This window comes from Dama dama, chromosome 9 (assembly GCF_033118175.1).
Source record: "Dama dama isolate Ldn47 chromosome 9, ASM3311817v1, whole genome shotgun sequence".
Classification (NCBI taxonomy): Eukaryota; Metazoa; Chordata; class Mammalia; order Artiodactyla; family Cervidae; genus Dama; species Dama dama.
In genome coordinates this window covers 49,879,140-49,950,673 of record NC_083689.1, presented here as the reverse complement: position 1 = coordinate 49,950,673, position 71,534 = coordinate 49,879,140, and the positions used below count along the sequence as shown (strand labels likewise).

General features: G+C 46.5%; 2 protein-coding genes across 2 annotated transcripts; one reads left to right on the top strand and one right to left on the bottom strand.

Moving 5' to 3' along the window:
* The first annotated feature begins 7,105 nt into the window (after positions 1-7,105).
* IL9 (interleukin 9) lies at positions 7,106-10,168 on the top strand. Its single transcript, XM_061149415.1, has 5 exons — positions 7,106-7,231; positions 7,346-7,375; positions 7,460-7,492; positions 8,476-8,607; positions 10,058-10,168. Exons 1-5 carry the CDS (start codon positions 7,106-7,108, stop codon positions 10,166-10,168), a joined length of 432 nt encoding a protein of 143 aa, XP_061005398.1.
* Positions 10,169-26,617: 16,449 nt separating this feature from the next.
* On the bottom strand, positions 26,618-70,281 carry SLC25A48 (solute carrier family 25 member 48). Its single transcript, XM_061149413.1, has 8 exons — positions 70,236-70,281; positions 67,246-67,289; positions 62,276-62,347; positions 59,662-59,920; positions 42,970-43,227; positions 40,210-40,343; positions 29,519-29,648; positions 26,618-26,699 (listed from the first exon to the last, which is right to left on the bottom strand). Exons 1-7 carry the CDS (start codon positions 70,279-70,281, stop codon positions 29,526-29,528), a joined length of 936 nt encoding a protein of 311 aa, XP_061005396.1. The 3' UTR covers positions 26,618-26,699; positions 29,519-29,525.
* Between the last annotated feature and the right edge of the window lie 1,253 nt (positions 70,282-71,534).

Here is a 71,534-nt window from a genome sequence, read left to right as displayed (position 1 = left end):
TTAACTTATAATAAGAGTCTGTCATGTGAAATGCCAGGCTGGATGAATCAAGCTGGAATCAGAACTGCCAGGAGAAATATCAATAACCTCAGATATGCAGATGACAGCACCCTTATGGCAGAAAGCGAAGAGGGACTAAAGAGCCTCTTGATGAGGGTGAAAGAGAAGAGTGAAAAAGCTAGCTTAAAATTCAACATTCAAAAAGCTGAGCCCATGGCATCTGGTCCTATCACTTCATGGCAAATCAATGGGGAAAAAATGCAGGCAGTGACAGACTTTATTTTCTTGGGTTCCAAAATTACTGAGGATGGTGACTTCAGCCATGAAATTAAAAGATGCTTGCTCCTTGGAAGAAAAGCTATGTCAAACCTAGACAGTGTATTAAAAAGCAGAGATCACTTTTCTCTAAAAGGTCTATATAGTCAAAGCTATGGTTTTTCCAGTAGTCATGCATGGATGTGAGAGTTGGATCATAAAAAAGACCGAGCACCGAAGAATTGATGCTTTCAAGTTGTGGTACTGGAGAAGACTCTTGAGAGTCCCTTGGATAGCAAGGAGATCAAACCAGTCAATCCTAAAGGAAATTAGGAATATTCAGTGGAAGGACAGATGCTGAAGCTCCAATACTTTGGCCACCTGATGTGAATAGGTGACTCACTGGAAAAGACCCTGATGCTGGGAATGATTGAGGGCAGGAGAAGAAGGGGATGAGACAGTGGATGAGATGGCTGGATGGCATCATCAGCTCAATGGACACGCGTTTGAGCTAAACTCTGGGAGATAGTGAAGGATGGGGAAGTCTGGGGTGCAGAAGTTCATGGGGTCGCAAAGAGTTGGACATGACTAAGCAACTGAACAACAACAACAAAGGCACTTTTGAAAATGACAAGTAATAAGAAACAGGCAGATACACTCAACCACATATTTAGATATATAGAAGAGGCACAGAAACCAAAGATCATGGTACAATAGCACCAGTATAAGTAGACCAGTCACTACGACAAATCAGAGAGTCCAGAAATACAACTAAGCAGATAAATCCAGTTCAAGTTGACAGCTGTGTGACTAAGGTGACTCTCAGTCTCTCTGAACTTCAAATTCCACCTCTATAAAATGGGGCTAATAAGGATTGTCAAGAGGCCTGAGTCAGATAACATACATAAAGTGCTTAGCGTGTTACCTTGTACACAGTAAGCAAATGCAACAAATTCTAGTGCCTTCCGCAGTAGGATCCAGAACAGGAGCTCTCATCCTTTCTTAATTAGATGGACACTAATAAACTGGCCAGAGCAAAGGGGTCCCACAGTCTCTCATTAACGTAGGGGCAGGTTTCAGGTAATGATAGGCTAGGTGGATGGGAGGATGTAAAAACTTCATTGATAAAGATAGCTTGGGAGACTTCCCTGGTGGTTCAGTGGCTAAGACTCCACGCCCGTAATGCAGGGGGCCTGAATTCAACCCCTGCATGCCACAACTAAGAGATCCCACACACTGCAACCAAAGATCCTGCATGCCACAACTAAGACCTGGTGCAGTCAAGTAAATAAATAAAAACAGAAGATAGCCTGGATTGTCATTCACCAACAGTGAGGAGGAGGAGAAGCAGGGAGGGGAAGGAGGAGAGGATGCTGGTCTTGGAGCTCTGGAAACCACGGGGGAGCCAGTCTGGGAGCAGTAGCTTCTATGTTCAGGAGACCCAGAATTTCCTTAGGAGGGATGGATGGGAGGAGAGGGGTGCTAGAAATCACCTCCGGGAGAAGCCTCCAGAGGGATGACAGCACATCCAGTGGGATTTGCCCCATCACACTTGATTGGGAAATACCAACCTAGAAATAGCTATTTGATTAAGAAATTAGTGCTTGAGGAATCTCATAACTAGTTATCTCTTGGTTGTTTACAGAAAAAGGTAGAATGGGTTTTACTTAGAAACTGCCTTTGGTGGGGGGTATGTATCAGTTTGCACTGTGGCTTCCTAGAACAAATAACCATTTTGTTTTATTCCCAGAGAAATAATCTGTGACACATGGGTTTTTAATCACAGAATAAAAACGTCAAACTTTATCTTTAGAACAAAATAAATGCTTGAGTATAGTCTTTTGTCATTTATTGTAAAATATGTTATCTATGCTACATCTTGGTAAACATCTTACTCTCCAAACTTCTTGATAAAATAGGTGAGTAATGAATTTCTGAGCTTGGTGCATTTCCTCTGTAAGAGATCATTTGCATATTTACATTTTCATACTGAAAGAAATCCTAGAAGCTAAACTACAAAAGTTGTAGACTTTGTGTAGATAAACATCTGCTGTTTAATGGTGTTTTGAATCGCAAAGCTACCATTTAAATATTATTAATTCGTTTCTTCTTTATAACTGAGTGGGTGGGGATATGGGAAAGAATTGTGAAGAACAGTCACCTCTTTCTGTCTGTTTCATCCTCCACAGAGCTGAAGTTTCCACACCTGACATGCCTTCCTCATGTAGTTCAATGAGAATTGAAAGGGAAAAGATTTAAAAATACTTCAAATTTCTCAAGAGACTACCAAACAGGAGGGTTTGTTTTGTTCATTGATGAAATCACCCTTCAAAGTCTTTCCTGGCTCAGGTTTTTAAAATGTTACATTCACTCTTTCTTGTTACTGATCCATGGAGAATATGCATTGGTCACTTCATAAATAATATAAATGTAAAGTTTTAACAAGATGGAATATATTCATCATTCATTCATTTAACCAGTAATTCCTGAGCACTTAACATAGACTGCACCCTGGAAAAACAAAGATGAACAAGACTCAGTCATCATATTGGCTCTCATGGAACTTACAGTGCACCAGGAGGAATAGCCCCTAAGACAGAATCGTACAGATTGCAAGGGTTACTGTAGTCAGGGAGGGCTTCTTGGAGGAGGTGGCTTTTGAGCTGAAACCCGAAGGATGAGAATGGGCCATACATGGAAGAGCTGAAGAAGAAAATTCCGGGCAGAGCTTAGAAAGAGCAATGGCCTGGAGGCTGGATATAGAAAGAAACCAACATGACTGGAGGGTGGTAAGTGAGGTCGGTGGCAGGTGAGATTAGCAGAGTATGAGCAGAGTCTGTATCGGATCAGACCAAATCTCCCAGTGTAAACATGGCTCATTCCTGAAGAAGTATTCCAGATGGAACACTCCTATCCTTCCATGAGGTAGGCCTAGGTGATCTACCCAGACTCCTATGCAGGTGAGTGTGGGTGGTACACTGATGCTTGGAAAGACTAGATAACCTGCCCAAGAAGCACCAGTGTCCACGGATCCCCTTTCCCTGGCACCAGCTCTTAGAGGGCAGGGGGAGGGTGGGTGACCCACAGCTCACTCACTGGTCAGGCCAGGATTAGGCCCAGGGGGAGAAAAGAAGGTAAGTTCACTCACTTCTTTTGACTTCATTATGTAAAGCTCTTCCCAGTAAACCAGGCCCTACCTGAGACTCCTTGGTGGGTCATGGCCACACCAAGAGAAGACGCTTTGCTCGTGGGACCACCAGGCTCACGCCATAGATAGCCGCAGGAAGTCCTACGCTTGGGCCGTCTGTGTTTCAGAGAATCTGGCCACCAAAGATTCCAAGGCCCCCAGTCCCTTTCCGTCTACATGGAGGGCTGACCTGAATAACCAGAAGGACAATGGGAGAAGAGACACAGGGCCACCGGCTTCTAACTGTGCCCTTCTCAGGAGCGGGAGATAGCCGCTGGTGTCTGCTGAAAGTAAGGAATGCCGTATGTCAGCTAGGCCAGGGGTAGGCAACTTTTTTCTGTAAAGGGTCAGAGGGTCAATATTTTAGACAGCACAGACTACGTACGTACTCTGTCATGAATTCTTTTCTTTTCTCTATTAATTATAGTTTTTACTGGGGTATAGTTGCTTTACAATTTTGTGTTAGTTTCTGCTGTACCACAAAGCGAGTCAGCTATATGTATACATATTAATGTATCCCTTCCCTCTTGGCCTCCCTCCCAGCCTGCCATCCCCCAACCACCACCCCACCCCTCTAGGTCATCACAGAGCACTGAGTTGAGTTCCCTGCTCTATACAGTAGCTTCCCACAGCTATCTCTTCTACACGGGGCAGTGGACATACATCATTCCCAATCTTCCAATTTATTCCCTGCCCAACCCCGTGCCCACACGTCCATTCCCTACATCTGCATCTCTATTCCTGCCGTGCAAATAGTTTCATCTGTACCATTTTAACAAACCTTTGAACGATTAAAAACTATTCTTAGCTTGTAGAGCTTACACTGAATCTGGCCAAATAGTTATAGCTTGTTGAGTCCTCAACTAGACTGCATTGTCCTGTCAAATTCATCCTAAGGCTACTTAATCTACATTACCTGCTGCATAAATATCTCTCTTAATCTTTATAAGAATCCTCTGAGATAGGCTTTATATATGACAACCCCATCCCCAGTTCATCCTGTTTTATGGTCAAGAGATGGAAGCTTGGAGAGGTCTGGACACCCAGCCAAGGCCATGTGTTTAACAAATGGTAGAAGTGAGATCTGAATCCAGGCAGTCTGTTCTCAGGGTTCCTGGTCTTAATCATGTCACTATACAATCCCCTCAGTAACTGACTTTGGACAAGTCCATTTTTCTCTCTGGGCACATCCCCATCTGTGCGGTAAGTGGAGACTTCCTCAGTGTGAGAGGTATACCTGATGCTGCGGCAAATGGTTCCCATGGTTCACACACTCAGTACTAAATAATGTTGATTCAAACAGTGAGATAACTGGCCTTATAAGTCTCTTAAAACTTTCAGTGATGTCAGGGAAAAAGGTTCAATCTGACCCTCACATATCTTTAACATCTCTGCAGCGTGTGCTAGTTTCCATTTATATTAAGAGCTTCCCATTTTTACTGAGTTACAAGGTTCAGGGTCTTCAGTAGGCAGTGAAACCTAGCTAGAATTTAGGACCACTCTTCTATTCTTATCATTACTTTCTCTTGTTGTTTCACAGTTTCATTTTTATTGTTTTTATGATTATTTTCTGTTTATATAAAGTGTTAGTGTTGCTACTGTTGCAATTCTCTTATTCTTCCCTTCATGATTATAAGATTGCTGCTGAAGCTCCTGCCATCACATCCATGCCCAAACTGGTAAAGGCAGGTTTCAGCTACTCTTTTCTCCTTCTACCAAGAAAGCAAAAGAATTATACAGACATCACATTGAACATAACATGTCACATGGTGGCCTGCAGCAGCAAGAGAGCCTTAAAAAGTGAAAGTTTGGCTGGACACTTGCCACCCTGAACTAATCAGGGTCCTACCTTCAGGGAAAGGGAATAGACACCAGGCTCGGTAATAAAAGTGTTTACCATAGGCTAGGGGGCCTTTGAACCTTCTTCTTCATGCCTGCAGAGCATTGGCTTGGAAGTCAAAGAGGTGGGAGGATTTGAGGAATTAAGCAGAAGGCCAATTTCTTTTTACCTTGTTTGCCACCAAGATACTCCTCTTCTCTAGTGCAGCCACATGCCAGTGATCCATGGTCACCCTTAAGAAACAACATGCACTGAGAAAAGCAAACGTGTCACATACTCTCCTAGTAGGAGGAGGAGCGGTGAGCCATCTTACGGACATGTTCCTGTTGGCCACTATGGCACAAAGGGCCCAGCAAAGTGCCTTTTCAGTCTCTGGTGTGTAGAAGACGCATTTTCTTAAGTGCACACGCCTCCAAATATGTACCCTGGAAACTAGATCTAAAAATCTTATAAAATCTCAGTTTATGTTCACCTTCCTTACTATTTCGAAAACTTGTCATGTTAGTGATTTGACCCAAAAACATTTAGTAATGGCCCATTGTTCCCCAGACACTTTCCCAAGTGCTGAGGATACAGGGATGAACTAGACCCCCAAGGGCACATATCCTGATGGAAAAGGCAGACAAAAAAAAAACCAAAACCCCACACACACAGGGAAGCAGGAGAGTCAAAGTATGAAGGTCTGAATCTGGAAGTCAGACTTCTCAGTTTGAAGACAAAATTTGTTGCTTTCTGGCTGTGTATTTTGGGCAAATTTGGTTTTGGGCAAATTGCCTCTCTGTGCCTAGTTTCCCCAACTATAAAATAAAATAATGAGGATAATTATACTACATACTTCTTAAGGATACAGTGAGACTGCTTTCTGGCTCATAGCGATAAAAACAGCTTCGCCAAAAAACAAAGAAGGTAAGGTGCAGTCAGTGTTTTAAAAGATTTAAAAAGGAGATGACAAATTAGTACGAACCTCATTTGATGGCTGTATGCGTTACATGGCTTAATTTCCATAAAGTGCTTAGAACTGTGGCTAGTATGTACTAAGTACTCACTAAATGTTAACTATTACCTTATTTTGAGCACAGAGTTTTTAACTGGATGTTGCACAGTGCTATGGAAGTTCCTTAAAGATGCTAAGGAATCCTCCAGGCCAGTTTTAACAGGCATTGTTGCCGCATTCCTGTGCTTTAGTTGAAGACTTCTTCCTTCAGTCACTTGTTCAAAGATGCATTTCATTTGTTTGAGGTAGAGAATCTGGCCCCAGGCATGGAAGACAAGGTTAAGATTGGGGAGTAGAATATAGTTAGACTGAGGTAGCAGTGATGTGACTGAGCTTGCAAAGCCCTGATGACAGGACAACTCTCCTGCACTATTTCTCATCTTCCCCGCCCCCCTTCGTTAGAATACTGATGACTGGCTATTATATCAGCATTTCCAATAAAGTAAAAAGGGGGAAATACAGACCTGGGCTTTCATGGAAAGTATTTTCACTCTCACAACCAGAACCTCTGCCTTAAAAAAATTATCGTTTTAAGATCTTTAGCTTTTCCTACAGCATCATGGTACCGAACTTTTTGAAAAGCATCATTTCTGAGGAATGATACTTCCTGGGACAATGTAACATAGTCTTCGCCAAGTGACTCAGTTTGAGATATATGTATACATACACAATTTTTTTTTTCAATGTCAGGTGGCCCAAACTTACAGAGAAAAAGTGGGCATTGGTATCAGTTTGATGTCAGGGTTTCCCCACGTTTGTGGCTTTAAATACAACATGATCTGAAGGCATTTCAAGTCACTTGAAGACTAAGCTCCAACTCTGTGTCAAGATGCTCCTGGCTGTGGTCCTTGCCTCTGCCCTGTTCCTCTGCGCTTCAGCCAGGCCGGGGTGTTTCACACCCCTGACATTCTTGACAGGAATCAGGAATGTTGAGTACCTCATCAACAACCTGCAGGTAAGATGCAAAGTCAGGGCGCCAGTGGGAAAGGCAGCTATTGAAAATTTAAGAGAAATATAACAGGATGAAAAACACACCACTCTTCATGAGTTCTTGTTCTCTACTTTTTAGGGAGACTCACAATGCAACTGTAGCACCAATGTAAGTAGATGCTCTTAAGAACTTTCCAAACTGATTTTAATAGTCACATCTGGGATCTTCACATCTGAAATTTCTCTTTTGCAGGAGACTGATTGTTTGTGTCTGCCCATTTCCTCTGTAAGTATAGTAAAAGTGAGTTATCTTGATCTTGTTTATTCTTAAGCTTTTAAGTCAAAATTGTTCTATTTGATGTATTTTAAGTAACAAAGTGTGACTTCATTACAATCATTACAGATTAGTAACAATTTTTAAAACCCTTCAAAATCTTGAAATTCTATACTGTTTACATTTCTTTGCATTTAGTCTCCTTGAGAAGTCTGAACACTTTTCAATAAAAAGAATCTTGAATGTGTTTTGAGATTAGTGGTCATGTGCACAATTAAATCAAACTGGGACTGAGAATAGAATAAATGATGTAGTTCATAGCGCATTGTTTTCTAATCCATTTGCTGGTTAACTCTAGGGTTGCAAAACAATGTAGATAAGACGACAGCCCTTTGTCCTTCCTTTGGCCTCAACTATCCACATGCTCTGTCTTCTCCCTCTGTCCGTCCCTCCCTGCTTCTCTCCTTCCCTCCCTGTCCTTCTCTTTAGCTGATTTATAGTAGCTATTGCAAGGTTTGAAGGCTGCCCTCTGGGAGGATAGGGTGTCTGAGATTGCGGGTGGAGGGGAAGTAAAAAGGGTTTCCGGGGAGGAACCTTCTGAGGAGGAACCACACATATATGGCCTAGCCCATCCCCTTGGTTTATAATCCACAGTTTTAGCTACTGCTGAAACAATGGTGGTGGTGGTTTAGTTGCTATGTTGTGTCCAACACTTGCGATCCCGTGGATGCAAGGCTCCTCTGTCCATGGGATTCTCCAGGCAAGAATACTGGAGTGGGTTGCCATTTCCTTCTCCAGGGGATCTTCCCAACTCAGGGATCGAACTCGCATCTCTTGGATTGGCAGGCGGATTCTTTACCACTGAGTCACCTGGGAAGCCCAAGTTTAGATTATATTGGTTAAATTAAAATTGCCTCTAAAAGCATTCTCTTTGTGACTCCTAGTCAAAGCTGTCCTCTGGGTGTTTATTTTCCTAACTCCCTGTTATTTACCAGGACAACTGCACCACAGCATGCTTCCAGGAGGGCCTATCACAGATGAGCAACTCCGCACTGACCAAGAGATTCCACCTAAATGTCAACCAGCTGAAGAAAATAGTCGTAACCCTCAAGAGCAACAAGTGTGGAGTAAGTGTGTGTGTGTCTGTGATGTGCTCTGCTTAGTTATTTCTGTGTGAATGTCAATGCCAACTCCACCTGGATGAGAAAGGGTGATAAGGTTGGAACAACTGGTAGTTCAGGGTTGATTAGAGACATCTAAGAAACTTAATCAGAGCAAGAGAATTAATGTGAGCTCTGCCTGGATGCTATGGAATCGCAGAGTCAGACACGACTGAGCAACTGAACTGAACTAAACTGCCAGGACGGCTCATTGTTCTTTCTCATTTTAAAAAACACTCACCTCTCTGTTGGTTTTTACTTCTCTCCACCTCTTGAATAATGAAAGAATCTAGCCACATGGTAATTAGAAGCTAAATCTTGAGAATCAGGGCTATCGCCCATACAATTCTAAATTATCCTAGAGATTCAGTTAGCTGAGAAGACGATGTGACCTGTAAGTTATAGGTTTTCTTTTCACTGAACAGGGAGGTGTTTAAAGGAAGACATATCTACATCCAGGTGGAAGCTTGTCATGTGCCCTAAATGCCTGTATATATATATATGTATATATATATATATATACCCTAGACCCTGGAGGAAAGGGCAGGGGGTAAACTATTTCGTAACTATTGCTACGAGGGTCCCCCCTCACTCAGCTACTGGACTGCAGAGGCTTCTGCCATCAACAGCATGCAGTTCTAAGCGCTTCATTTATACTGTTTCACTGAAAGTGAAGTTGCTCAGTCATGTCCGACTCTTTGCAACCCAATGGACTGTAGCCTACCAGGCTCCTCTGTCCATGGGATTTTCCAGACAAGAATACTGGAGTGGATTGCCATTTCCTTCTCCAGGAGATCCTCCCAACCCAGGGACTGAACCCGGGTCTCCCACATTGTACGCAGACGCTTTACCGTCTGAGCCACCAGGGAAGTCACTGTTTCACTGAATACCTACCTTAATGACAACTGTCAGACTTACACCCTATGTTGTGAAGGAGGAAACTGATGCTCAGTGAGGTTAACTGATTTGCCCAAGGCTACATGTTTAACAAATGGCAGTGTTGAGATTTGAACTCTGGTCTATAAAACAGCCAAATCCTGTTCTTAGTCATTGTGCTATAAAACAACTTTGGAAGGACAACCAAACAGGACAATAACAAAATTTTAAGCCTCAAAGTATCTCAAGAAGACATCCTCTAATAAGATTTAGGACCCCTTGATGGGGGTTGTGTGTGTATGGCAAGCAGGCACCTGAAATCCTACCACAAAGTCAAGCACCTGTGCAACCTACACAAAATGTTAGCCCTGGAGTCTCATTCATTTACTCCTTGCCTCAAGCCCCCTTACTGCCTGCACACCTTCCATTCCCAGTGACCACCCCTCTACTGCTCACCAGGTTCGAGGCAGGGCGGTTTCTGGGGCTGCTGGGCTGCATACTGTCTTAGTCACTCTGCGTTTGCCAACGTTTATCCCCACAGTCTTTTGCCTGTGAACAGCCATGCAACCGAACCACCAGAGGCAATACAGTGACATTTCTGAAGACTCTGCTGCAAAGTCTCCAGAGTGAAAGGATGAGAGACAGAGTGTGAAGCTGAAATGTTATTTATTCTATTTATTGAATTTAGAAAGCCTCCTCTTTAAGTTGTTGTAATTTAAAAAATCAAATAAGCCATGTTAAGTCAAAATCAGCTGTAATGATTTGTTTAAAATTTTATGTCTTTATTTTGGAATAAATAGATACAGGGAAAAAGCTCAATCTGGTCTGCAGGTGCTTATTTGTTCCCTGATGCTCAGAACAAAGAAAGCTACAAGCTCTGTCAATGAGCTGATGGGTCGAGTAAAAGTGGAAAGTGTTGATTGCTCAGTCGTGTCTAACTCTTTGCGGCCCCATGGACTGTAGCCCACAAGGCTCCTCTGTCCGTGGAACTCTTCAGGTAAGAATACTAGAGTGGGTAGCCATTCCCTTCTACAAGGGATCTTCCTGACTCAGGGATCGAACCCAGGTCTCCTGCATTGCAGGCAGATTCTTTACCATCTGAGCCACAAGGGAAGCCCCTGATGAATCAAATACTCCTGTAATAACTGTAAGGCTTATTCCCTGAACAAAAACTTGAAGCCTCATGAGCCGTGTCTGGGGTTGTTAGGAAGGGTACGTCGGAGTGGGCAGACAGTCTGAGGTTGTTGTAGGGGAGGCCAAAGGCAGACCTGAGGTACCCCATCTATGGGTTCTGTTGGAGGGATGTTCAGGGCACTGCCAAGGCTTTTGGGGTCCTGAAAAGCCAACTGTGTATCTGAAATGGGAGAAGGCAGCAGTTTGGTCAGGCCAGGAGATGAAGGACACACAAGATGTGGGCATGTGTGTTTGTAAGAGAGGAAAGCCCTTGACCATGCTGAAGAAGCAGATGATCTGGGTCAGAGCAGAAAGCAGAGAAACCCTGGGATCAATACAGTGATCCACTCCCCTGAAGGACCCTCAGTTAGCACCTATCTTCTGCCAGATGCAGTGCTAAGCTGGGATGCGGAGCTTCGTGGGGGTATACTGAAGGAATTTTTGAACTAGGTTGTCTGGCTGCCATGGTGTGACTGTAGCTATCTGTTAATTTTATGTGTCAACCTGACCAGGCCTGGCGTGCCCAGATATTTGACTAAACACTATTCTGAGTGTGTTTATGAGGGTGTTTCTGGCTGAGGTGAGCACCTGAATTGGTAGATCGGATTAAGCGGATGCTCTCCTACTGTGGGTGGGCCCCATCCAATCCACTGAGGGCCTGAAGAGAACAAAAAGGAAAGGTAAGAAGAGCTCAGACTCTGCCTGACAGCTTGAGCTGGGACTCACACCACCAGCTCCCCGGTTTCTCAGGCCTTCGACTTGGATTAGAACTACACCACCAGCTTCCTGGTCCTCCAGCCTGGAGATGGCAGAGAGGGGAACTCCTCAGCTTCCATAATTGCATTAGCCAATTCCTTATAATAAAGCCAGCTGTCTATCTGCCTGTCTATCTATCCATCTATCCACCTTTCCATCAATCCTACTGGTTCTATTTCTCTAGAGAACTCTGACTATTTAACCACCCATCTCCTGCCTGCCAATGCAGGAGATGTTAAGAAAGTGAGGGTTCCATCCCTGGGTCAGGAAGATCCCTTGGAGGCAGGCATGGAAACCCACTCCAGTATTCTTGCCTGGAGAATCCCATGGACAGAGGAGCCTGGTGGGCTATGGTCCATAGGGTTGCAAAGAGTCGGGCACGACTGAAGTGACTTAGAACGCACACACCTTAATACTCAACCTGCCCCCACACTGCTCCCCCCAAATCAGTACTTCTGATTCTGGTTTCTATGCTACAGTACTCACCACCTTCTAGGGTACTCTCTCATGTACTAACTCATCATGGTCACTGTTTACTGTCCTGAGGACAGAGAACTTTGTGTTGCTCACTTTTGTGTCCCAAATGCCTGTCTTGGGCCTGTACCACTCATGCCCTGGAGGAGTTGCTCTATAAATATTGACTGAATGGAGGAAAGGCCTTTAAGGTGAAAAGCAAAGTACAAAGTTGTATGTGGACAGGGAATGTGCCCACCTGTAGAAGGAATGGTACCCAGAGCATACTATACGAGCTCAGAAAGGTGAATTCCCTTCAAACACCCCCAGGAGGGCCCATAGCATGGGATTCACATGACCTGGCCTCTTGTGGGTGGTGGTGGTGGGGGCAGCCTGCCAGCAGCCCTCCTGCTTGGCCTCCCTGGCTCTGTGTGATAGGCAGGAAGGAGGCAGGGCGAAGGGTCTTGGGGTTGGGGTGGTGCGACAATCAGGATGGCTTTCTCCCCACTGCCTGAAGGCTCAGAGGCTTGGGAAGATCTTAGAGGAATCTACTCAGGGCAGTATTTTTCTAGGTACTGGCAAAATTAAAATGGTCTATGAGTGTAGACCATCCTTCAGTACTTCTGATGCCAATAATATGTAAAGCTCAGAGCACCAAGAGCCAGGATTCCTCAAAGGGATTTGCTCAAAGGAATTTCCATCAGTTACAATGTCAAGCAATATCCAACATGACCTGCACAACAAACAGGCCTTGGCCAGAGATGAGGTTCCCTGATGATGTGGGCAGCGTGGTCCCCGTAGCCGTCCAGCATGGTTAGCGATGGGGCTGGCGTGAATTTCACCCTCCACTTGCATCCAAGCCCCTCCTGCACAGGGAAAGTGGAGGAGTATTAGCACAGGGGGCCAAAGTCGGGGTAGCTTTTTATTATTGGTGTGGGAATGGTGAGTCCATGGGAACATCCAATCATGATTATGCTAGTCTTGGTTTTGACACAGACAAGTTTCTCAGGGATGAATTCACAGTGCTGTGTCTGTCAAAGGGCAACAAGTTGGATCTCTAAGAGGCTTTCAGTTCACTGCTTTAAACCTGGTCCTCCCTCAGCACCAAATGCCATCAGGCATGTTGCAGGGGACACGTACCTTCATGCAGATGACAGTCACAGTCTGTCGACCCATCGGCTTCCTGAGAAAACTGAAAACTTCATGTGGCAGGGGTGGGGCACAGGCTTCCTCGGGATCTTCCACAACCTTAGAATTCGGGCTCCAGCTATGACTGTTTTTACATGCATCTCCCAGGAACTCCTATATGATTTCCTCTCTGAGACTCAAAGGCTGATCCCTACATGTCCCTAGGGCTCTGCCTCTTGGCGCCCAGCTCCCAGCACTGGAGGCTGCCCTGCTGGGTGCGCTGAGGGCACAGTTCAGCTTTGGTTCCTGTGTGGGCTCCCCAGCTGGCCTGTGGAATCCTACAGACAAGGCGCCATGAAAAAGGTCTATCAAATAACATACTTACTATTATGTTTTAGTATTAATCATGTAATATTAAGCCCTTACTCTCTATGGTCTTATTGCAAAATTCAGACTTAAATTGAAGAAAGTAGGGAAAACCACTAGACCACTCATGTATGACCTAAATCAAATCCCTTACGATTATACAGTGGAAATGACAAATTGATTTAAGGGATTAGATCTGATCAAGTGCCTGAAGAACTATGGACGGAGGTTCATAACACTGTATAGGAGGTGGTGAACAAAATCATCCCCAAGAAGAAGAAATGCAAAAAGGCAAAATGGTTGTCTGAGGCGGCCTTACAAACAGCTGAGAAAAGAAGAGAAGTAAAAGGCAAAGGAGAAAAGAAAGATATATCCATCTGAATGGGAGAAGGAAATGGCAACCCACTCCAGTACTCTTGCCTGGAAAACTCCATGGATGGAGGAGCCTGGTAGGCTATAGTTCATGGGGTCGCAAAGAGTTGGACACGACTGAGCTACTTCACTTTCTTTCCGTAGTTCTTTTTGGAGAAGGAGATGGCAACCCACCCCAGTGTTCCTGCCTGGAGAATTCCATGGGCAAAGGGGCCTGGTGGGCTACAGTCTATGGGGTTGCAAAGAGTCAGACACAACTAAGCAACTATCACACACACACACACACACACACACACACACACACATCCATCTGAATGCAGAGTTCCAAGGAATAGCAAGGAGAGATAAGAAAGCCTTCCTAAGTGATCAATGCAAAGTAATAGAGGAAAACAGAATGGGAAAGACTAGAGATGTTTTCAAGAAAATTAGAGATACCAAGGGAACATTTCATGCAAAGACAGGCACAATAAAGAACAGAAATGGTATGGACCTAACTGAAGTGGAAGATATTAAGAAGAGGTGGCAAGAATACACAGAAGAACTATACAAAAAAAGATCCTCATGACCCAGATAACCACAATGGTGTAATCACACACATAGAACCAGACATCCTGGAGTGCGAAGTCAAGTGAGCCTTAGGAAGCATCACTATGAACAAAGCTAGTGGAGATGATGGAATTTGAGCTGAGTTATTTCAAATCCTAAGATGATGGTGTGAAAGTGCTGCACTCAATATGTCAGCAAATTTGGAAACCTCAGCAGTGGCCACAGGACTGGAAAAGGTCAGTTTTCATTTCAATCCTAATAAAAGGCAATGCCAAAGAATGTTCAAACTGCCTCACAATTGCACTCATCTCATATGCTAGCAAAGTAATGCTCAAAATTCTCCAAGCCAGGCTTCAACAGTATGTGAACCAAGAACTTTCAGATGTTCAAGTTGGATTTAGAAAAGCAGAAGAACCAGAGATCAAATTTCCAACATCTGTTGGATCACAGAAAAAAGCAAGAGAATTCCAGAAAAACATCTACTTCTGTTTTATTGACTATGTCAAAGCCTTTGATTGCATGGATCACAAAAAACTGTGGAAAATTCTTAAAGAGACAGGAACACCAGACTGACTTACCTCCCTCCTGAGAAATCTGTACACATGTTAAGAAGCAACAGTTAGAACTGGACATGGAACAATGGACTGGTTCAAAATTGGGAAAGGAGTACTGGAAGGCTGTATGTTGTCATCCTGCTTATTTAATTTGTATGCAGAGTACATCATGTGAAATGCCAGGCTGGATGAATCACAAGCTGGAATCAAGATTGTTAGAAGAGATAGCAATAACTTCAGATATGCAGATGACATCACCCTTATGGCAGAAAGCAAAGAGAAACTAAAGAACCTCGTGATGAGGGTGAAAGAGGAGAGTGAAAAGACTGGCTTAAAACTCAACATTCAAAGAATTGAGATCATGGCATTTGGTCCCATCATTTCATGGCAAATAGATGGGGAAAAAAATGGAAACAGTGATGGACTTTGTTTTCTTATGCTCCAAAATCACTGTGGATGATGACTGAAGCCATGAAATTAAAAGACGCTTGCTTCTTGGAAGAAAATCTATGACAAACCTAGACAGCATATTAAAAAGCAGAGACATTACTTTGCTCTAAAAGGTCCATATAGTCAAAGCTATGGTTTTTCCAGTAGTCACGTATGGATGTGAGAGTTGGACCGTAAAGAAAGCTGAGAACAAAAGAATTGGTACTTTTGAACTGCAGTGTTGGAGAAGACTCTTGAGCGCCCTTAGACTGCAAGGAGATCCAAACAGTCAATCCCAAAGGAAATCAGTCCTGAATATTCATTGGAAGGACTGATGTTGAAGCTGAAGCTCCAATACTTTGGCCACCTGATGTGAAGAACTGACTCATTGGAAAAGACCTTGATGCTGGAAGAGATTGAAGGCAGGAGGAGAAAGTGATGACAGAGGATGGGATGGTTGGATGACATCATTAACTTGATGGACATGTGTTTGAGCAAGCTCTGGGAGTTGGTGATGGATAGGGAAGCCTAGCATGCTGCAATCCATGGAGTTGCAAAGAGTCTGCCATGACTGAATAACTGAACTGAACTCAACTGTATGGACTAGACTCCTGGTGGCTCAGATGTTAAAGAAGCCCAAGCAATAAGGTGGACCTAGATTTGATCCCTGTGTTGAGAAGATCCTCTGGAGAAGGGAATGGCAATCCACTCCAGTATTCTTGCCTTGGAGAATCCCCATGGACAGAGGAGCCTGGAGGGCGACAGTTGAGTTGGACACGATGGAGCGACTAACACTTTCTTCCTTCTTTCTGTATGTACTAAGCATACATTATCTCATTTGTGTTACTCGCTCTATCACATCTGACGCTTTGTGACCTCATGGACTATGTAGCCCGCCAGGTTCTCTGTCTATAGGATTCTCTAGGCAAGAATAATGGAGTGGGTTGCCATTCCCTTCTCCAGAGGATGTTCCCAACCCAGGGATTGAACCTGGGTCTCCCACATTGCAGGCAGATTCTTTACATCTGAGCACTTAACCTCCTAGTAAACAGCAGGAGACAGGTAATATTATTTCTGTTTTACAGATGAGGAACTCAAGGCTCGAAAAGGTTAAATGACCTTCCCAAGGTCCTATGGGTTCTGAGATTCAGAGTAGTGATCCAGCCCCAGTCGTTTCCAATTTCAAACACTTTGCTCTCTGCATTCTGTTGATTTCTTACACTGTGTAGATCAAGTTTCTACGTTGTGCTTCCTCTGATGACAGTTCAACAGTAAAACAGATTCATGATAATACGGGTCCACATTCTATTATCCAAAAACCTGGGGGCCAGAGGGTTTTCAGAATTTAAACTGTTTAGCCTTTTAGAAAGAGAATATGCCGTTCACACGCCATATATTACACAACATCCAAACAGAGCCTAGGGTAGGATGCTGTAATTAAACACATTAATATTCTGCAAAACACACAGAGCCATCACGCAAGGCAGTCAGGCTTGGCAGCGAAATGAGTCTCAATGAATCTTGGGCTGTTTGGATTTCAGAAATGTGATAAGGGATTTGTGGGTGTTTCTTTAGCTCTGACCCCACTTACAGAAACTGGGGGACACTCTTCCAGGCTCCTCTCTGGGCTTTGCTGGGGCACCTCCAGGAGGGTCAGAGACCTCGGTAGCTCCTAGGACTGCCCACCACGAGGCATTCAGGTCACGGCAGCAGGGCCTCCCCCTCTCCCTTCCTCTCCTCTCCATCCATCTGGGTTTTCTGAATGACTGGTCCCAGACACAGAGCTGTGTCTCATTACACAATGAGGTTTACAGCCTGCAACCTCGGAAGCCGCCCCCTCAGCAACATTCACCTCTGCAGGGATCACAGCAAGGACACATGCTTGCGGCTGGGGATGGTTTCAAAACACAATCTAAGGACACGATTGGATGTCAGAGAAGATGGCAGAGAGATAAGCTGCGGCCCACTGTCACAGCTCAGTCACCAGCAGAGCTTCGTGGTTTCCCTCGGCTTTTCTGCAAAAGTGGCGTTACCCACAGCTTGCACCCCTGCAGCCAGCTCGGAGCAGGGTTCTCAGGGCTGTCTGCGGTGAGGTGCCCTGTTATAACTCTCCTTCCTTCCTGTGCCAGGGGAGTTGAGATTGATCTACAAGTCACCTTGTAGACAGGAGAAGAAGGACTAGTATTTACTGTTTACTGTGTATCAGGCACTTGGTGAAGGATGTTTTGTTCACTCTCTGGTTGAAACTTCATGAAGCCCATGAGGTAGGTGTGAAAAGTGAAAGTGAAAGTCACTCAGTCATGTCTGACTTTTTGCGACCCCATGGACTACACAGCCCATGGAATTCTCTAGGCCAGAATACTGGAGTGGGCAGCCTTTCCCTTCTCCAAGGTAGGTGTAGGTAGGTTATTATGATCAGCTCACAAAAGAGGAAACCGAGGCCCAGAATGGTTATATAACTTGCCTGGCACACTGCTCACAAGTGGCGAAGCCAAGATTCGAACTCAGGTAACTGACTCTAGAGCTGCATTCTTAAATCTGACCCACAGGAGGGTGGTGGATCTCTACACAGCCAGCTGCTTTGTTCATGTTGCCCGGTCCCTGGCAGGGATGGTTTTCAGGAGATTCCAGACCAGGGCACACTGCCGAGGGCCAAAGCCAAGCTCAGACGCTGCTGGCCTGAAAGTTGACCAGCCTACATGCACCTGTCTGTCTCTCTCTACCCACCCATCCAATGTGAGGCAGGAAGATACTGTACAGCCTCAGCCCTGCAATTCCTTTTCTACCCTGCTCCCCTCCTTATTCATCCCAGACCAACAACTTTCATCCTCTGGGAATGGAGTGCTCGGCAGAAATGCAAAGACCATTCACCCATCGACAGTGTACAACTCAGTGGTTTTGAGTATATTGCCAGGGCTGGGCAGCCATCAGCACAGTCTAATTTGAGAACATTTTCACCACCCACAAAAGAAACCCTGAACACATTAGCAGCCATCTCCTATTGTCCCTTCCCCCAACCTAACCAACTAATAATCTACTTTCTGTCTCTATAAATTTGCCCCTTCTGAATTCCCCTATAAATGAAATATGACACGTGTTTTTCTGGGACTGGCTTCTTTGACTTGTAATGATGCTTTCAAGGTTCATTATGTTGTAGTATGCATCAGTAGTTCATTTCTTTTTATCTCTTTATTATTTCTTTTTAATTTGGCCATGCTGCACAGCATGCAGGATCTTAGTTCCTTGACCAGGGATTGAACCCGCGCTCCCTGCAATGGAAGCCTGGAGTCTTAACCACTGGACCACCAGGGAAGTCCCATTTCTTTTCATAGCCAAATAATATTCCATTGCATGGATATACTCTATTTTGTTTATCCAATCATCAGTTGATAGACATTTGTGTTGATTCTGTTCTTTGGCTGTTATGAATAATGCTGCTATAAATATTCATAGGGCTTCCCAGGCGGCTCAGTGGTTAAGACTCTGCCTGCCAGAGCAGGAGCCACAGGAGACATGGGTTTGATCCCTAGGCTGGGAAGATTCCCCTGGAGGAGGAAAAGGAACCTGCTCTGGTACTCTTGTCCGGGAAACCCCATGGACAGAACAGCCTGGTGGGCAACAGTCCGTGGGATCACAAAGAGTTGGACACGACTGAACGATTGAGCACGCATGCATGCAAGCATTCACATAAAGGTTTTTTGTGTGACTATGTTTTCATTTCTCTCAGGTATATACCTATGAGTGGAATTGCTGAGTCATAAGGTAATGCTGTGTTTAACTTTTGAGGAAATGTCAAACTGTTTACCAAAGTAGTTGCACCATTTTCCATTTCCACCCAGCAATGTACAAGGGTTCCAATTTCTCCACTTAATTATCATCACGTGTAATTATCTTTCCGACAGTAGCCATCCTGTTGAACATAAGGTGGTATCTCATGGTAGCTTTGATTTGCATTTCCCTTGTAACTAGTGATACATCTTTTCATGTGCTTATTGGCCACCTGTAGAGAAATACCTATTCAAATCTTTTGTTTATTTTTAAGCTGAGTTGTCTTTTTATAGTTGAGTTGTAAGAGTTCTTTGTATCTTTTGGATAAAAGTACCTTATCTGACACAGGTTTTGCAAATATTTTCTCCCATTTTGTGAGTTGTCTCTTTTCTTCAACATACTGATAGTACAAAAGTTTGAAATTATTGTCCAATGTGTCTATTTTGTTACTTGTACTTTCGTTATTCTAAGAAATCTTTGCCTAACCCAAGGTCACAAAGATATATTTCTGTGTCTGCTTCTTCGAGTTTCATAGTTTTACCTCTTACATCTAGGTCGATGATCTGTCTTGGGTTCCTTTTTGTGGTATGAGATAAAGTTCCAACTTCTGGTATGTGGATGGATACCCAGTTGTCCCAACACCATTTGTTGAAAAGACTATTCTTTCTCCATGGAATTGTCTTGACACCCAGATCAAAAACCAGCTGGCCATGAATGTCAGGGTGTATTTCTGGACTCTCAGTCTTATCTGTTGCTTTACAAGTCTATCCTGTGCCAGCATCACGCCGCGCTGATCACTACAGCCTCGCAGTGGGGAAGCGTGAGTCCTCCGACTCGACTCTTCTTCATCAAAATTGTTTCGGCTGCTCTGGGTCCTTGGTGTTTCCTTGTGAATTTACAATTAGCTTTTAAGTTTCTGAAAGAAAAAAAAAGTAGCTTGGAGTTTTAGAGAGACTGAATTAAATCTGTAGGTCAATTTGGGAAGTACTGCTATCCTAACAATATGTAGTTTTCTGATCTATGACTTAGACTATCTTTCTGTTTATTGAGAGCTTTAAAAATTTCTTCCAATAAGGTTTATAGCTTTCAGTGTAGAAGTCCTGTACTTCTTTTTATTAAAATGTGCCTAAATATTTCATTTTTCAAATGCTATTGTAAATAGAATTGTTTGCTGAATTTCTGGATTCATTGCTGGAATCTTCATTGCTAAGTTATAAAAATAGAATTGATTTTTGTAGGTTGATCTTACATCTGAAAACTTTGCTGAACTTGTTTATTGGATCTACTGAATAGCAGGTTTTAGTGAATTCTTTAGGATTTTCTATGTACAAGATCATATCATCTGCAAGTAGAAGTAGCTTAGTTCTCCTTCCAATGTATTTCATTTTCTTACCTAATTATCCTGCCTGCAACACCCAGTGCAATGTTGGATAGAAATGGCCAGAGTCTTGCTCCTGATCTTAGTAGGAAAGAATCTAGGCTTTCACCATAAGTTTGATGTTGGCTGTGGACTTTTTGAAAATGCACTTTATCAGGCTGAGGAAACCCTCTCTGTTTTCTTTCACTGAGCATTTTTATCATGAACAAGTATTGGAGTTTGTCAAATGCATTTTCTGCATCAGTTGAGGTGACTGTTCTTTACTGATTAATATAGACATTAATTCTTGGCTTTTGAATTTCCAAACATAGAGTTCCTAGTTCTAGGGGAGGAAGTAACAACTCTGTGACCCGTGGAAGAGAAACTGGAGAAGAGAGGATGATAGCAGACACTGGGGAGTGCCTGGCCCCCAGATGACCTTGGAGTGGTGGTGGCAGAAATCCAGAGAGGCTTGAGGACCTGAGAAGGGAGGGCTCCTGAGCTGCACGTCTTGTGCACCCTGGGAGCTTACAATCCAAAAAGAAATTGCCTCCTGCTACCCACCAAGTGGTGTGGCATAGGGAGCCCCAGGAAGGTGGACCTGATGCCGGCCCTTGAGCAGTTTCAGTGTTGACAGCAAGGCTTTTCCCACAGAACCAAGAAGGGCATGGATGTGTCATGGAGGCCAGAAACACCAGAGCAGCCTCAGGGTTGGCAGATATGGTATGCAGAGGCCGTGAGGCCGGGGCCAGATGGGAATGGAGATGTCCACACAGAAGCTGCCATGCAGACAGGCCACGACCCAGGACTGCACAGGAGCCAGAAGCCTCTCCCTCATGCCCCAAGCCCCAAGAACTGAAAGTCGCCCCAGGAGAGGGAGGAGAAGGAGCAAATACTGAACTGGCTGGATTTTACTTGGAATTTCTGAATTTTACATCTGAAATGGCAAAATCACTCTTTCTGCCACCAGGTAGAACGAAAGTTTGGAGAAAACTAAACTTCATTAAATTAAAAAAAAAAAGGAAGCTTCTTTTTTTAAAATCTTTTGTACACCTGAGGATGTGGTTAAATCAATCAGTAAACACCAGTAAAGCATGCAATGGGTGCCAGTGCTGGGCTCAGCACAAAGGTGACTAAGATGAAGGGATGTCTTCCTAAACTACAGGAAGCAGGATCACAAGGCACTTAGGGGTGGGTCCTGTGATGGGTAAGGGTGACTGAGCCCACAGCAAGCTGGCCCCTCAGCACTCCCAGCCAAGGGTGGGAAGCAGACAGTCTCTGCATGGGTTTTCTGGTTCCCGAGTGCTCACAGGCTGGACTTTGCTGCTTGGCCAAATGTTTGCTGGAAACTTCTTTGATTATCAGCCCATCAGAGAGAGGCACTGGGAGTCAGAACACTAGAGGACTTGAATCAATGACTCCACAGATATCCTGGGCATCAGAAAGGTCACACTGGCATTGGCATCTACCCACTCAAGCACACAAACCAGATATCTACTTGGGGGTCCCAAAGGCCTAGGAGCCAAGCATTGTAAAAGTCAGAGCTTTACAGGCAGAGACAAGGCCCAGGGATCACTGTTGTAGCCACTCCACATCACCCCTGGAAAATGCTAACAACCCAGACTCACAGAGAGGAAGCCAGACTGAAACCAGGAACAAGAAATATCAGAGTGCCCAACATCCACCACCTATGCCCACCACCACCACCTTCCTATGTTTTGCACTTTACAAAACCACTTTAGCGCTAGAGTCTTCCTGAAGCCCTGGAAGGTAAGTAAGGGAGAGCCACCCAGTGTGGCCATTTTACAGATGAGGAAACTGAGGTCCAAGAGGGACAAATCTTGCCAAGATCATGAAGGCAGCTGATTACAGACCTGGAGCTAGAACCTAAGACAAGGTCTCCCTGGCCTGAAGATAGTTCCACCACAGAGACGTAAAAGAACACTGACAAGAATGGAGATGATGAGACCCTGAAAACAAGGTCTGACACTTCTCTAAGTGTCAGGGGGCCCAGTTGCTCTCACCAGTGACACCAATGCCACAAGATTCCAGAAGCGCTGACCGGTGGTGCATTTCGTTGATCTCTGCCGCCACCTAGTGGTGATTTCACAGTTTATACGCCAAGAGCCCTTTCAGGTGACGTGTGTGTGTGTGTGTGTGTGTGTGTATGCATATCAGGGATGTGTGTGTGTGTGTGTGCATATCACGGGTGTGTGTGTGTGTGTGTGTATGCATATCAGGGTGTGTGTGTGTGTGTGTATGCATATTAGGTGTGTGTGTGTGTGGTGTGTGCGGTGTGTGTGTGTGCATATCAGGGGTGTGTGTGTGTGTGTGTGTGTGTGTGCATATCATGTGTGTGTGTGTGTGTGGTGTGTGCGGTGTGCGTGTATGCATATCAGGTGCTCTCAAAGAGAGATCTGTACTCAAAACTATTTTCATATGACACCAAGATGTCATCTGCCTTTTTACTCTCATTTTATCGCAAGTTCACAGTGGCGTTTTCAGAAAACTTCATGACAAGAGGTATCACAAGTGACTGAACGCAGAAGCAAATATGGAATCCAACTGTCCTCTGTTTAAGCCAGACATTAGAAGATTTCAGAAATGTAAAACAGTGCAACTCTTTTCATTGTTTGTTTTTGTTTGGAAAAAGTAACTGTTTCACTAAAATATGTGATGCTAACATTCTTACTATACTTTAAGCAAGTACTTTAAAAAAATCTGTTTTTACTGATGGCCAAAAAGCACATGAAAAGATGCTCAAAATCACTAATTATTAAAAAAACACAAATCAAAACTACAATGAGGTATCACCTCACACCAGTTAGGATGCTGATCATCAAAAAATCTACAAACAGCAAGTGCTAGAGAGGGTATGGAGAAAAAGGAACCCTCCTACACTACTGGTGGGCATATAAATTGGTACAATCACTATGAAAAACAGTACAGAGGTTCCTTTAAAACACTAAGTATAGAACTACAAGATCCAGCAATTCCAATCCTGGGCATATATCTGGAGAAAAACATAATTCAAAAAGACACATGCAGCCCAACGTTCACTGCAGCACTATCTACAATAGTGAATACATGGGAGCAAACTAAATGTCCATTAACAGCGGAATGGATAAAGAAGATGTTGTATATATATACAATATATATATACACACACAACAGAATATTACTCAGCCATAAAAACTAAAATAAGGACACTTGCAGCAACATGAGTGAACCTAGAGACTCGTACACTAAATGCAGTAAGTCAGACAAATATCATATGCCAGAGCTCATACGTAGACTCTGATAAAAATGACACAAATGAACTTTAACAGAATAACAGAAACAGACTCAGAGATCTTGAAATCAAACTTATGATTACCAGGGGGAAAGGAGAGGAGGGATAAATTGGGAGATTGAAATTGACCTACACACAATACTACGCATGGACTTCCCTGGTGGCTCAGATGGTAAAGACTCTGCCTACAATGCAGGAGACCCGGGTTCAACCCTTGGGTCGGGAAGATCTCCTGGAGACGGAAATGGCAACCCACTCCAGTATTCTTGCCTGGAAAATCCCATGGACGGAGAAGCCTAGTAGGCTACAGTCCATGGGGTTGCAAAGAGTCGGACATGACTGAGCGACTTCACTTTCTTTCTTTCAATACTACATATAGCTACATATAGAATAGACAACTAATAAGGACCTATTGGATCTCACAGGGAACTCTACTTAATACTCTGTAATGACCTATATGGGAAAATAATCTAAAAGTAAGAGTGGATAATGTATACATATAACTGATTTATTTTGCTATACACCTGTAACTAACACAACACTCTAAATCAACTATACTCCAATAAAAGTTTTTTTTTTAATTATCAGTTTTAGTTTCTGTAAATGTTATAATCTACATTAAAAAAAAAATCCCTTGCAGCCCTCCATAGTTTTGCAGGGTGGAAGGACCATGGTGGAGAACCTCTTGGAGAGTAACAGTCACTGGTATTATTTTCGCTGTCCCCAGGAAGGTAAAAGGGCAAGTTTGCAGTTCTTCAAGCCCAGGATGCAGACACCAGACCCGGTGCTCGACATGAAATTCTGTCTTCAGCCTCCCTTAAAAATGGAATTTCATTGGTAAACATATTGCTGATGATGACACAGAATCAGCCTGCACTCAGTTTCCTGAGGGCAGGGTCCCTGCCGGGGTCACCCACCACCTAGCACAAGCAATAGGCGGAGTCAGATTCAACACACGCTTTTTGGGGTTGAGTGAAAGAAAGGCTAATATGTGTGGACTAAGGAAAAACCCCAAACTGTTGGCCCCAATTATTTCCCAATATTATCTCCTCCAGAAGAATCTAAGAGGAAGCGAAGTCTATTGTCTGGTGACTACTCCCAGGACTGGCTACATACAAGATTTGTCTGGGTTGGGGTCAAGTGCTTTCATTAAGGTAGAGCTGCATCCTTTCCCAGCCCAGGTGTTCTTGTGTGTGTGTGTATGTGTGTGTGTGTACGCAGAAAGTGTGCTTCAGGCTGTGTATAACTGGCCCGGGGTGGACAGGACAGGGAGGGCAGAGGAAGAGCTGTTGCTCAGAGCCTGGGTGAGCTTGGCCAGTGCAGCCGAGCCAGCAGGAGCCTGAGAAGTAAGTGCCCAGTACAGAATCTGACTCTGAAAATAAATGTACCTTTATTTTTTTTTTAAGCACAAAATCAATATACACTCGTAAAAAAAAAAAAATGTAAATGCTATAATGGTGCACAGAGAAATCACCATTATCATCAAATTTGAAATGGAAAGTCTTCCCCCAGTTCCGTATTTCCAAAATAGCCACTATTAAGCTTGATGTGTCTCCTTCTAGATTCTTTTCAATATCTATGTAATTATCCATATTTAAATATTATATAACATATTTTAAAAAATAAATAACATCACACATTTTATCCTGTTACTTTGCTTTTGCACTTAATGTACTGTGAACATCATATTTCCATTTTAACTTACCTCCTTCAATCATGGAGAAGAGCCAAGATGATCAAGAGACCCTGGGACAGGTTCTACCTGAAGAAGGCTATTATGGATCTCAGCTCATCAGGACACCCAAGAGAATACCCCAGCTGGCCCAGTGAATACAACACTACTTCCAAACAAACTGGCAACCAGCAGCAGCACTAGGCAATGATCCAACTGGGGAGGACTTAATTAACATGCTCTGGGTTGTGTGACAGGAAACACCTCAGGCTCCCCTGGTAATGGACCAGATGCCAGTCATCCTCTTCACCAGCATCCACAGTGCCTGCCTAACCCAGTGATGCATGCAGACCCAACTCTCATGTAAACAGAACTGCCTGTCATACTCCAGAGCAGAACCACAGGGGACCCTCATGGCTGTCCCCAACATCAAGGACAGAATCAAAATAGAGTAAATGCTCAAAAATGTTTGATAACTGAAGGACTGAGAAAACACCCTGGTGCTGGCAGGATGGAGAGTTTAGACCACAGCCCGTAGAGCTGCCTTAGGATGCTGCAAGGCCAGGGGTGGTAAAGGAGAAAAATCAAGGAGACCATACTAAGGGTTTTATTTCAAGCAGGGAACCCTTTGCTACATTAATAGGATAAACTGACTAGACTGAACATTTCGACTCTGCGCCAGAGCCACGGTTTGTCCTGGCACTGGATTTTCAGAGACATGCTCTTAATCACTCAAGGGGGATGGGGAGCTGTGGAGAAATCAAGGAAGACCTTGTCAAGGGGGGAGAAAAGGGTGGGGGGTTCAGAATCTAAGGATACCTTCCCCACTGGGGTTTAGCTGGGAACAGACGCATCAGGCTGGCTGATGGTAGCTCCCCAGGGTACCGTGTTGAGGATTCAGAAGCTGCATTCATTTTAGGAGGAAGGGGCTGCAGGACTGATGAGGGAAGTCTCTGGTGGGCACAGAAGCGAGAGTGACATCATGGACACATAATAGCAAAAAAGCAGTGGTCTCCCCACGTGGTTCCAGTGAGAAGGCAAATTTAGATTAATGACATCATAACGGAAATCAGACTGTGGATCAGGAGTTCACTTTGTTCTGTTTTTCTTTCCACGTGAAAAGAAGGCCCAGAGAATGCCTGCCCCACCTGCACTCAATGCTGGGCAAGAAGGGATTTCGAGGTGAGCCCAGCTGGCTTAGGGTGAGCGCAGAGGCCTTTTCTCTCTTCGGTCAATTCACCACCGCAGGCTCTGGAGACGCCGCCACCATCAGCGTCGGGTGTCACAGAATGAGGTCCTGGTCAGGTGATGCTGGCCCTGGAGAAAAAGGAGGAAAGGTTAAGACTGTCATCTCACTGGGGTTATCAGTCAGCAAGATCTAGGAGTCAAATTGTTTTTGTGAAGCAACACTGGGCAAAGCATTACCACGAGAACAGACTGGGGAGGGACTATGAGGTTGTCCGGGGTTGTTTTGTAAAAGTTCAATGAAAGACATTGCTGGGGGAAAAAGATGTATCATCTTGCCTTGAAAATGAAATTTTCCTGAAATTGAGAGAGGGCCAGTGACGTTCGAATGTCACGGCAGCGTCATTCCAGAAATCGAGATAGACAGCATCCCACCACTTGTTAGGAACTACAGGGCTCCCTAATTCTCTAATTGCCTCACCCCACTCTGTCCTCAGTCTAGGCTACAAGGAGGGAATTGGCTACCTTGTCTTCAAGGCATGGCTGCTACTGCTGCCAGAGATCTCAGCGCTATTTGGTAAATTCAGATCCAGGACTTGTTGAAGGGCCTTGGTGTTCTTGGGTTAGAGCAGGAAGCTGAACTCTCTGGGTGAGGCTTGTTCAAGACGAGGCTCCAGAAGAGTCCCTGGGAACACCCTCCTCCACCTGAGAGGCACTAGCCCCACCCACCCCTGCGCAGGAAAGACACACAGACATTTGTGCCCTTTGTCCTATCAGAGCATTTTCAGAAGGAAAAACTTCCAGCCACTGCTTTGAAAGGCCAAATCCAAGACAATTAGGATTGGGCTTGCTGGAAACGTCTTCCTTCCTCCTGAAGTAGCCAAACCAGGGTGGCCGCGAGTGGCAGGGGGCCATGGCTCAGGCAAGTGTCCAGCAACTCTGGGATCTGTGAAGCCTTGGCATTAAAACCCTTTGCAATTAAAGTTTAATGACATGGAAAAATGGTCCTGAACTATTAAATGGGAAGAGTGAGCTATAAAACATTGCATAACATTGGATCCCATTTGGGGGATAAAAAGAAAGTTGGAAGAATATTAACAAGGCCATGGGATTAAAGGTATTTTTATTTTGTTCTTTTTATTGGCATTTCTATGTTTTCCTACATTAAAATGCATTGATTTTATGAAAGGATTTTTTCAAAGTCACTTTCATCTGTTAAAAGGGGGATGTGGCCAGTATCTGAACACAGTTTTAAGAACCAGATTTATCCTCCCTGTCCTGAACATGACCCAAGTACAGTGACTCTTTACCCAGGGTATATAAGTATGCAAAATGTGTTGCTACCCTTTCCCTTTTGTAAGAGAGGGCAAAAAGCCAGGAAGGCTGTGGATGTAGGTGTTTTAATAAAAAGCTAAAGCATGTGACTAAAGCAAGCGTCCAGGGTGGGGCCTGGGCTCACTCTCATCAGCCTCATCCATCCTACCCTTCCCTGGCTCTAGGATATGGCTCCATCCATACATCCTAGCTTGGCTCTTACACAGTACAGGCAGCAGATAGGTTGGCTAGGCCTTTCTAGTGAGGACCACCCTTCCTAAGAGAATCTGCAGTCGCCATGGCTGAAACAAAATAGGCTCTTATTTTCCAGAAAATTCAGTGACATCCCACTTTGTCTTCTGAGCTCTGCAGATAACTAGTTTGGGGCTAGAGAAGGGGAAACAAGGGAGAAGAAGAAGAGGAGGAATTGAGGGGATATTGGGAGCTGATCACCCATCTACTTGATGTTCTGTGCGAACATTTGTGCGCCAGATTTCGTGGGAAGCACTAGTGATACAAAGGTGAAAAAATAGTTATAGCTCCCCTGGAACTTTCAGCTGACTAGGTAGCAGAGCCTATAATAGGCATTCTTCCTCCAGGCTGAGGCATCAGGGCAGGCTTCCTGGAGGAGGAGGGTTCTACACCAGGGTCTGGATCACAAAGAGGAGTTGGTAAGGCCAAGGACAAGAGAAAGGTCTAAGAAGAGGGTGTCAGGCTGGGAGAGTAGGCACAAAGGCCCAGAGGCAAAAGTGAGGATGGTATGTTTAGGATGCTGGCGAGGACGAGGGCTTTAAGGACTAACACTTAACTTAGAGGGCAATTGGGAGCCATTGAAGGCAGTGGAGCGAGGGAGTCACTTATTCAGACGTCAGTTTTCAGATCCCTTTGGTTGCTGCTGCTACTGCTGCTAAGTCGCTACAGTCATGTCCAACTCTTTGCGACCCCATAGATGGCAGCCCATGAGGCTCCCCCATCCCTGGGATTCTCCAGGCAAGAACAGTGAAGTGGGTTGCCATTTCCTTCTCCAATGTGTGAAAGTGAAAAGTGAAAGTGAAGATGCTCAGTCCTGTCCGACTCTTAGCAAACCCGTTGACTGCAGCCTACCAGGCTCCTCCATCCATGGGATTTTCCAGGCAAGAGTACTAGAGTGGGGTGCCATTGCCTTCTCCTCCTTTGGTTGCAGTGACCTTTCTACAGTTAGAACAGGAAAAAGAGAGCATGTGGGAGGCAGGGATGGTGGCAAAGGCTGTTCTTTAGGAGCCTTGTAGTGAGGTGGAGAGACGATGTAACAGGGGGTGGGCACCCTGGTTTGAGACCTCTGTCTTGGGTTACTGAATTTATATAGTGAAGCTAATGCACTTCTCTCCAAGGGCTGGATGGGAGACAGACAGGTAAGCTCGCTACAAACAGGTAAGTTCTGTGCCAACCTCAGTTACTGACCACAACCAGCCACAGGTGGGCATTTCAGAAGAGCTTTTTGATGACAAGAAGGGTGGCAATTCTAGTCCTGAACTAAAACAGATCAAACAGGAAACAAACAACAGAGGGAAATTTCCGAAGTCCACACCATTTTCACCTCAAAGAAGGGGATTTAAGCTCCGGGAGGGCACAAGGGGCAGGGAAAGAGATGCACTGACCTGGCGCTCAGGGGCTGGTCACCACGTGGTCCCCACGGATCGCCTGCAGCGAGAGTTCGTACCCAAGGAACATGGCTGCGCTCATGGGGAAGCCCCGCACGGCATTGACCGTGATGCCTCTGAAAAACACCTTTGGCGGGAGGCGGGGTTATCACAGGACACTGACCGGCACCCTCCTCAGGCATCCACACCTCCGCCCTCACCCACATCATTTCCGAAGGCACATTTCTTCGCAGGCCCAGTACGCATGCGCTAGACACTATCGGCTCACAGGTGAGTCTGGTGAACACCACGTATGCTTGCTTAAAACCGTGCGCTCTCTCATGAACATGAGCACACATGCTTGGTTCTGGGACTGCAAGTTACAGCTCCATACGCTCTGCAGTGGTAGACAGAGCACCAGGCCCTGACCAAGCACTGTGACCCGTGCTTCGCAGGACGTCCCAGACAGGGCAGGGTCGGGGGAACTCAGGCCGTGCTGCAGACGGCAGATGCGGAGTCCAGGCACAGCTTTGCCAGTCAGCAGCTATGTTACCTGGAAAAGTGGCCAAGGCTCTAGAACTCGATTTTCCCAACGGTTCAGTGGGGGTAATTGACCTCCTACAGTTGTTGAGGGAATAAATGACATGTTGCTTTTAAAGGTGTTTTCACAGTGCCTGTCCTACAGTAAGCACTCCTTAACTGTTAACAAATCACACCACCATCCTTATTATCAATAGTGTGTGAAATCACTACTTCATACAGAGTAACAATACTCCACTTCCCTCATAAATATGAATGCTGCGGAGTATTAGTACGAGTGGCCTGTACTGAGCTGCTAAATCCTGCCTTTAATACAAGAAGACTGGACTTGTCACCCCTAGGGAACATGGTAAGGTGCTTCCCTTCCACCATGAATTTTCCTGCCTGGTGCTGGGTAAACATTGACCTATGTGATGTGGTCCTAGCCCTTGGGAAGTTTATAACCTACTAGGGGACATAAGCCCCATTCAGGAATAATTGCAGTATAACCTAGAACATGATGAAAACAAATAAGGGCCTTGGTGAGGGGTGGGGTGGGGAGGTGTGCTAAGCTTCTTCAATCATGAGTGACTCTTTGTGACCCTATGGATTGTAGCCCGCCAGGCTCCTCTGTCTATGGAATTTTCCAGGCAAAAATACTGAAATGGGTTGCCATTCCCTCCTCCAGGGGATCTTCCCAACCCAGGGATTGTACCCACGACTCCTGTATCTCCTGCATTGGTGGGCAGATTCTTTACCACTAGTGCCACCTGGGAAGCCCCAGGGTGGGGAGGAGCTGTCATTAAATGTCTTCTCTGGGAAGAGATGACACGTCTGAAGGCAAATCACTACCCACACATGAATGACCTGAGAATTGTCAAGTGTAAGAAGTAAACCTGTTAACTGATACCTGTATAATTTACTGTTCACAGATTAGATTTGGTACTATAATTTTCAGAAGGTAAAAGTCCAGCCTTTTGCATGTCCCCAGTTTCCTTAGTTGGACACTGGTGTCAGGGTAGGTGCAGACCACTATCATGGGCCAGGACATCAGGTGACATCCCTTCAGGAGAGGTGTCTGCAGCGTGGCACTCGTGGAAGCCTGGGACATGCAGGTTTGTCAGGAAGGAGTGAGAAGGGCCTCAGTATACCCGGGGTTGGGGGAGAGCCTTGGCTCCAGGAAAGGGAGCTGATGGGCCAAGATCTGAAGAGGTGAGCAAGTAGCCAAGACAAACAGTGAAACGTTCAGGTAGGGGGCAAGCAGGCTCCTTGTAACATTAGCACTCCTCTCTAATGTCTAACCTCTCTGGAATTCCACAGCGATGGAATTCACCCAGGGTGACTGAATAACAACAAAGAACTGGGTCAGGCTCTGAGAGGAAAATTCCATGCTGGGTGTACACAGATGCTCCCATGTGCACCTCCACAAGGCAAGGCAAGCCAGTCAGGACCCAGCTTGGAGTATGATCCTCCTCTCCCACGGCATGGGTCATGCAGGAGCTGTGGGCCACTTCAGACAGCCAGAGATGACCTCCCCCCAGCTGTGGCCTGCTATGCTGCAAGGCCCAAAGATGGGAAGCAAAGTGCAGACCTGCTGGCTTTTACCCTGGCTTTTGGAATACAAAATCACTAGACAGAGTCTTTCCTCATGAATCCTCAGTGGCTCCCCACTTCCCAAGATCAAGTCCATACCCTTCCCTGACCTTCCAGGACCCACATGCTCCTTGCATTTCTCTGAGCTGCCTCTTACACTTGACACTGTGGGCAGTATATTAGCCTGCCATTCCTCTTACTGGGCCAGCTCCCTCCAACCACTGAGCCTCTTGTCCCTGCTGCTGGAATGCCCTCTAGACTCAGTTCTACCCAGGGCGTAGCCCTGCCATGGCCACACCAAGTAGGATTATGACCCACTGCCTTCTGTGCCCTCGGTATCTCTGCCATCACAGCCCTTCTCACACCATCCTCCAACCACCTATGACTTGTCTATACACTCATTAATAGTCCTAATCAGAGTAGTGAGAGCTGGGCTATGTGTATGGCTCCCATTTGAATCCCCAGCACCTGCACTGTGCTTGGCCTAGAAGATCCTCTATAAATCTTATTAAATGAATCAATGGCTAGTTGGATGGGCAGATGAATGAAGGAATGAGTGAATGAACACATGAACAAACTCCTTAATGAGAAAAAAGAACAGTCTCTGAGCCAAAAGAGTCCTGGTGGTGGTTGTGGTAGGGGGGTTCCTAGAGCAGAAGAAAGGCTCCAGATCCCCCAAGTGGCAGAACCAAAGAGCAGCCAACCCTGATGCCTCAGGAAGTTTGTCTACAATGGTCCTCTCCATCTCTCCTTAGAGTCATCCAGTCTCACCTCACTGTCCTGACCCCCCTCAAAGCAGTCACCTCTGTGGAGCTAGAGGACATCAAGTCACTCCTCCAGCTTCCTTATTGCAGATGACAACTCTCCAAATGTGAGCCATGGCCCATGTGGCTCAGGATGATCCTCAAAGCAGGCAGAGAATGGATCCCAAACTACTCCACCTTTCTACCATTCTGACTTGGGGCTGCCCCCAAAGTCCATGGACTTCTAGTTCCCCCATCATCAAGACTGCTTTCCTGGTAATCATTGAGTTATAAGGGGCTACTAAAATTGGGCACCATCGTCTTTATTTCACTCCTTTCCACTTCTTTACTACACCGAGTTCTTCTTCCATAGGGAAGTGAGAACAGGTTGCAGCCTCGGTGAGCTGCAGCAGAACTCTTTGGGAATGGGGACTCCAATAAAGCCAGCTCTAAGCCCACTGGGGCTGGAGCCTACCCTAGGCTTTAGGAAAAGGTGCTCTTCCTGCTGCTGCTGGGGATCTGATGGTGAGACCACCCAACTTTCCAGGGCTGTATAGGATTTTTTTCATGTTACTATGTATGTTTATATGCAAACACTTATATAAACACATGTAGATATATATAGTGCATATATGCTTGCACAGTCTGTGAATATTTTGAAAATATATCATGAGAAACTCATAACAGTGATTGCCTTTGAGAGAAGACTGGGGGTCACAGGAGGAACACTTAGACAGTATATCCTCTTATACCTTTTGAAGCTTCCTATGTATTTTTATATTATAAATACTATAAAATTTTTAACCAACTAATAAAAATAATTAATCTCCATCAATGATGTAGTTAAGCAACTTTAATATTGCTATTATGACTTAAAACCTGTCTGAATATACACTGTGGGTCAGATGTTTTTCAAATTAAGAAATCAATCACCTGACCTCAGTTATTTTCTAGGACTTTGCTTTTAACAACACAGTAACATTTTGTAGTAAATGAAATCAGCAATATATTTTGCTTCTGCAGACTTTTTGGAAATGTGACACATTAATATTTGGGAAAACAGACTGTCTCAAAAACTGAGCATCTGTTTTGAATCTTTCTTATATTTCCCTCTGTACTTGTTGGCTGAATCACACACTGTGTTTCTGCTAAAAAAATAAATACAAAAGGCAATTGATTCAATATCCAATTATGATAACAATTCTCAGTAAAGTGGGTATAGAAGGAATATACCTTAACATAATAAAGTCAAATATAACAAGCCCACAGTTAACTTCATCATCAGTGATGAAAGCTGAAAACATTTCCTCTAAGACTAGGAACAAGACAAGGAAATCCACTCTTACCACTTTTATCCAGCATAGTATTGGGAGTCCTAGCCATAGCAATCAGAGAAGAAAAAGAAATAAAAAGAATCTGAATTTGAAAAGAAGTAAAACTGTCACTGTTTGCAGAAGACATGATACTATACAAAGGAAATCCTAAAGGAAATCCACCAAAAAACTATTATAATTCTTCAATGAATTTAGTAAAGTTGTAGGATACAAAGTTAATATACAGAAATTTGTTACTAACAATGAACTAACAGAAAGAGAAATTAAGAAAACAGTCTTTTTTACAGTTGCATAAAAAATACACAGAAATAAGTTTAACTAAGGAGGTAAAAGACTTGTACTTGGAAAACTACAAGACATCAATGATGACACAAACAGAAAGATACACTATGCTCATGCTCATTAAAATACTTAAAATTATTAAAAAGACCAGACTCCTTAAGATAATCTACAAATTAAATGTGATTCCTATCAAAATATCAATGACATTTTCCACAGAACTAGAACAAATCATTCTAAAATTTGGATGGAAATACAAAGGACCCAGAATAGCCAAAACAATCTTAAGAAAGAACAAAGCTGGAAGTATCATGTGCCCTGCTTTCAAACTATACTACAAAGCTACAGTAGTCAAAATAGTATGGTACTGGTACAAAAACAAACAAATAGACTAATGGAATAGAATAGAGGGCCCAGAGATGACCCCACACTTATGTGGGCAATTGATCTACAACAAAGGAGCCAAGAATGTAAAATGGGGAGAAGACAGCCTCTTCATTAATGGTTTTGGAAAAACTGGATTACTGTCTCATACCCTATATAAATGCAAAATACATTAAAGACTTAAATGTAAGACCTGAAACTATAAAACTTCTAGAAGAAATCAAAGGCAGTACATTCTTTGACATCAGTCTTAGCAATATTTTATGAGCAGTCTTCTCAGGTAAGGAAAACAGAAGCAAAAATAAACAAATGGGGCTATATCAAACCAAAAAGCTTTTTCACAGAGAAGGAAACTACCAGCAAAATGAAAAGGCTGCCTAATGAGTGAGAGAAGATATTTGCAAATGATATATCTGATAAGAGGTTATATTCAAAATATGCAAAGAACGCATACAACTCAACATCAAAAAACCAAACAACCTGATTTAAAAATGAACAGAGGACCTGCATAGACACTTATCCAAAGAAGACAAACAGATGGCCAACATACACATGGAAAGTACTCAACATCACTAATCATCAGGGAAATGCAAATTAAAATCATAATGAGATAGCACCTCACACCAGTCAGAATGGCTATTATCAAAAAGGCAAGAAATAACAAATGTTGTCAAGGATGTGGAGAGAAGTGCTCATAATGGTAAGTTGGTGCAACCATTATGGCAAATAGTATGGAGTTCCTCAAATAAATTAAAAAACAGAACAACCACACAATCCACTAATTCCACTCCTGGATATTTACATAAAGAAAATGAAAACACTAATTAGAAAAGATATATGCACTCCTATGTTCATTGCAGCATTATTTACAATAGCCAAGATATGGAAGAAATCTAAGTGTGTATCAATTGATGCATGGATAAAGAAGATACATATATATGCAATGGAATATTACTGCCATAAAAAGAATTAAATCTTGACATTTGTGAAAACATGGATGAACCTAGAGGTATTATACTAAGTGAAATAAGACAAAGACAAAAACTGATTTCACTTATATGTGGAGTCTAAAAAACACAACAAATGAACAAGCATAACTAACCAGAAACACAGTCATAGATACAGAGAGAAAACAGGTGGTTGCCAGAGGGGAAGAGTGTTGAGGAGGAGAGAAATAGGTGAGGGAAAATTAACAAGTACAAACTTTCAGTTACAAAATAAATGAGTCATGGGTATGAAAGGTACTGCATGAGGAATATAGTCAATAACTATGTAATATCTTTGTATGGTGACAGATGGTAACTAGACTTATCATGGTGATCATTTTGAAATGTGCAGGAAAATCAAATCACTATGCTGTGTACCAGGAGCTAACAAAGTATTGTAGGTCAATTATACTTCTAAAACAAACAAACAAACAGAAAAAAACATTAGATTTGTGGTTACCAGAAGTGAAGGGTGGTGAGAGGGGAAATTAGATGAAGGTGGTCAAAAGGCACAAGCTTTGAGTTATAAGATAAATATGTACTAGGGATATAATATACAATAAGACAAACATAATTAACACTGTTATACATCATATATGAAAGTGATTGAGAGGAAACCCTGAGTTATTATTATAAGGAAAAAAATGTTTTTCTATTTTTTAGTTTTGTATCTGTATGAGATGATGGATGTTCACTAAACTTATTGTGTTAATCATTTCATGATATATGTAAGTCAAGTCATTATATTGTATACTTTAAACATCCACAGTGCCGTACATCAATTATATCTCAATAAAACTGGAGGGAAAAAACTGAAGTGAGAATTCTAAGAAGATGTCAGAGTGGAAAATGTCAGGACTCTGTCTCCTCACCTAGACAACTATTACACTGACAGAATTTGTCTGATGTAACTACTTTAGAACTCTGGAGTTTACTGAAGGCTTCCAACTTCCAGGGGAGCATTCGGGAAGTTGTTAATTTTGGTCAATGTTAGCTTTTAGCATAGTAGCAGCTACCTATCCCCCACTCCAAGCCCTTTGGCAGTCAGCTGTGCACGTGTTTCTGTAGCAACCTGCATACAGCTTGCAGGAACCAGGGTGGGCAACGAAAACCTTGTCCTCGGAATATATTGGACGTCTGTGTCTGGCCACTGATTGCTGTTTCTGATCACAAGGTGCAAAGAGGAAGACAGTCATCCTTGTTTAACATCCCCCTCCATTTTGCAAGCCCCTCCTCCTCTGGCTGAAGTGATTTCCAGGGAATTTAAAGGAATGGTGACCCCTTTCCCTTCATTTTTCTCTTTTTCCTCTTTTGAGAGCCAGACATTAAAGGCTAGGAAATTCAAAAGCAACTGCACCTATGGGGAAAATTAAAAGTGACCGTGCACGCCCAGGGAAAGGCGCAGGCTCAGAAAAAACTTGAGAAAAGGTTTAAGAAAACCTTAAGTTTAAAGATCAGGTTGATCTTTGGCACAGAGATAGCCTACAACAATCAAAAATGAAACCTACCACACCCTGGAGAAGAGACAGAATCTGATTTCTAGAGTTACTACGTTATTAGACTCAAATGTCTAGTTTTCAATTAAAAAAATTACAAGGCATATAAGAAATAGGAAAGTATGGTCCACTCAAAGAAAAAAAATCAACAGAAAATGTCTCCCAAAGAGACCTGATAGCATATCTGCTTGACAAAGACTTTAAAACATCCTTCTTAAAGATGCTTGAAAAACTAAAGATGTGGAGAGCATCAAGAAAATGATATGTGAAAAAAACAGAAATATCAATAAAAAATAGAAAACCCAGAAAGAAACCAGACAAATTCTGGAGCTGAAATGTACTGAATGAATAACTGAAATGAAAAAAATTTACCAGAAGGATTCAAAGGTTTATTTGAGCAGGTAGAGGAAAGAATGAGCAAACTTACAGACAGGACAAGAGAAATCATTGAGTCTTCGATGCAGAAAGAAAAAACATTGAAGGAAAGTGAACAGCGCCTAAGGGACTTGTGGGGCACTCTCAAGCAGAGCAGTGCATTGTGGGAGTCCAAGAAAAAAGGGGTGGTGGGCAAAGAGTATTTGAAGTAATATGGCCAAAAACTTCCCAAACTTGATGAAAAACATGAATGTAAATATCGAAAAAGCTCAGTGAACTCCAAGTAATATGGACTCAAAGAGAGCTACACCAAGACCCATTATAATGTACTTTTGAAAGACAAAGAGAGAATCTTGAAAGCAGCAAGAGAGAAGTGACTCATTATATACAAAGGATCCTCTATAAGACTTCCAGCAGATTACTCATCAGAGACTTAGATGATCAGAAAGCAATGGGCCAATATATCCCAAGATCTAAAAGAAAATAAACTGTTGACAAAGGATTCTATATTCAGAAAAACTATCCTTCAAGAGTGAGAGATAAATAAAAGCTGAAGGAGTACATTACCCCTAGACCTACCCTGTAAGAGCTTTCCTGTGGCTCAGATGGTAAAAAATCTGTCTGCAGTGTGAGAGACCTGGGTTCAATCCCTAGGTCAGGAAGATCCCTTGGAGAAGGGAATGGCAACCCTCTCCAGTATTCTTGCTTGGAGAATCCCATGGATAGAGGAGTCTGGCAGGCTACAGTCAATGGGATCACAAAGAGTCAGACACAACTGAGTGACTAACACTACCCTGTAAGTAAAGCTCAAGAGAGTCCTGCAGGCTGAAATAAAATACCACTAGGCAGTGATCTGAAGGTGTATGAAGAAATAAAAATCTCACAATAGGTAGACACACCAGGAGAGCAACAGCAGCATCGTGGGAGCACAAGACATCCTTCGTTTTGCCCTGACTTCAACAACAAAAATTAAACAACTGTCCAGGAACAAAGGTGCCTCTGTGGGAGTTGTGGATCCAGCACCTTACACCAAGGGACCCAACAAAGTCCTGCCCACCTGTGCATCAGCTAATAGGCAGATAGACCTCAGTCCTGGCGGTGAAATCTGCAGTGGCCCGTGAACTGGTTCCAGCCACTCTTGGCTGTAGGACCTGGAGAACACTGACTTGGGCAGTCTCACACACAGCCTCTGTGGAAGTCCAGGTTCCTGGAGGAGAAGTTCTGGCCCTCCACTGGAGCAAAAAAATAGAAGTTTGAATACACTGGGATGGCAGTTAGTAAACAACGGAGGGTTTGGGATGAGGCAAAAAAATGGAGCATTTGGGATGAGGCTGCCACATGAGATAAGGCCCAGAGGTCAGTAGTAAATTAGTACTAATAAATACAAATACCATTGCTAATACTAAAGAGGTAAGTCTTTCTAAGTGTTCTTTATGTATTATGCATTAAACTGAGCACTCTTTATATGCCTCATTTAATGTAACCTTCAAATGTCTCTTCTGTTTATGGTAGGGATGGTTATCATAGGAGAAATTGAGGACTAGAGAGATAAAGCTTGTCTGGATTCCCCTAGCTTACAAGTAGCCAGACCTGGCTGACTCAAGTTGTGCTGTTGTTTACTCAAGTTGTTCTTTAGTCACTAAGTCATGTCTGACTCTTTTGCAACCCCATGGACTGTAGGCCGCCAGGCTTCTCTGTCCGTGGGATTTCGCAGGCAAGAAAAGTGGAGTGGGTTGCCATTTCCTCCTCCAGGGGATCTTTCTGACCCAAAGATCAAATCCATGTCTCCTACATTGGCAGGCAGATTTTTTTTTTTTTTTTTTTTTTTTACCACCGAGCCACCAGGGAAGCCTCTAAGAAGCACTACAAGAAAGCCAGGGGCCCATTTGAGGAAGAGCAAGTATGAGGGGGCTAAGAGGTATCATGGGAGGCAAGATAGATCAGGATGAATTAGTTTATAACCTCAGACACTAGATGTGGAAGCCTGATCTTCATTCTGAGATAGTTTACAGGCAAGAAGAGGCTAGGGTTTAGGATAAGCCCTTTGGGTTCAGGAGAAGGGAGCCAAGCCCAGGCTGGAGGCTACTTCAATAGCCAAGACCAGAGGTGATGGAGTCTGGCTAGTGTTGGGTGGAAAGCAGCAGACAGATCAGGGAACTGGAAATTGCAAGATGTGATGCCTGCGGTGGGTGTGGGAGTTCTTACTTGGCAAAGGGGTGAGGGTGAGGTACTGAGCAGGGAGTGAGGAAGGAGTTCCCAGCCTGTTTGGCTGAGGAGGCAGGGGATTGGCTCAAGTTGGTGGAGTAGAAGGATGTGTGCTTATCTTCTCCCGTGAGAACACCAAAATCGCAGCTAGTTGTTGAACAGCTATCAACAGGAGGACTCTGGAACCCACCAAAAAAAGATACCCCACATCTAAGGACAAAAGAGAAGCCACAACCAGACAGGAGGAGGAATGCAATCATAATAAAACCAAATCCCATACCCACCAGGTGGGTGAGCCACAAAACAGAGAATAATAATACCAAAGATTTCCCCCCACTGTTGTTAAGGCTCTAGGCTCCACATCAGGCTCCCCAGCCTGGGGATCTGGCAAAAGAACTGGGAATCCCTGGGGAATCTGACTTTGAAGGCCAGTGGGATTTGCCTATAGAACTTCCACAGGACGGGATAAGGAGGCAAGCTTGGCGACTTGGAGGTGGGTCCAGTTCCCGGCTCTATCACGTGTCAGCTGTGTGACCTCAGGTTGGTTACCAGTCCTCTCTGAACCTCTCAGCCCAGTACTTTCTGAGCACGCACAGGGGAGGGAGTCTGGGGTGAGGCCATTGCTGAAGGCTGGCAGCTCCCCAGAGGCAGTGCTCGTAGTGCTTGATAAATGGTAATCACCAGCACTTCGGTTTCCCTGTTAAAGTCTGACATCCCCGCATTTGTCTGACCCTGCCCCCCGAGGACTGACATTGACCCCAGAGGTCACTGACATGTGACTGCTGCAGGGCTTACTTTAAGACCTTCTTTCTGATAACTCTGGGAGATACAGTCCAGGACACCTCTGTATTTGTTTACATAAACCCCATCAGCTTGCAGTCGGCTCTTCACGACGTCCATAGGGGTTGCTGTCCCCCAAGAAATTGCTCCTGTAAAGAGAGAGACAAATAGCTATGAGGGGCTAGCTGGTCAGGGTGTGGAGGGACCCTGGCTCCCTGTAGATTTCTGGAAAGAGCTCAGGGTCAGGACCTAGAAAAGGGGTCCCTGATCCTCGCTCACCACATGCTGTGGGACTCTGCAGAAATTTTCTTCCTCCTCTAGGCCTTGGATTTGTCTTCTGTAAAACGTGCCAGCAGCACCTCTCTTCGTGGGACTGCTGTGAGGACAAATGAACTGACGCACATGAAGCATTTAGCAAAGAGCCAGGTGCGTAGCTAGTGCCTCGTAAGCAGAAGCCTGTGTTGACAGCTTTTATTGGAAGAAAAAGCCCAGTACTTTCCGAGCACGCACAGGGGAGGGAGTCCAGGGTGAGGTCTGAGGCCGAAGGCTGGTAGCTCCCCAGAGGCACAATTTATTCTGAACACAGAGATGCTAAACAAACACTTGCAGATTGGCTGCTGGCCAGCTGAGGGATTGTAGAGAAGAGGGGCAAGGGCAGGTCTTTAAAGAGCTCTTATCTTTTGCAGTGATGTGGTATAGAAGAAGCCTTAGGACCATGTGCCACTGAGTCTTCTTCATTGGATGAAGCTCAGGTGTCCCGGTTTGAGCACTTTTGTGACTTTAAAGGACTCAAAGAAAACACCACCAGGTTATTGTGTAAACACAGACATTGGCACATTCTTTGATGGGGAGACAAAAACAAACTGATGCCAAAGTCCAAGGCAGCTGGTTTGCAAGGTTTTGTAACTGATGCACAGCAGTTCCCAAATGAGTCCTTAGCCTGTCCCCAGCCCCCTACCCGTCCAGGCCTCCTAGCGTTGGTCCTCTGGGAACCCTCTGGGCATCTCCTTCCTCCTGCCAGGATAAACTGGGCCACTTTCCCTGGAGTCAGTCTAGGTGCTGCCCTGGCATACCCCGCTGTTCTCAGCCCATGGGCTTGGGTATTACAAAAACAGGTTTGCCTGCCAGGTCACATGCATCTGTTCTCACCAGAAATGAGAGCAGCAGGGGCCTGTCTGCCCTCTCAGCCAACCGGTACTTACTGAACAATTACTGGGAGGTGGCACAGGCCAGGCCTCAGACATGCAGGAGGATGGGGAACACTGGGGTCTGGTGGCTAAGATGTGGGCTCTGTTATGGTCCCTATTTCAAGCACAGCTGCTTATGATGAGGAGGACAAAGAATGACAATTTTCTTTCTTTCTTTCTTACTTTTTTTATATTTATTTGGCTGCACTGGGTCTTAGTTGCAGCACACGGGATCTTTAGTTGTAGCATCTGGTTCCCTGACCAGGGATTGAACTCTGGGTCCCCTGCACTGGGAGTTCAGAGACTTAGCCACTGGACCACCAGGGAGGTCACGACAATTTTCTTCTCTCCAGTGGATCTTTCCTGTCAGCATCAAACATACCAGACTATCAGACTTCTTAAGAAGCAATCCTCTCTTGACTTCCATCCCTGTCTCTGACTATAGCTGTGTTTCTCTCTTCCCCCCTCAGAAGTGTTACATGTACTTGGGTTCTCCAATTTCTTTCATCCCATTCTCTCTTGATCCCACTTCAATCAGGCTCTCACACCCTTCTCTTCATTCAAATCTTGTCAAAGTCACTGGTGGCCTATGCTAAATCCAAGCCCTGGGAATAGCAAGTGCAAAGACTATGGTGGGGAGGGAGCCAGGCATGGTCAAGTTGCAGGAAATGGACCAGTGTGGCTGACACTGAGCTAAGTAAGGGGACGTGAGCAGAAAAGGACACTGACTTCCAGCTGAAGTGACATGGAGATGCAGCATGGGTTCTGAGGAGGGAGGTTAAGTAACCAGTCCATGGTCACAAAGTGACTACGTATGGATTTGAACTTGGCTCTTTCTGACGGCAGTGTCCCTGCTATACTGTCTGCATTAGCTGTGTGACTTTGGGTTGGTCACTCTGAACCTGAGTTTTCTCATCTGAAAAATGGGGAGAGTGATTCCTACCTTCTGGGGAGAATGAAATCCTCATGTTAGAAAGACTTGCAGGGTGCCAATATTTTAAAAAGATGGACCATGATAAGAGATTTTCTTTTCAAAGCTCAGCACTACCTGACACAGCGTGAGTGCTCAAAATATACCTTCCAACTGAAAGCAGAAAGAGCCCACATAGGGACTCATAGAAGGTGCAGGGAGAAAGAGGGGGGCCATTGCCCATCCCTAGCCCTTCCTCCGCCTGGCTAGGTCTGACGGTGTGCATGTGCATGCGTGTGTATGTGTGTGTGTGTGTGTGTGTGTGAGTGCATGTGTGTGCTAAGTCGCTGTGGTCATGTCCGACTCTTGGCGATCCCATGGACTGTAGCCTGCCAGGCTCCTCTGTCCATGGGGATTCTCCAGGCAAGAATATTGGAGTGGGTTGCCATGCCCTGCTCCAGGGGATCTTCCCAACCCAGGGATTGAACCCAAGTCCCCTACATCTCCTACATTGCAGGTAGATTCTTTACCACTGAGCCACCAAGGAAGCCCCAGGTCTGACCACACAGGTACTTAACAAAGAACTGTTGGAAGAGTGGCTGGATGAACCCTGCCCTTGACCCACTGTCCCGCGGCGGTGGTCAGCACAGGGTCAGGGATCAACCATGCCGCCCTTACCCGCCATTCCGCCCGCCAGCCACACAGCACAGGGGCTGGGGCCTGCGCAGGCCTCGGGCGTGATCCAGTCACTCAGGAACACGTAGGGGATGAAGTAGAGGCAGTAGCCTGGAACGTCCCGCAGCAGCATGGCGCTGGCTCCCCGGTACAGCCCCGCCAGGCCTTCTGTCCGCACGATGGTTGCAAAGCAGTGCACAGGCCCCTGGTAGGCTGGCTGTTCCCCAAGAGCTGCCACTCTGGGCTTCAAACTGAGGTTGGCTGCAAAGACAGGGCAAAAAGGTGGCAAGTGGCCCAAGGCAGGAGACTGGCCATTCTCTGGCACTGAGGCAGCCCAGCCCAGCCCATTGAGAGTTCCCACTCACGTCACCAATTGATTTTTACCAAACCTTCTGACTGTCTTGGCAGCTCAAATGGGGATTCTGAAGCCCCAGTGTGGAGCCCCTGCCAGCATGTGCAGCCAGACTGGAAGCAGTCCCACCAGGTGATACAACACCTGTTGCCTTAGAATGTCTGCAGGTTCTCCGTCAACCATCACTATGACATTCTGAGCAGATGTGACTGCACGATGTCTCAGAACAAATATGCTGAGCAAGACCAAGCTCTGTCTTGAAGCAGAGGCTGGAAAATCCAACACACTGTGTGGGTATGTGTGTGTGTATGTCTACTTGTGCATAACATGCAAAAAATCATATGAGATTTAAAACTAAACTGTCCTGGCTCCAAATCCTGGCCCTGGCTTACCAACTTTCTGACCTTGGTAGGCACCTTTTAAGTCTTTGTTTCTTTATCTTTGAAAAGAGGACAAGCCCATACCGAAAGTTGCTAAGACAGTAGATCTTAAACATTCTCACCACATATCCACACAAAATGCTAACTATGTGAGGTGGTGGATGTGCAAACTGACCTTATCTTGATATCATTTCACTACACATATGTGCACCAAATCATCACGCTGTGAACCCTAAACTTATACAAGGCTATATATCAACTGTTATCTCAATAAAGTTGGGAACCTGTATTTTTTTAAATAAAAAAGAGAACAGGGTATTGTGAGTATAAACAAGGTATTATCTATAAAGAGCTCAACATGGTGCTAGGAACATTGTAGGGGTGCAGTGGTCTCACCAGAGTATTACTAAGGCCAGATGACAAGCTGGAGGGCTGGACATGGTCTCTGACTCACTCCAGCCCTGGCCAGGCGGTGCCCTGAAACAACTGTAGGGCAGAACTATGCCACTGGCCTCTCAGAGTCCAGGGCACAGAGTGCTGTCTCCTTCTCTGACCACTGGGGTCTCTGCTGGCAGATCATTGGTCTTGATCTGGTTGTTACATCGGTAGCATCTTCTCAGGACAGCAAGTAGTGACTCTAATCCTTCTACCTGGCTCCCTTCATCTCCCTGTCTGATGCTCATCTACTCTGCTACAGACCCTTTGGCATAGCTTTGACTCATGGCCAGAGAGACCTCCCAGTCCCAGTGCAGATAAAGCAGATCATATTCTCAACTTTCCCTTCTTGGAGAACTAAGGTGATGTGACCAGGACAGAAGCAGAATGAAGCTTGCTTGTGAACACATGCCCATTTTGTCACCTGGGTTCAATTCCCTGGAAGCACCAGCTCAGTTGGGTTTTTACAGCATGCTGGCTAAGAGAGAGATCACTTTCATTACACAGGTGAACTTCCAAGCCCCCTAAATAGCCCCATCTGTATCAGATGAAGGTCAGGAAAGAATACTCAGCTTCATGATGCCACGGTCCAAACGGGAGATTTATGAGTTAAGTACAACCTGTCCTTTTCACTCATCCTGGATATAGACAAGGTCAAGGGGGAGGTTTCTATTTGCCTGGAAAGTTTGCTTTAACAAACTAATCCCATATTTTCTTTCCATGTTGGGGGAAGAGAAGGGTAATGGTCATGTGTGTTAGGCCAACCGCAGGAGACCGAGTCCCATTCTCTTTTACAATGGATCCCGCAGGGAGTGAGCAGGTGTGGCAGCCACATTTAGGGGCACTGGGTGCTCTGAGCTCAGGGCAAGGTCAGACACTGCAGTCTTTGAGAGCCCTCTGAGAGATCACTGAACACTCCTTTCTGTCCCAAAGCTACTAGGATACCACCAGGGTCATCCTGGGAAAATTTGGCATTAAACCAAATAGATGTAATTGTCCCGACATATAAACTTTGCCTGGGCCGTGCTTACCTGGAAGTACCAGTGATTTGTCCCAAGAATCAAAGTTCTCATGAATCAACTATAAGTATGATGTAGAGTTCAAAAGTTACTTATTGAAGGAGAGCTCCTGTTAACATTCTGCTTGTTTGGAGGTACAGATGTTGGAAAAAAAAAACAAAAAACAAAACACTTGTCCAACCTCCACTGGCTTTGTCAACAAAAATCCTGCCCTTTTTTTTTTCCTTTTCAGGATAAGCAATAAGGAAATTCTCTCATATTCTCCTAGGGTTAAAACAAAAGCAATCTAGCGTTAATTGCTTGAAAATGATCCATTTACAACTATTATATCAATACAATTATAATGCTGACCGGGAACACTGACACGAGTCTGAACTGGCTGTCAGGGCCTTCTGGACACAAGGTGATACTGTGAAGCCCTCGGAACTCCTTGCAGCTCATTCCTGTCATTTGTAAGTTTTTTTTTTTTTTTTTGGAAATAACTTCAAATTTGCAAAAAAAAGTACAAAAAAAAGGAGAAAATTTTACATAGAACACGTTTACTCCCACACCTATTTTTAACATTTTACCTTATTTGTCTTATGACTTGTGTGCCCTCTCCTTCCCTCCCTGCCCATACCCCTCCTCCACTTCTCACTCAAACATGTGTCTGCAGTTAAACTGAACAGATGCCTTTGTCCCAATTCCTAAACTTTGCCTGGTTCAGCTCCAGGTGACAGTGACCCGACCTGGAGTCAAGGTTTTCCTCAATTGGTTGTGGGTACGATGTGACTTTCAGGAGTTACTGATAGAACAAGAGAGTCTGATAAAATCGGAAAAACATTTGGCCAAACCGAAAGCCAGCCTTGTCATCAAGACCCAACCCAGCACCAAATCTGTACTTTCATTCTTTTTCTCCCAAAATAAGCAATAAGGAAATTCTTTGGCTCATACATACAATATATAATTTTATTCTCTGAGCCCTTTCAGGGTGAGTTACATGCAAAATAGCCCTTTACCCTTAAATACTTCAGTCTGTGTTTCCTAAGAGTCAGGATGCCATCCTACATGCTGTGGAAAAGGATCCAGGTTCATAATCCACACGGACAATCCTTAAATCTAATGTATTGCCTGTGCTCACACTCTCGGTGATCTCACGTTGACCTTTAGAGTTTTTCTCCCCCACCCCCACGACAGGATCCAGTCCATCACATAATATATTTCATTGTCACGTCTCTGTAGCTTCCTTTCATCTGGAGTATTTCCACAGCCTTGCTTTTTTTTTTTTTTTTTATGATGACAATGACATTTTTTAAGAATATACCACCCCCCTTCTTGTTAACAGAACTTTCCTTATCTGAAGTTTGTTTGATGTGTTATTATATTGAGATGATGCATCCTCTGCTGGACTTCGTCCCCATTCTCCAGTCTCACCTCTTTTCCCATGAAGACCAATCAACCTCAAGATCCCCTTGTCTTCTCTGGCCTCCTCTACTTGTTCTGATTAGTTTGTTTTTTCAACTGAGGTGTAATTTATATCTCATAAAAGATGTAGCTTGTAAGTGCACAGTTGGTGAGTTTTGACCATGACATGCACCAGATCCTATATCCTACTGAGAAAAAGACGTCTTATGCTTGAAATAAGCCATTTTGGTCACTCAGGCAGAGCAAATATCTGAAGCCTACTTAGCCTCTCCTGCTTTTCAAGGTAAAATGATTTTGTGATGCCAATGACGTGTCACCCGATGAAAAGCAAATCTCTTTCGGGTGACAGTTGTTACAGGCCCACCTACTTTAGTGGTAGTGGTATGGACAATTCATATGGGACCACAAGGCAGAAGACAGCAGGCATTCCGATCAGTTGCTCAAACCACAAGATGCTCCGTGGCTCAGCTAGGGAAGGTGTTGCCAGGGAGGCCTGGCAGCCAGACTCAGAAAAGCGCTGAGTTGGAGCCTCTGGTAACTCTAACTCTGGACCAATTTTAGTTTGTGTAAAACAAATTTTGGTGACCCTTAAAAACTGACTTGGGAGGTTGCTGGCAAGCAGTTCTCAGAAATATACACAACCGATACACGTGAATTTGTATGTCTTTATGCAAGGAACCCAAGGAAAGAGGTGGGTACTTTGCTCACACTGAACCTCCCCTCAGCCTGTTGTTCAGGAGCCTCCAGGCCTTGGGCTTGGGGATGCACACACGCCTGTGAGGGGTTCACATTAGGTGTATTTCCTTCTAGGGTGAAATGTAGTTAGTTTCCCTCAGGAGAACTTTTTGTCCTGAAGTAAGAATAAGATGATGAATCAAATTTTAATTATTTCTTATCCCGAATGCTTTGCTATTTGCTTTGCTATTGAGGCCATTTTTTACTGTCCTCTTTAAACTAAGAGCCTTTTACAATAATAGGTACAGTAACACTCAAGATGTCTGTGGTTTTCTTTGTTTTCCTAAATTCATTTAGGATCAACGCAAGCCCACAAGACAGGCAGGATGTTCAAAGTCAGTAATATCAGCCCCCGCTCTGCTCCTCACCTTCACCTGAGAGCACAGGAAGCCTCCACAGTTCTAAAAAGACCCCTCCTCTGGGCTCCCCTGTGTTGTTCGGCCCAGTCCCCTTCTCACTCCTTGGACCACACGCTGGGCCATGTGGCTCACTGCTCAGCAGCAGCTTTGCTCCTTGGACCACACGCTGTGGCCATCTGGGCCCCCTGCTCAGCAGCAGCATCTGGCACCTGGCTTGCTGGCTCCTGCCTGGGCCAGAAGGCCCCTCTGATGGCAGGTGCCTCTTCAGAGAGCTCTGCAGGGGATGGGGTGTCCAGGTTTAGCCAGTCCTCACAGGTACCCACACAGTCATTCCTTGGGGGATCCTCCTACCTCAGAGAGGCTGCACTGGCCCAGATGCAGGCTGAGGTCCCTGTAGATCTGCCTCTGGTGCCCCTCTTCTGAGAACCCAGGGGCCTGCTGCAGCATCCCGCGGTACCCTTCCCAGACACAAACACAAACATGTTTTAACTCTTTCCTTCCTTAGGCAACACTGTTCATTCAGTATCTTCAGTGGGTCACGGCCTTGGAGACGGGAGAGGCAGGGGAAGTGCAGTGAGTAGGCACGGATCCACCTGAAGTAAGGAGAGCCCAGGCCTCAGGACACAAAGGGCTGACCGCTCCCTGGAAGGGACAGCACCACCAGACCTCCTCTGTCTGTCGGGGGGGCGGGGGGTTGGAGGTGGACACAACATCATTTCTCAACACATCACTTTCTCCAGAAAATCCTTAGCAGGTCAGCCATGCACAGATGAGGCCCTGGTGGTCCCCAGTCAGCAATGTGCAGGCTCACCAAGTGTTCTGTGCTCAAACACCCCTGGGCCAGCAGGCTCTCAAGTGCAAGGGGGGAGCACGGGGTTACTTCAAGGGACCCACCAATCCATAAGCCTTGCAGACTGATAGAATTCCTCAAATATCTCATATACATGTCTGACCATTTTTCTCATATGTGTAGGTGCTATTGTGGGAACTCAATAAAAATTGCTTAAATACACTGATAATCCACAGTAGTTTCTTATCATATGTGTTTTCTTAATCACAGACACAAAGTAAAGCCACTGTTCTATGGGTTGGATTCCATTTCGTATATTTAAAAGTACTCGTAGGGACTTTTCTGGTGGTCCAGTGGTTAAGAATCCACCTTCCACGACTCGATTCGATCCTGGTTGGGGAACTAAGACACAACATGCCTATGGGCAGCTAAGCCTGAGTTCCGCAACTACCGAGCCAGAGGGCTGAAACTAAGACCCAACATGGCCAAATAAAATAGATAATTTTTTTAAAAAAGGTACTCATAGAAAAAACCTCGGGCCTGGTGCACTGGGAAGACCCAGAGGAATCGGGTGGAGAGGGAGGTGGGAGGGGGGATCGAGATGGGGAATACATGTAACTCCATGGCTGATTCATGTCAATGTATGACAAAACCCACTGCAATGTTGTGAAGTAATTAGCCTCCAACTAATAAAAATAAATGAAAAAAAAGGAAAAACCAGGACCCCTAGTCCCTGCCAAGGCTGTATCCCAGTCATGGTCTGTTTTGGTTGCTTCTGTTTTTGGAGCAGGTGGAGCACATGGTTTTCCCCTAACTGGCTCAGTTTTCTGGTGGTAGGAACCACATACTGTGGTGTGTCCCAGGCCCTGTGACCCTGTGCCTGACACTGTGGGCCTTATGTGCCTCAACACCCATTCAGAGAACACTTGAGCATCTGATCGGCAGCTCGAGCCTCCCAAAGCCTCACCTCCCATGTGGGGCGTACCTCCAAGCCCAGCCCTGTCTGGTCCTTGTGCCAGAGACTAAAAGACATCTCCTAATCATGGTATAAGCTTCCACACTGGTCCAAGATGCTGTGGAAGATTCCAGTACTGTGGATGGACATCCTCCAACAGACAGGCTAGGTATAACCTCTGTGGTTTGGATTTGAACAGGCTGGGGGCCCTTGGGTTCACCTCCCCAGGATATTACCAATGGGAAGCTCTGGCCTGGCTCCTATTTGTAGAGGGTATGGGCAGTTTTCTCATGATCTAGAGAGTCCATGATAGGCAGATGGTTTAGTAGAAAGAGCTCTGTGTTAGCAGTAGCTGGGGTTTGCTCTGCTGCTCAGTTGCTATTCTCTGTACAACCTAGCACAAAGGACTCCACCACAATAGGCTTCAGCCTCCTCATCATATACAAAAGGGGGGAACGAGAGGCCTCTCCATATCCTCATTGGGCTTTTGTGAAAATTAACTGAGAACGCACTTTGCCAAGTACAGTTTACCAAAATGTGTGTTGTACAAGTGTATTTTACTCCAGGCAAATAGTTATTGTTCTTGTCTTTATTAACTTGTCCTGATGTAATTTCAGAATCCAGAAGAGCCAGACCTGCCAATCTCAGGCAGCTGTGCCCTGCTGTGACCTGCTAAGCCTCCTGTGGAAGACTGTGGCTACCCACACAGCACTGAGAGCTACCAACACTAGTGTCAAGTCTAGAAATCAAGACAATATTTGCCTTTGTCAATGGACTGAAAGAACAAATGGGTGTGTCCCTATTTACTGTATGTAACTTGTAATACGTGAACTGTGAACTTAGAGATGTTCAAGCTGGTTTTAGAAAAGGCAGAGGAACCAGAGATCAAATTGCCAACATCTGCTGGATCATTGAAAAAGCAAGAGAGTTCCAGAAAAACATCTATTTCTGCTTTAATGACTATGCCAAAGCCTTTGACTGTGTGGATCACAATAAACTGGAAAATTCTGAAAGAGATGGGAATACCAGACCACCTGATCTGCCTCTTGAGAAACCTGTATGCAGGTCAGGAAGCAACAGTTAGAACTGGACATGGAACAACAGACTGGTTCCAAATAGGAAAAGGAGTATGTCAAGGCTGTATATTGTCACCCTGCTTATTTAACTTATATGCAGAGTACCTCATGAGAAACGCTGGGCTGGAAGAAGCATAAGCTGGAATCAAGATTGCTGGGAGAAATATCAATAACCTCAGATATGCAGATGACACCACCCTTATGGCAGAAAGTGAAGAAGAACTAAAGATCCTCTTGATGAAAGTGAGAGAGGAGAGTGAAAAAGTTGGCTTAAAGCTCAACATTCAGAAAACTAAGATCATGACATCCAGTCCCATCACTTCATGGCAAGTAGATGGAAAACAGTGGAAATAGTGACTGAGTTTATTTTTCTGGGCTCCAAAATCACTGTAGATGGTGACTACAGCCATGAAATTAAAAGACACTTGCTCCTTGGAAGGAAAGTTATGACCAACCTAGACAGCATATTAAAAAGCACAGACATTACTTTGCCAACAAAGGTCCATCTAGTCAAGGCTATGGTTTTTCCAGTGGTCATGTATGGATGTGAGAGTTGGACTGTGAAGAGAGCTGAGCGCCAAAGAATTGATGCTTTTGAACTGTGGTGTTGGAGAAGACTCTTGAGAGTCCCTTGGACTGCAAGGAGATCCAACCAGTCCATCCTAAAGGAGATCAGTCCTGGGTGTTCATTGGAAGGACTGATGTTGAAGCCGAAACTCTAATACTTTGGCCACCTGATGTGAAGAGCTGACTCATTTGAAAAGACCCTGATGCTGGGAAAGATTGAGGGCAGGAAGAGAAGGGGACGACAGAGGATGAGATGGTTGGATGGCATCACTGACTCAATGGACGTGGGTTTGGGTGGACTCTGGGAGCTGGTGATGGACAGGGAGGGCTGGCATGCTGTGGTTCATGGGGTCCCAAAGAGTCGGACACAACTGAGCAACTGAACTGAACTGAACTGAACTTGTACAATGGTGTGTTATGTTGTGTACATCTTCATTAATTTTGGCAAGCTATGTGAGACCACAGCTTGAAAAAGAGTCAACTGTCCAGAACTCAAGAGTGCCTCTTGAACTACATGGCTATATGCCTGGCCTCTTCACAAAACTCCTCTCTCCACTTTTGGGCTGCCATTGCTCCAGCCCTCACTTCCTATTGGCATACAGCCGACTTGAGAAGAAGACCCCAACTGTGGTTTCTGTGCCACTTGTCACATTCCAAGAATTCCTGCCTTCCCACAGGCTTCCTTCTTTAGAAACTGATGGAGAAACATCTATCTCTTTATAATGCTAACAGAGCTTAGCATTAACCATTCCTGTCCTGAACTGGGAAATTCTTCAAAAGTATCAGATGGCTAACCTGCCTAGAGATAAAGATGCTTCTGAGCAGCCACACATCTTTATGGGAGCATTAAAACTATGTTGCCAAAGAGACAAACTGATGTAGTCAAGGTCTCTGAGGCACAGTTACTGCCCTTCCCAGTCAGACATTTCTGAAGATCCAGGGAAATCAGAGAAATGGTTTCACCCCATTTTGTCATCAGACAGCCTTCCAAACTCAAATGGGCTTTGTGTTCAGGTGAGTGGCTGATGATCACCCCTCAGTTGGCACTCCCCACTGTTAGCATCCAAACCAGCCCTTGTCAACGTGTCCCCTCTTGGCATATCCAGATATTAGGACCCTCTCCTCCTCAAATCCTGGCTACAGTCTGTCCCCTTCATTCCATCAGATTATATTAAATATGGTAGAGTCAGGCTCCCTCAACTTCCTTCCTCTTGCCTCAAAATTCTTTCTCAATTTTCTCTTTCCTTCTCCTCTCCCAATTTGGAAAAGAAAGTCTTTTTCTTTGCCTCCATCCACTGTCACCTTGACTTTAGCAACTCTCCCCCCTTCCCTCTCCTTCCCCACAATGGTGACACGAGTCTCTCAGGACTGTGTTTCCAGGGTGTGGAACGGCACAGTCTGGGGCAGAATAGCCCAGAGAGCACGGATAAGTCCCTTAAGCCCAGCGTCTGTTTCCCCACCCATCAAATGGAGACTGACAGTGCGTATCTCATATAGAGTTGCTGTGGTGACTGAATCTCAGAGTGTGTGTTAGCACAGAACACGTGATCAGGCACGGCACTTGTTAACTACAGCTGTTAGCATCAGTACAGCTCCTTCCCAAACATCTTTACGGCGTTTTCTCATTGCCAGTCCCCTCTTTGTTTTTGCAGCTCAACTTGGCGTTTGCATCTAGCGTCATGACTTCAGCTGTCACTTTTATGTCTGTCACATTCCTGTCTGGACCTCCTGCCCTAACATTTCAGCTGGAGTTGCCCCCTCTCCACCACCACCACAACAGGAACCAAGGCCAAGTCTTTACATTCTTACTTGAGACTGCCTTTCCAGCCGGGATCCAAACCATCAGCCGCAACAACGAGCATGCGTGCTGACCCGCTCCCACCAAGCTCTGTCTCACCGGCTTCATCTGCTGTTTCATCCCCTGTGTAGGTGGTACCACCTCCCTCATCACTACCCAACTTTGAAATCCTGGGTCATTTTCGACACTTTCTTCTCTCCTTCTTAGCCTGTTGGTTCTGCATTATCGATGCCTCTTTCAGTTATCGCGCCCCTCTGTTCCCAAAGTCCATGGCCCTGAGACAGGCGTTCCCAGCCTCTAGCCTGGTCTGTGGCAGCAGCCTCCTTACCTCTGCCATTCCCACCCCTCCCATCCCTCTGAAGGTCAGGTTCATCACTTGCTGCCACACAGCTTTGCTCAGGTCATGTTGGTGTCCAAGATACCCCACTGCCTGCAGAATAGCACAGAAACCCATACTCAGCTAATAATCCAAACTCCTCACACCTGACCCTGCATCTTCCACCCCTCCCCACTCATCCCCACACAGACCTGCCCTTCCTGCCCCTGACTCCTTCCCCCCATCGGTCCTCAGTCTGAAACACCTCCTCGCCCCCACGTCACCACCTCCAAATCCTAGCCAGTATTCAAGCACCCAGTCAACAGCCACTTCCTCTCTGGAGACTTCCTGGTGTGCAGAGCCAGATTCTGAGGTTCCAGAGTCTTCCACAGGCCTTTCTCACTCCGGTGCACATTTGATTCCCCACCAGACAGGGCTCCATGAACGCAGGGGCTGTGTGTGTCTGATACCTGATGTACCCACCCAGCTTGACTCACTGCAGAGGCTGGGAAAATGCTAGTGAATGAAAAAAATGGATTTAAACAGGTATAACACTCAGCCCTTTGCCTCCAGCTAGACCTGGTGGAATTACTGCAAGGGTCAGCACAGAGTTAATGCTGAGTCCTCCTCTAGTCCCCCAAACCCCGGCCTCCTGTGGTGTTAAGGGCTTTGTGATCCGCACATTAATTAGGTTCTTAATGAAAACACAGACCTCAAAGCTCCCAGATCGGGGGAGGAGTGAGTGTCACTGGCCACTGGGCTCTAGGATGTGACTTGGCCCAGGCAGAAGGACTGCTGGCCCTGGACCTCAGCCCCAAATTCCAGCATGGTCCCAGCAGGGCGCCTAGTGCAGCTCATGCCCGTGGGAAGGGTAATGATAATTTGAAAATGGCACCTTCACAGGTACCTTACTGTCAAGGCCAGATCTGAACGAACTCAGGCCAAGCGACGGAGACCCCAGGAGAAAACCTCCGTGAAGTTGGGAGTTTTCAAGAGGCTAACTGCCATCCAGCAAGTGCTGGTAGGCAGTGCCAAATGGACATTCCCTTTAAACTTCAGCAAATGCTGTTATCATTTGGTAAAACCCCTCTATATAACAAATTTTACAACACGTACCAAGAATCCTAAAAATGACCATACTCTTTGACCTACTCATGAATCGAAGAGCCCACACATTTAGGGAAATGACTGTAAATGAAGGCAACTCTTTATGGACAAATTTGCTGATCACATCACTATTTTCAGAAGAGGAAAAACTGTAAACAGCCTAAATGTACGTTAGTAGGAAAACTTCTAAATAATAAGTTTAACTGTATCACTAACATTTATCTCATGTTTTCAATGTACCATAAATTGTGCTCAGATCTTCATGTGTTATGCATGATCCTATCCCACCCCAGTTATGAAGCAGCTACTCTTGTTATTCCTGTTTTGCAGATGAGTAAACTGAGGCTTGCACTTCCCAGGTGGCGCTAGTGGTAAAAAACAAACAAATAAAAAAAACCCATCTGCCAAAGCAGGAGACTTAAAGATGCTGGTTTAATCCCTGGATTGGGACGATCTCCTGGAGTAGGAAGTGGCAACCCACTCCTATATTCATGCCTGGAGAGTCCCATGGACAGAGGAGCCTGGCGGGCTACAGTCCCTGGGGTTGCAAAGCGTTTGACACCACTGAAGCGGCTTAGCACAGCACACAAACTGAGGCTTCTTGACAATCGGTGAAGAAAAGATTAGAAGCAGGTAGTCTAACCCCAGAAACTGAATTCCTACTATGCTATATCATCCTTCTCAAAATGTGTGTGTGTTTTATGGACTACTGTACATCTGTTTTAAATATTATCCATCTATTTTCATTTTATAATGCTATTTTAGCAACATGGAAAATGTTCGTTATGCTGTTGAGTTAACAACAGGATATGAAACTGTCTAGATAGCATGAGTAAAACCTCTTAAAACATTTCATCTATGCTCACTGAAAAGGAAGAAGAAATACACTAATGTGTTAATGGTGGCTGTACTTGGTTGTATGGCTACTCTTTTCCTCCATATTCAGACAATCAGGATGAACTCAATGGCTTTACATCTGCACGTCTCCAACCAGATGAGCTGGGTTCTCACCTCAACATGGCCTGCATTCCACCTGACATCTGCCCTCAAACAAAGAAGCCAGAGGCCTCTGGCTCCTGCCTTTAGTATGGAGCCTGGTCTCTCACAGACCCCCATTGTCACCACCCAGGAAATGGACTGGTAATTCTGGGGTAAAGTCACAAGCCATGAGCAATCCCACAAGGCAGCCTAAATTGACCCTTCTCAGCACAGTTGTCAGGGAGAGTGGGCCTGACTCAGAGCAGAGACCACAAGTTGGCAGCTAACCACAGCCCACACTGTCAAGTCCACACAATGGTCTGGGCTGTATGGTGTTATGTTGATTTGCATTTTGATTTTGGTTTTGATTGAACTATCTGACAATTTCCAGTTAAAAGACCCTGGGAAAATCTAGCTTTCTGCCTTCTTTAAAAAAGCAAAAGATCCAGGCTGTGTGGCAACAGTGGGCTGGAGCAGAGTCGAAGCCACCCCCCTTAGAGAGGATTTGGGCAACTTGCAACTATTCCCATCACTCCCTACTGCCTCCCAGGCACCAAGGCTGATAAGTGCTTGAATGGCTTGCATTTCTAACACCAGAGTGACATGGAAAGTATGTTTTGTTTTTCTATAAGAAGGGGAAAACTGAAGCATAGATTCGGAGGGCTGTAGGTGTTCAAAAAATGGAAAAGGGTACATTCTCCAGGTACCAGTGCTCACTGATGCTTCCTGCCTGGGCCCAGTGAGTCTACCCCTCTACCTTTGGCCTAGAGGGTTTCTGAGGAACAAGTGAAATAAAAACCACATCCTTCCTCTACTTCTGGAGGGATTCTGGGCAGAAAGAACTGCCTGGTGACCCACAACCTGCCTCCCCTGCTTTATCCCCAATAGTTGATCCTGCCCCGCACCCATAGTCACCAAAGCCCCCTCTCTAAAGCATCTGAGGGGACGAGGGCCGTGCAGAGAGGAGCTGCCCAAAGCCACAGAATTCAGACCCGTCCCTTGGAGCCCACAGGCTGCGCCCACTCCTTGAACAATGTCATTTTGGAGTCAAATTCCCACTTCCCTTCCCTCCCTCAAAGTTTGCAGCTGGTTTTGTACATGATGATTCTGTGCAAAGGCCAGATGTTACCAAAGTCGCTGCAGCCTCAGCTTCTACAAAACCCTGGGGGCAGTAGCAGAAACAGCATCAGTGGTCCTGAGTCAGCTGCCTGGGCCCTCGTCCCAGCTCCACCCCCAACTCAGGCAGGGACCTCGGGCAGGCAGTGGAATCTCCCTGTGCCTCTGTCTCCCCTTTGTAAATGTCCAGGAACTGGGTTTTTGTGAATATTAAACACACTGAGCTCTTCGCACAGTGCCTGCCATGTGGCAAGCCTGAGGAAACACTGGCTCCCTGCCCCCACAGCCAGGAGTGTTCTGGCTTAGTCCAGATTGGAGGTTCCAGGGGCACAGCTGAGGGGGACCCTCCAGCCTTGGTTTCTACCTTCTCTCCACACACTCAGGTCAACTCCCTTGTGTTTGCACTGTCAGATAAGCCCCTGGGACCAGGTGCCAATGACTTCGAGCTTAGAAGGGCTGAGAAAAGTTTTTCTGTGTGTAGGGCCTCCCCTGGTCTCTTTTTAAGAGCCTTCCCTGAGCTCCCTAAAGGCTAGCTTCCTGGCACCCTGGAAAGGACAGAACAAGTGCATCTTCATTTTCTGTTGCTGCCTTAAGGGGTTTGCTTAAGAACTGGTTTCCTTCTGGTATCACAGATAAACTTACAACCCGGGCCATGGTCCCATCCATACAGGAGTAGGGTGAGATGCTGGGGAAGAATAAGGAGAGCGCACGTCCCCACGTCCTCCCTGCTCAGAGGGCTTGTCCAATTAACAAGGGCTCCACAAGAGTCCTGACGTCCCAGATGGCAGTTCTAGGGAGTTCCGCCCCAGGCCCCCAGGGCCCAGGCGAGCAGGCACAGGTGGCCCTCAGTGTGGCCTTGACAGGTGCCCAGTCCTGACCTCCAGGCCCCCCTCTGACCCCTCCCACCACCTTCCCCAAAGCCCTTCCTGACCCCCTGCCCAGCTGAGAGCCCCTCCCACTCCCCCCACCCTGTCTGGAGTGGCCCAATGCCTGTCTGCCCGTTTGCTGGATGGAGAGCTGCAAGAGGAACAGGACAGTCTTCTGTCCACCACTACGGCCCCAGCACTTAGCCATAGGCTTGGCACACAGCAGGTGCGTAACTATTGTGTATTGGGTAAATGAACCTCATATTGTCGGGTGGATATTAAATGGGGTCATGCACAAAGAGCACTTAACACAGTGTCAGGGCACGATGAGCACTTAGCAGCTTTGGCAGCTGCTAACAGGCTGCTCCGCTCCCTAAAAGTAAGGCTCCTGCACACTCAGGGGTGGGGCCTTTCTTGGGTCTGGCTATTCTGCAGCTGCTCCTGTCCTTCCTCTAGACTGGACTCAGGACTCCTGTAGCTCAGGCCTTAGCCTGCTAAGTCAGCCATCATTCTAGAGTCCCTCTTCAGGGAAAGTGTAGATGGGCGAGGGAAGAACAGAGGATGGAACCCAACACTGTCAAGAAAGTTCACCGATGAACTTGTCTCCAAATGTCCCGGGATCCCCTGTCCTGGCACTATCCCTGGGTGTCCAGGCTGGCCGGGGGCCCTCACAGGTATGTATGCACGCCTGCCCCGCTCTCCTCCCCTTTCGGGGATGAGGCACCTTGATTGTGATGCAGGTGGGGCTGCCCCCATGAACCGAGGAGCCCCACCACTGAGACTCGTCCAACATATAAACCCCAAAGAGCTCCAAGGCTTATGGAGAGAGACCTACTCTGCACCTTAGGCCAACACAACTTTGCAAAAGTAGACAGGAGAACATAAAAAACCAGCCTGGCGGCCCGGACCCCTGTGCTCTAGGCCTGTTCACAATGCCCCTTCATTTCTCTACATCTTTGCTTCTGCCTCTGACACAGGACCAGATCAGTGAGCTTCGAACTCTTCTCAGAGGTGCAACCCTTTGGTCAAACTGAACGGTACCAAGATATGACTCAGCATGTTAGGTAGGTGGGGCTGAGGATGCCTCCGCCCTGTATCTCCTCAGTGGCCCCCAGGGGGGCGTGCTCTGTGACTCTCTGGGTGAACCATCTCATTGTTGCCTTACATCTCCCTGCATGTTCACAGTGACCATGGGCCCTGGGGCACTGAGCACCTAGCAGGTGTGACTCCTGTTCTTGGGGTAGGAGGGGCCCCTGTGAGGAGCATCGGCACCATGCCTGGAGTGTGTGTAGACCTGCCCTGACACCTGCCCAGCTGCGCAGGGAGGGCAGGTGAATCAAGGAGCCTGGGTAGCAGTGGGGGGAGGACAGGCACTGGCCCAGGATGCTCCTGAGTGAACTTTTGGGGCTTCAGCCATGGGTCAGCACAGCTGCCCCCCACCTAGCCTCTGTGGGCAGAGGGCTCACATGGAGGCCACTCAGAAGGTGGCCAAGAAGAGGGGTCTTACCCAAAACATCTGTCAGGTATATATCTGAGGTCACAGGAAGGACCAAGATGCAGTCCTTCCATCATACAGATAAGGAGACTGAGGCCCAGACAGGGATGGTATCTTCCCTGAGGAGGTAGAGTAAAATGAGAGCCAAGGACCAAACTCCAAGGTATTGGAATTTGTCTAAGACTCCCCAGCTCATCCTTTCTCTACAGCCGGCCCTTTCTGTCCACATAGCAAGTGCCTTCTCGTTCTTTCCAACCTCCTTTATCAAAACTGGTCTCAGGAGAAGGGGCAGGCACCTCTTTCCAGCAGGGAGATGTCAGCTCCAGCTCACCATGGGGCAGGAGTAGCTAGCTACACAGCAGATAAGAAATGAAACTCTAATAGAACATTGATGGCAAAGTGAGGGGCACCCACTTCATGAACCAGCAACCAATCCAGCTCAAGGCCTCCTGGCTGCACTCCGTGGTGTGAGGGGCAGGTGTGGTTCTGAGACCTGGACAGTCACGCAGGGCCCCTCACTTGACTTAATGCTCTGCTCTTGCCCTTTTAAAATTCTTACTAATTTGTGATCAACAGATTATTTTCATTTCATGCCAGGGGCTGCAAACTATAATGCTGGTGCTGACTTGCCAGTCATGAGTTGTGTGTCCTTGAATAAGTATCTCAACCTCTGGGAGCCTCAGTTTTCTCATCTGCAAAATTGAAACAATTACAGTGCCTGCCTCAGAGAATTGTTCTGAAGATGAATTAAGAGAACATATGTGGGGCTCTTCACAAACATCTGGTGCATAGTAAACCCTTGACCAATGAGAGTTACCGCTATCAATAAAAATGATTTGACATAGATGCCCTGCTCCATAAAAAGGATATTAACCAAATCCCAGAGCTAGGAAGCCATGAGAGGGTCATAGGTGCCCAGACACCAGGCCACCTCCCTGGCCTCTTACCTTCCTGAAATGGCTGTGTTTGCATCTGCAGCCGGATCTTGATGAGGTCCACGGGCGCACCTAGCCCGACAGAGACCACACCCGCCACCATGCTGGCCAGAAGCAGGTCAGACAGCACGCGGGGTGGGCCAGCTTCAGGTTCCCGGCACCGGTGTTGGCTGAGGAACCTCTGTGTGTTGCTGAAGACCCCAAACACCACCGAGTTGTAGACGGCGATGCTGGCAAGGGGGAAGGACATGCCCTTGAAGAAACCAAACACCTGTGGGGAGACCCAGGAGGAGGACGCATGAGGGCCTATGCCACCCCTGGCACAGACCTTGCCCTCCTGAAGCCTGCGGCCTAGTGGGGGAGACACCACAAGAAAAGCAAGCCAGTATGTTGGACATGGGTTTGAGTGAACTCCGGGAGTTGGTGATGGACAGGGAGGCCTGGCGTGCTGCGATTCATGGGATCGCAAAGAGTCGGACACGACTGAGCGACTGAACTGAACTGATGTTGGTGGAAAGAATAAGAGGGTGATGATGTGAAAGGAGAAACAGGGAAGCATGAGAGCATCCTTGCCCTGAGGAGGAACTGGCTTCTGCACGAAGCTGTTTCTTGAGCCATGGTGTGCTGGGCCTGGGACCTGCATTTGTCACCAGACTGGCAGTGTTCCTGGGTGTGGCCAAGGGCAGCCCATGGAGGCCCAGTGGGCAGTGGGCTTGCCAAGCACCACATGCTCCCTGCTTATGCGCCACTCCAACGAAAGCATTCTCTGGGCACACGCCAGGCCCTGCAGGACAACAAGAAAGAAGCACTTTCCGCCTGTACTGAGCTCACAATCTGGAGGTTGGGGAGGAGAGGACCCAGGCAGACAGACTGACAGGCAAGTAAAATATAATGCGCTAAGCCTGTAGTGGCGGGGTGTGAAGGGTCCACAGCCCCCCAGGGGTACCTGGGCCAGCAGGTACTGGGTGCCCCGAGCATGCGCGTCTGTTGGAACAGAACTGGAGGGAGAGTCCCCGAATGAGCAGCCTGAAAGGCCTCTGTGCACACACACTGCATTCTCAGCAGACACCAGATGCGCCACTGAGCCTGGGAAATCCCAGAGGCGCTTGGAGGAGTCAGGGCCACATGCAGGGCACCAAAGCTGAAAAAGCACTGGGAAGCCACTGTAAAAACTCCAGGCTGCACTCAAGCCGGTTCAGCCTCACCTGCGTGCCTGCACCCTGTCTACAAGGGCCTGGACACCACCTCACACAAGCGTCCACACATGCATGTGCATGCAAACACACATGCACGCATGCACCATACTCCAGACTCCTCCTCTACAAGGCCCCTCAGATGACTTGGGACATCACTTAGCTTTGAACCACTGTGTCTTAGAGGAATGCCAACAGCCCCCACAGAAACCCCAGGGCACATGTCCCAGAAAGGAGAATCAACAGCTGCCATTCAGAGGATGGAGGAGCAGGACAACATTATACCAGAACAGCTAGTGCTGGGTTTGCAGGGCTCACCCTGATTTTAAAGCAGACCATCCAGAGAATCAGAACAACACGCAGACACAAGATACACTCCAACCGAGGAGAAGAAACTCCAGGTGCAAGCAGGAGCCTCCTGAGCTCCAGGCCACTTCCCAGGAGGGAGCCTGGTGGGGACACAGGTCAATAAGGGGGTCAGGTTTCCAGTGACCCAAGGAAAAGCCCAGTGCTGCCACAGGGCTTACACCTATTTCTTTTTTTCTAATTAATTTTTATTGGAGTGTAATTGCTTTACAATGTTGTGCTAGTTTCTGCTCTTCAGCAAAGTGAATCAACTACATGTACACATATACATACAATTTTTTGGATTTCCTTCCCATTTAGGTCACTACAGAGCACCGAGTAGGGTGCCCTATTCTATGCTGGAAGTTCTCGTTAGTGATCTACTTTATACATAGTAATGTGTGTGTGTATATATATATATATATATATCAATCCCAATCTCCCAATTCATCCCACCCCCACTTTATCTTCTGGTATCCATATATTTGTTCTCTGTCTGCTTACGCCTATTTCTTCAAACTAATAGGTCATTTCATCCTAAATTTTAAAATTTATTTAAAATTCCCCAAGGAGGAGTCTTGGAAAGTCTTCAAAAAGCACATACTCATTCTCAAGAATGGCACCTGATGCTTCTACAAAATCTGTTACTCAGATTTTCCCCTCTGCAGAGAAAATCCCTGAGTCCCCTGGTCTGGAGTGTGGTACAAGCCTGCTCTGGGTGTTTGGGATCAGAAGAGCCATCCCACCTCCCACCCCTTGCCCCACTCTGGGATAAAGGGAGCTGTGAACACATGGCTTAACCTGCCACTGATTTGGTTTTGAAAACTTGACAGGTCACCCTGTTTTTGCAAGAATTTTCCACTCCATGTTTCTAAGTGCCTCAAAATTTCTCCAGAGAGATGACACACAGTTTTTTTCCTCAATAACATTGCAGCCGGGGACAGGGTTAAGTTTAAGTAATACATAATATTTGAGGAGTGGTATGAGATGAATAGGGAACACTGAGCCAAAGGTGATGAGCGTCATGAACAGGGGGTGAGGATGGTGACCTTGGTCCCCAGGAGAACCTTCCCGCCAGGAGCACTTACACTCTCCCTCCTGTACACCGTGCGGATGCAGCTGAGGGTGCTCCCATAGCCAGAGCCGGCCTGCAGGCGAGCCTGAGGAGAAAAGCAAAGGCAAGGGCCTGAGGCCAGGCGGAGACAGGTTACATCCCCGCCACTCCCATGATGCTGGGCTCCCAGCACAGGGGCCCAGAGAGGGGAAGGCCCTGCCCATGTGGCCCCGTCCCAGCCTGGCTGGCCTTCTGTCTTCTACCTGCACTGCCTCCCTACACATCCCATTCGCCCCTTGCTAAATGCAGCAGGAGCCCCCTCGATCTGAGAGAAGAAGACAGGCCAGTTTATTGCACAAGAACGCTTGTTTGGAGACATATGGTTTTGCTGCATCTTGAGTACAAGAGCTAACCTGTGGCTCCAGCCTGTTTGCTGTCCAGCACCATGCCCTCCCAAATACTCCTGGGAGTGGCCTGCTCATCTTACCTCCCGACAGATACAGAACCCCCGTATCTGTCCCCCCAGTGATGCACTGGGCTCCTCGATGGTCTCCTGCTCTCCCGCTCACTCCTTTGTCTGTATCGACACAACAGTCAGACTAATCTTTTCCAAACAACGATGAATGTTTGTCGTTGCTGCATCAAGCTCTGCAGAGGCCTCCCTCCAAAATCAGAAGAATCCCACCCTTAACCAGAAGCACAGAGGTCCTGGGTGGTGCCTCTGTGGTGCCTCTCACCACCTCCAGGTAATTTCCTCCACACCTGCTGTGCCTGTCACATTACACATTCCTGGACCATGGAGCATCAGTTTCTTCCTGCTTCCAGAACATTCCACCCACAATTCTCCCCTGGAAGGATCTTTCTTCAGCTCATCTTTTGGGTCTGAACTTCAGTGCTCCAGTGATGTGACCTGCTTATCTGTTTTGCTGTTTTTGCTGTTCCGTCACTAAGTCATGTCCTCCTCTTTGTGTCCCCACGGACTGCAGCATGCCAGGTTCCTCTATCCTTCACAGTCTCCCAGAGTTTGCTCAAATTCATGTCCATTGAGTCAGTGATGCTATCCAACCATCTCATCCTCCGCCGCCCCCTTCTCCTTTTGCCTTCAATCTTTCCCAGCATCAGGGTCTTTTCAAATGAGCCGGCTCTTTATGTCAGGTGACCAAAGTATTGGAGCTTCAGCTTCAGCATCAGTTCTTCCAATGAGTATTCAGGGCTGATTTCCTTTAGGATTGACTGGTTTGATCTTACAGTCCAAGGGACTCTCAAGAGTCTTCTCCAACACTGCAATTCAAAAGCATCAGTTCTTCAGCGCTCAGTCTTCTTTATGGTCCAACTCTCATATCCATACATGACTACTGGAAAAACCATAGCTTTGAATATATGGACCTTTTATGGCAAAGTAATGTCTCTGCTTTTTAATACACTGTCTAGATTTGTCATAGCTTTCCTTCCAAGGAGCAAACTTTTTATTTTTTTTTTTTCATTTCATTTCATTGTCCACAGTGATTTTGGAACCCAAGAAAATAAAATCTGTCACTGCTTCTACTTTTTCCCCTTCTATCTGCCATGAAGTGATGTGACCAGATGCCATGATCTTAGTTTTCTGAATGTTCAGTTTCAAGCCAGCTTTTTCACTCTCCTCTTTCACCCTCATCAAGAGGCTCTTTACTTCCTCTACAGTTTCTGCCATTAGAGTGGTATTAGCTGCATTTCTGAGGTTATTGATATTTCTCCCAGCAATCTTGATTCCAGTTTGTGCTTCATCCAACCCAGCATTTTGCGTGATGTACTCTGCATAGAAGTTAAACAAGCAGGGTGACAATACACAGCCTTGACATATTCCTTTCCCAATCCTGAGCCAGGCAGTTGTTCCATGTCCAGTTCTAACTATTGCTTCTTGACCCTAATACAAGTTTTTTAAGAGACAGGTAAGGTGGTCTGTTATTCCCATCTCTTTAAGAATTTTCCACAGTTTGTGGTGATCCACATAGTCAAAGGCTTTAGCACAGTCAATAAAGCAGAAGTAGATGTTTTTCTGGAGCTCCTTTGCTTTCTCCATGGTCCAGTGAATGTTGGCAATTTGATCTCTGGTTCTTCTGCCTCTCTGAAGCTCAGCTTACACATCAGAAAGTTCTCAGTTCACATAACTACTGAAGCCTAGCTTGAAGGATTTTGAGCATAACCTTGCTAGCAAATGAAACGAATGCAATTGTACAGGAGTTGAACATTCTTTGGCATTGCTCTTCTTTGGAATTGGAAAAAACTGATCTTTTCCAGTCCTGTGGCCAGTGCTGAGTTTTTCAAATTTGCTGACATATTGAGTGCAGCACTGTAACAGCATCATCTGTTAGGATTTAAAATAGCTCTGCTGGAATTCTGTCACCTCCATTGGCTTTGTAGGGCATTTGGGTTCCCCCTGTGGAACAGGGCCATCTTGTATTTTCCTCTCATCCCTGGAGCAGAGCGTGGCCCTGGCACTCGGCCCCTTGCACTGACTGACTGGAGGATGAGATGGTGGCATACTCTAATGGAGGCTGACTCCGCTGACTGGGGTATCTATAGACAGGCAGAGGGTCTGAGTAAGGCCACAGAAAAGCCCAGGGAAGGCTTCACCCTGGGCCTAGACCAGAGCAAAGGTCTGTCAGCCCTTGAGGAAGTTGACACCCATGCCAGCAGCAGAGTTCAAGCCTCTAGGATCTCCAACTGCAACAGGAGCTAGCACATAATATAGACCAACTGCATATAGACCAGTGGCGACATACTGGGCATCTTACGGAACTTATCTCAGAGAATCCCACAAATGCTATGAGGTGTGGATACTATCCCCACCCCCCTGATGAAAAAAGCTGATTCCCTGTATAGGTTTCTGATTGCTGCTGTAACAACATATGATGAATGTAGTGGCTTAAAACAATGCAAATTTATTTTCTTACAGTGTTCTCGCTGGTCTATAGAGAGCTGAGCCCTGATTAGAAAACCCTGGTCACACTGCATCAGACATAAACTTTAAGCATACCAGGTGTGCCAGGAGCCTGCGGTGAATCCTGACCCCAGCTCTGCTGCCCCAAGCAGCCAGCCTGGCTCTCCCACCTGTAGGGTGGGAGTCTCTGCCCCAGGTCAGCAGCCTAGGTCCTTCCAGCTTGGCTCTTTCGGGGGGGGAGACTGGGGACCTGGGACAAGCTGCTTGTCTGCATCACCACACTCCAGCACGTGTGCTCTTCAGGACAGAAGGGCTTGCTCACTGCTCTCCCCTTGCGGCCAACGTGACAATCTGCATGACAGCCCCACTGGGGAAGGGGCTCACTGTCCATTTTATAGATGAGGAGACTGAGGCTCGGGGAGGTTAAGGGAGAGAATGCGGGAAGTGGGAACTGGACTCCAGGCTATTCTGACTCTGGGACTCTGGCCCAGACCTTTCTCAGCGAATAGGAACTCTAGAGTAAATGCCAACCAGAAGGAAGGAAAATGTTCTGGAGAGAAACAAGGGCCCCAGGCCAGCCCCAGGCTGGACCCAGAGGCCAGCCATGGAAGCTGGCATCATGAGGCTGGTACTCTCAACAGAGAGGTTCTCAGGTGGAACAAAGACTAGATTTGATGTGTTGGGAAAGCTTTCCTGTAGAGATTCAGGGGGAGGGGTGGAGAAAAGGAAGAGTCTTATCCTTTACAGCTGACATGCGGCCCAGGGTGGCCAGGCTTGCCATGCCAGGGGCAGGAGATGAGGATGGGGCTTCCAAACAGGCTCTACCAGCCCCTGGCCAGGCTGTGGGTGAGGGAAGGATGCTCTATCAGGGAAACACACTGGTTGCCTGGGTCAGAAACATGGCTGTTAGATGTGCAGGGGCAGGGACTGGACTTGCTTAGTCCACCACCTCTGCCCTGCCAGCCCCACAGCACCTGCATGGAGAAAGCATCCAGGATGTGTTTGACATGTGAGCAAAAGGCTGGGCTTGTGTGAGGGACTCGAGGAGCCAGGAAATACCTTCAACTATTTAGACATGTAGGCTGACCTCCCCATCAGAAGAGAGCAGACTTGGGCTCTGACGGAGGAGGGGCCCACAGTTGCATAGGGAGGAAGATGGGGAGGAAGGGGGCCACAGCGGCCCCTAGAGGAGGGCCTGAGAGGTTCCTCTTTGTGCACAATCCTGGCAGAGCATTAGATGCGAATGCAAAAGTCAGGGTGAGGAGGCACTATTCGTGGCCACCTTCTCAGGGTATAACTGTGAGTGCTGCTTAGCACGGGGACAGGAGGCAGGGGTGGGGGTGGAATCAGATGTCCCTTTGTAGCACCTCACTTCTCAGTGCTTCAACTTGTGGTGACCTGGGATAAGCCCTTCCCCTTTCTGGGCCAGTTTCCACACCTGAAGAACAAGGGGCATGGATGATTTCAATGCCAAGGGGCTTTGCTGGCTCCATCAAGTTACCATGGCTTCCCATTCCCAACCTAGGTCCAGAGTCCTAAGCTGATATTCAAGGCCTACAAGGACTGACTGCCCACCTACCCTTCCTGGGTTCTGATCCATAGCTGCTTTCAGAAACCTGAGGCATCAGCAAAACTGGCCATGTTGGCCCTTCCTAAGCATGGCCCCCAGGCGGTGTCCCCACTTCAGTGCCTCTGCCCATTCTGTTCTCTGTGCCTGGGATATCTTCTCCAATCGCCTGACCTTAGATTCTGGTTCAGATGCCACCTCACACTGGAAGCCTTTTCTGGTTCCTTAGTTTCACAGAGGCGTGCAGGAGAACATTCCCAGTGCCCCCGCCCTCTCCCCTGCAGCTCCTGAGAACCTGGAGGCAGAAATGGAGCATTCATGAAAACAAAATCACTGCCAAGCAATGAGGGTAGAGCATTCCAAGCTGGGCCTCCCAGCACTCCACCCCCATGGACTGGCACAGAGAGCTGGCCCTGGGCTGGCGACCTTCTGGGGATCAGAAACAGCTGGCACATTACTGGAGGCAGACTGGCTCCAGGCCTCTTTCCAAAAGGTAATGGTGACATGGCTACTGTACCTTGACTGTGTCCAGGGGGTGGCCGACGATGACGCTGGCTGCACCTGGGGATCAAGAAGACTTGCTGGTTACTCAGCCCCTGGACTTTGAACTTGCACCAGCTGGCTCTCAGGACTGAACAGAGGACCCAGGCACTTACATTCACTTACTCGGTCCATGCCCAATCACCAGAAGGGGACCTCAGGCATAGGCTCACACACAGAGGAAGGCAAAGGGAATGGAGCAAAACTGGGGCCTTGCCTCCAGGACAAACACCCTATAGAAAGGGAGGTAAAGGTGCTCGGATAACTGGGTATCAATGCAAAAGAATAAAGTTAGACCTCTCCCTCATACCGTATAGGGGCTTCCCTGATAGCTCAGTTGGTAAAGAATCTGCCTGCAGTGCAAGATTCCTGGGTCAGGAAGATCTGCTGGAGAAGGGATAGGCTACCCATTCCAGCATTCTTGGGCTTCCCCTTGTGGCTCAGCTGGTAAAGAATCCACTTGCAATGTGGGAGACCTGGGTTTGATCTCTGGCTTGGGAAGATCCCCTGGAGAAGGGAATGGCTACCCACTACAATATTCTGGCCTGGAGAATTCCATGGACTCTATAGTCCAAGGGAGTCGCAAAGAGTTGGACAAGATTGAGTGACTTTCACTTTCATACCATATACAAAGTTAACTCAAAAGAAACCAAAGACCTATCCGGAAGCACTAAAACTATAGAAATCATATACTAAAACATAGAGGGAAATCTCCATGACTGTAGATTTGTAACAGGTTCTGAAAGTAGATTAGTGGTTGCCCAGAGGAGAGGAATGGAATGGGGCTTCACAGTAAATAGGTGTGAGGGATCTTACTGGGGGATGAAATGTTCTAAAGCTAACTTACAGTAATGGTTGCACCACTTAGTAAAATTACTAACAATCACTAAATTGTACACTTGAAATGAGTGGATTTTATGATATGTAAAATAACCTCAATAAAAGTATATAGCATTTATAAAGTATATAGTATACTATATACTTTAAAAGTATATAGCATTTAGGGGCTTCCCAAGTTGCATAATGGTAAAGAATCCACCTGCCAGTGCAGGAGACATAGGAGATGTGGGTTCAATCCCTGGGTCGGGAAGATCCTCTGGAGGAGGAAATGGCAACCCACTACAGTATTCTTGCCTGGAGAATCCCATGGACAGAGGAGCCTGGTGGGCTACAGTCCATGGGGTCGCAAAGAGTCAAACACAACTGGGCGACTGAGCACACAGATAGCATTTAAACAGCACCTGATACTTAATAAGTATTCCCTGCTTCTACACTCATCTTTATTTCATGGAAGCAGAAACCTGTTGACATAAACAAAGTAAGGCCAATCTCCGAATAAAGGATGACCCACTACTTGCCGTGTGAGGTGGGGAGTCTTTGTGTCATCAGAGGTTTTCAGCCACTCTGGTAGCCTCACCCTCCAGGACATTTCTCAAATCACATCCCGGGCAGCCCTACTGAAGTTGGTCAGACTACTGAAGGGGCAGTCAAGGAAAGTCTCTCCCTCTGAACAGAAGAAAGCTTGTCTGAAGAGGGCCTGGATGTGCTCACTGGGTCTCTGGGCACAGCCCCATGACGGGTAAATGTAGCCCTATCCAAGGGAGTCTGTGCAACAGAACTGCACCCAGTGAAAGAAATCGCCTCTGCTTGGGAGGGTGAGAAACAGGGGCCCTACACCTGTGGGGGAACAGACATGGACTCCTGCTGGGTGGGAGGGGCCACCAGAAGAGGAACCACTGATTCTAGATGCTCTGTTTCTGTTTTTCCCTTTCCTACAGGTCTCCTGGTCTCCACACCTAGGACACTTGGTGGGACACAAATGCGATGGCCACAGTCTCTACCTGAGCATGCCGGTATTTTACTTTGTCTTTGGGGAGGGGCTGCATTCATCAACGTCTCTTTTCTGATGATCCTCTTGCGAGCATGTGTGCTAAGTCACTTCAGTCCTGTTTGACTCTTTGCGACCCCATGAACTGTAGCCCATCAGGCTCCTCTGTCCGTGGGATTCTCCAGGCAAGAATACTGGAGTGGGTTGCCATGTCCTTCTCCAGAGGATCTTCCCGATCCAGGGATTGAACCTGCGTCTCCTGCAACTCCTGCATTGCAGGTGGATTCTTTACCACTGAGCCGCCAGGGAAGCCCAACGATCCTCTTAGATGGAGTCAAAAGAAAGACTGTATTTTACAATAAGCAAAGTCTCTCAAACCTCCAATAGTTGAATAAAGAGGAGGGACAGACCGACCCCCTACCGGACAGAGAAGAATCAAGAAGGGAGGCAGTGGATGTGACTCTTGCCCAAGCAAACACACCCAGCAGACAGCGGCTCCAGGAGCGGTAGGTAGGGATCAGCCGGCCCAACAGTGCCAGAGGAGAGGTGTGACAGTTGGCAGCAGCTGAAAACCATAAGGGTTTCCCCTGTCTGGCAGGGGGCGTCTGGGGCCGGTGCTGAGTCCCCAGCTCTGCGCTCCAGCTCCCCCAACAGCCCGAAGAGCCAGCCTGACCGTGGCGCCGGGCTCCGCATCCTGGGCGTGCGGTGGTCAAGCGCCACCCTCACCTACAAATTCCCAGGAGTGCCCAAATTCAGGTGCGCACTGGGGCACCGAAGGGAGTGTACGCGCCGGGATGTTCCATTGGCTGTCCACTTTGATGGGCGGTTTAATCATTACGGATCAGGATCAAGTTTTGCAAACCCGAACTTTGAGGCAATCGCAGGCTCCGGAAGAATCTGAGTGGGGCTCGCGCGGCAGCAGGCGAGCAGCCCCAAGACCAGCCTGGCGGCGGGCGGCGCGCGCCTGGGTAGTGTGTGGGCAGTACGTGGCTGGCGTGGAGCTCCCGAATCAGGCACCGCGTGGAGACTCAGCCCGTGCAGCGCCCGCCGCCTTGCTCTCTTCCTGTCCGGCAGGGCTGTCCCCGTCCACACTCCCCTCTGGGGGTCCCTCCATCCCTCCCGTCCGGGGCTGCGCTCACCTCCGATCCAGCCCGCGACAAAGTCTTCCAGTTGGAAGTTGCCCATGGCCCCGGCAGCGGCGCCTCGCTTTCCCGGAGCTGGGTCAGTGCCCATTCAGTGTATTCTGGACAGGGCCTGCGGGCAAGCGCGCCAGATGGGTGAAGTCAGGGACATGGATTCCCTGCAAGCAGGTCCTCCTCCACATCGGGCTGCCCCACTCCCCGGGGTGCTGACATCACACCCCCAGTGGACCTTAAAGGCACAGAGCCCGGGCTGGCAGGGAGTATCCACCTGCAGTTATTCACATCTCTGAGACACTGGAAATGATTTCAGGGACATTTTTCAAATGACAAGAGGTAAAGAGGAAGGAACGTGAGGAAGTCTTTGATTACAAACACCAAGGTCACTCTGTGACTGAATTATTTAGCTGGATGGACACATCATCTTTTCAGCTAAAACAGAGCTGGAATAATTGTAATTGAATGCCCAACTAACTTCCCTGGTGGCTCAGCGGTCAATAATCTGCCTGCAACTGCAGGCAACGCAGGAGTCACAGGAGAGACAGGTTTGATCCCTGGGTCGGGAAGATCCCCTGCAGAAGGGAATGGCAACCCACTCCAGTACTCTTGCCTGGAGAATCCCATGGACAGAGGAGCCTGGTAGGCTACAGTCCATGGGGTCACAGAGTCGGACGTGACTGAAGCGACTTGGCATGCACACACATCCAACTATCATCCAAATCAGAAGTTCTCAATTCTTTGAGCTGATTGAAAGCCATGGACAGCTTTGCAATAAAATACAAAGGACAAACAATTATCCATAACAACTTTAGCAGTCAGGGGCTCTTCACCCCATGTTCCACATCTTTCGCAAGCCCCCAGCTTTCAAAATCTGGTCTATTCCTGAATCACTGAAATAATGTGTGGAAAATACCTAGCCCAGGTGGGCTCCAAATCATCTCTAAATACTGTCTTAATAATGTCCAACATGTCCTGAGCACTGAAATCAGGCATCTTCACTGCACCTGGGCTTACTCCTACAGCAGCCCTATGAAATAGGTGTTACCACTATCCCCAGTCCTAGGAAGGTGATTGTATGTCATATAAATTTTACATAGATTTTAATCTTTTAGAAAACTGGTCAAATTAGGAGATGAAAGTTATCACATCTGAGTTACAGGTTTAGCGGTGCGTGGACAGATTTGAGCTTATTCCCAAAGACCTGGCTGCCACAGTGGACCACCCAGGGGAGACCCCACCAGATCTGAAGGTCCGGCAGCGCCCCTGGCTGAGGGCACAGAGTCTCCTGCTGAGAGCACC

What these genes read in the sequence shown, in the direction of transcription:
- IL9 (XM_061149415.1), top strand. Translation starts at nt 7,106, where the DNA reads ATGCTCCTGGCTGTGGTCCTTGCCTCTGCCCTGTTCCTCTGCGCTTCA. An exon ending in AATGCAACTGTAGCACCAAT is followed by an intron (nt 7,376 to 7,459) that starts GTAAGTAGATGC and finishes TCTCTTTTGCAG; the next exon opens with GAGACTGATTGTTTGTGTCT. An exon ending in TGTGTCTGCCCATTTCCTCT is followed by an intron (nt 7,493 to 8,475) that starts GTAAGTATAGTA and finishes GTTATTTACCAG; the next exon opens with GACAACTGCACCACAGCATG.
- SLC25A48 (XM_061149413.1), bottom strand. Translation starts at nt 70,281, where the DNA reads ATGGGCAACTTCCAACTGGAAGACTTTGTCGCGGGCTGGATCGGAG. An exon ending in TGTCGCGGGCTGGATCGGAG is followed by an intron (nt 67,290 to 70,235) that starts GTGAGCGCAGCC and finishes CTTGATCCCCAG; the next exon opens with GTGCAGCCAGCGTCATCGTC. An exon ending in GCTGGCGGGCGGAATGGCGG is followed by an intron (nt 40,344 to 42,969) that starts GTAAGGGCGGCA and finishes CTCTCTTTACAG; the next exon opens with GAGCAATTTCTTGGGGGACA.